Here is a 72,089-nt window from a genome sequence, read left to right on the forward strand (position 1 = left end):
ATATCTTCGGGGATATCAGGCGAACTACAGGCACCTACTTTTTAATGCAGACCTCCACTATGAGGGGTGCCTGGGTGACTCAGTGGATTAAGTGTCCTACTTTGGCTCGGGTCACGATCTCACAGTTTGTGGGTTTGAGACCCGTGTCAGGCTCTGAGCTGACAGCTCAGGGCCTGGAGCCCGCTTGGGATTCTGTGTCTCCCTCTCTCTCTGCCCCTCCCTTGCTCATGCTCTGTCTCTTAAAAATGAATAAACGTTAAAAAAAATTAAAATACACTCCAGTTTGAAAATTTCCTCTCCCGAAGTGTTTCTTAGAGCCATCAAAGGTGTCCCGAGTGTATGGATTAGTCTAACTGAACAAAAAAGACACGAAGCCAAGGAATATGTTAAGGAAAATTTGCTTTTTAAAAGAAATTATTATTATTTGTTTATGAGAGAGATTGGCCTGTAGTTTTCTTTTATAATGACTTCGTCATGTTTTGGTGTCAGGGTTATCCTGACCTCATAAAATGAGTTTAAAAATGTTCCCTTTCTTTTAACTCTGAAAGAGTTTACATAAAATTGCTATTATTTCTTGTTAAGTGTTTGGAAGATTTCACCCTTGAGACCATCTGAGCCTGGAGTTTTCTTTGTAGGAAGGTTTTTAGTTAAAGCTTTAATTTCTTTAACAGATTTCTTATTTCTTCTTGTGTTAGTTTTAATAAGTTGTGTCTTATAAGAGCTGTATCCATTTCGTCTAATTTGTCTAATTTATTTGGATGATCTTTTAATGTCTATATAATCTGCAATAATGTGGCTTTTTAAAATCCTGGTATCAGTAATGTGTGTTCTCTCTCTTCTTTTTTTCTTGATAAGTTTTGCTAATTGAACAAAGGTTTATCAACTTATTTTTAAAAAGAATAACTGGCTTTGTTAGTTTCTCCTTTTGTGTATCTTTGTCTATTTCTTTGTGTTCTGCGTTCATTTCTATTATTTCCTTTCTTTTACTTTCTTTGAGTTTAAGTTGTTAATCTGTTTATTGAATGGAAGCTTAGGCAATTTATTTTCACGGTTCTTTTCTTTTTTTTTAATTTTTTTTTCAACGTTTATTTATTTTTGGGACAGAGAGAGACAGAGCATGAACGGGGGAGGGGCAGAGACAGAGGGAGACACAGAATCGGAAACAGGCTCCAGGCTCCGAGCCACCAGCCCAGAGCCCGACGCGGGGCTCGAACTCACGGAGTGCGAGATCGTGACCTGGCTGAAGTCGGACGCTTAACCGACTGCGCCACCCAGGCGCCCCTTCACGGTTCTTTTCTAATGTATGTATTTAAAGCCACAAATTTACCCCTAAACACTTGTCAAGCTATATCCCCCACATTGTGATATGCCACATTTCATTATTCAGTTCAAAATATTTTCCGATTTTCATTTTAATTACTTTTTCAACTCATAGGTTATATGGGATCGGGCTGCTTAATTTCCAGGCATTTGGAGGTTTTCTAGTTATCTTTCTACTATTGATTTCTAGTTTAACTGCACCGAAGTGGAACACAGACTCCTTTGAAATTTGTTGAGATTTGCTTTTGGCTCCAGCATATGGTCTATTTTGGTGAATGTTCTATATACACTTAAGAAAGAATCTGTATTCAGGAGTTATGGAGTGTAAGAGTTTTAGATCTATTTCATTAGTGAAATTGGTAAGAATCTACTTCTTGAAAAAAGTAGATGAAGTTATTTCCCAAAGTTTAAGGGGTAAGAGAGCCATATTTACTGAGTTTTTATTCCTGGAATTACACCCATCAGCAACAAATCATGGATATTTGTCTCCCTTCCATCTGACTGCTCAGTGTTGCTATCTTGATGTGTAAGGAGAATTTCAAATTAATATGCCTTAAAAAGAACTCCCGATTTCCTCTTCAGATCTGCTCCTTTTCCTGTCTCCCCATCTCAGTAAATGTGCCCAGGTGCTCAGGCTGGAAACAATAGAAATTGTCCCTGATTTCTCTCTTCCTCATACAGTCCTGTCTTCACCAGGAGGTTCTGTTCCCTCTGCTTTAATATAAAGATTTAAAATCTCTAATGGGATTGCTCCTTGTGACCCACTCTAAGCCCCTGCCATTTCTTTAGAGGATATTAGAGTAACTTCCTCATGGGTCAGTCTGGGCTTTTTTTTTTTTTTTTTCTCTTCTCCCTTCTCCACAACCAGACCCTGCCACCTCTTGCACCAGGACACGCAGCCTCTATTTCTCCTGTAGCAATTACAGGCATTTTCAAAAAGGAAATCAGATCAAATCACTTCCTTGCTAGAAAACAAAGAAACAAATGTATATAATTAAAAGGTTTCCCCTCACACTTAGAATCAATTATCGAATCCTTACTAGGACCTATGAGGCCCTTGGTGACATGGCCGTTCCTCCGTCTTGAAGCTCATTTCTTCCCCCTTTTGCCTTGCCCAGGGCTCCAGCCTCAACAGCTCTCTCGTGCTTGGAACATGTCTAGTTCATTCTCGCCTCAGAGCCTTGGCCCTTGCTCCTCCCTCTTCGCAGAATGCACTTCCTCCAGATCTTGACACAATTCATTCTTTCATTTCCTCTGTGTCTTGGCTCATGGGTCACCACCCTCTTCAATATCCAACCTACCTCCTCTAGGTTGTCACTTGTTCTGCAGTTCTTCCAAATAGAATTTTCTTCCTAACACTTAGTAATACCTCTTGCTACTTGGGGGTTTATTTCTTAATCGTGTTTCTCTGTCTTCTGCACTAGAATATTCCAGGCGGTCAGTATCAACTTGGTCTGTTCTCGCTGAAACCCAACCATGTAAACCAGTGCCTGATACATAGTAATACTTCAGCAAGTACTCTTGGTTGGATGAATGTAGAGATGGACACGTGTAGGATCAATGTTTAACGGAAAAAAAAAATACCTGTTTTACATCCATTTATATGTACTGATTAAGTTCATACTCCTTTAGATAACATGAGCTTATTCCTGTTCTAATTAGAAGGTTGGTTTATAAAAGGTTAAACTTCTTAAAATAATCTGTGGATTTTAATGTTTCTAATTCAGGTGGGAGTTAGTCACCAGTTAGTTTGAGTTGGTTTTCTTAAGTTTCTTAAGAGACTATGTGCATAGACATTCATTTCAGAAACACAAGTAAAGAGGGGCGCCTGGGTGGTGCAGTCGGTTAAGCGTCCGACTTCAGCCAGGTCACGATCTCGCGGTCCGTGAGTTCGAGCCCCGCGTCAGGCTCTGGGCTGATGGCTCGGAGCCTGGAGCCTGCTTCCGATTCTGTGTCTCCCTCTCTCTCTGCCCCTCCCCTGTTCATGCTCTGTCTCTCTCTGTCCCCAAAATAAATAAACATTGAAAAAAAAATTTAGAAACACAAGTAAAGAGAATGTACCTAACCCATGAGTAGACTGGATGGGTTTTTTTTTTGGGGGGGAGGGGGGTTTAGGGGAAGTTTTTCCTTCTGTTTTCTGTATAACTTTGTGTACATTACTATCTGTCCACCACCATCAGCAGGATGGGCTCGGCCTTTATGAACATTACCACAACCCTATAAACCAAGCACGGATGTTTCCATTTTCCAAGTGTACAGATTAATTCAGAGAGATAATAGATGTAAGCTGGCATAGCTGGAAAGTTACAGGCCAAGACTTTGATTGTCATCTCTCTGTCCCCAACATTGGTGCTCTTTCTGCTGAGATACGTATTGCCTCTCTTTTTTTATGTTGATTATGAAAATAACCCCAAGATAATATTTAGGAGTTAGGGGTAGAGACTTCCTGCATATAAATACTTGGGTCTCATGTAGTAACTTGCCCATCGCTTTTCATTATGACTAGGCAGGCCTAGAGTTTAGAATTTTCCTTCTTATGTGTCCTTATGCCTTCCCCTTTTCTGTGTACCTCACTAAATTTCTGCCAGCCTAGTGGAAGAAACAAGATGTTTCCAATTATTTTCATCACTCAAGTACAGTTGTGCAATGGATGGTTCTCATCTGATTGTCATTGTGTGATGCTGCTTCAGACCAGAAAGCCCTTTGGGATCTTGTCAGATGTCAGTGGTCCCTATTATCACATAGTGCGTGCTTTTACTAAATTCAAGAATTTGTTCAAATGTTCCTTCCCCAGAGAAGCCTTTTCTATCATCAGCACCTTCCCCTCTATTGCCTCGTCTTACTGTATTTTTCTTCATAGCTCCTATTGCTAAGTGACCTTCTATTACACTCTTTTAAAAACTATCTTTCTCAGGGCGCCTGGGTGGCTCAGTCAGTTAAGTGTCCGACTTCAGCCTAGGTCATGATCTTGCCATTCCCAAGTCTGAGCCCCGCATCGGACTCTGTGCTGACAGTTCAGAGCCTGGAGCCTGTTTCAGATTCTGTGTCTCCCTCTCTCTCTGCTCCTTCCCCACTCATACTCTGTCTCTCTCAAAAAATAAACATTACCAAAAAAAAAAAAAAACTATCTTTCTCTTCCACAAGAAGAAAATAATTTCCGTGAGGACAGTGACTTGGTCTAATCCCCACTGTCTTCCCAGGGCCTAGGATAGAACCTGGCACATGAAAAGGCCCCGAGAGACTATTTATCAAATAAATGAATGATGCCTCCACCCTCTGACCACAAGACTACACTGAGCTCCATATGGAGGTGGAGATTCATATTTCTGGCTTCAAGGCATTGCATAACTACACAGAATCACTTCATAATAATGCCTTTATTCTGTGGTCATTAATTGACATAAATCAGTCAAGCTGGGGATCAAGTTTCCTAATCTGACCTGCTAGATAAAATAATCTTATTCTAAATACATGTTCTCAGCAATGTCAGAACAGGTTAGAATGATGACTCTCAAACTTTGCTCCTGCCAGTTGCTGGTGTTCAATAGAGGTGAGCCTCAGAAACACCTAAGAAATAACCACCTTTAAATGTTATGATGGTTGTCTTCTCCCAATGCAGAGGATGTATTGCTGAATATCATTTTCTTAATTGCTGAACATTAATCTTAATGTTTTCTTAATTGCTGAGAATTCTCCTCTCTCACAAATTCTATTTAAATATCTACCTGTTTCAGTTACCGATTCAATAGCAGCAAATACAATTTCTGAAAGAACTCCGAAAGGTCGGGGTACATGTATTTTGACCACATGGTGTTTCTGAGGAAGTTTGTTCAGGCCCTGGGAAGGCAGCAGTAAATGAGATTAAGTCCCTGCCCTCATAGATATCATTTCAATCCTGTTGGAGAGAATGACAGTTTTTCAAAAAGTACAATATTTAGGGTTGAGTTGTGAAATCGCATATCCGTAACTAGCCATCGTTTTAGCTAGAAAGATTGTTCCTAGGTCATGTGCTGGAAAAAATGGTATCAGTATTTCCTGGGGTTCTCTAGAGAGATCATAACTTCCAGATGTTCTTTTCCTGAATATGTTGGGGAGCACTCATGTAAAAAAGGGGTCTCTTCAGCCCTGGGCTCTGCTGTTCTAAGCCGGGTGGTTGGGATTCATGATGTCGACCCTGCTGCGGGTATTTTAGCTACAAATTTCACCAAACCCCTGTTGCATATATTTGTTTACTCAGTCTGTAATAAATAGCTCAATCTACAGAGATTTCATCTGAATACAAACAGTCCCAGCCTTCAGAAGACTCTCCAGCAAAGCTCTGGGAGTGCGTGTGTATTTTGGAGTAATCATCTCCAGGCAACACTGGTCGGTCCTAGAAGTTGTCATTGCTGTCATCTTCCTGAGAAATTCTCCATCCTTTTGAATGCTCATAAATGGGCATTTTCATGCAGAGTACATCATTTTGAATTGAATTTCAATAACTCTTCCAGTGGCTGCCTGCCAGCCTGACAACGTCCGTCCTTGTGAAATGAGCCTCAGTGAGTCTGTTTGGAAGCATGTTGGCTTTGGTTTTAGCAACAGACGAGGCTGAGTCCAGAAAATATTTTGTGATATTTATTTTTATAGCATGAATGAGCAAAACATTCAAGAAAGTGCTGATGGGTCTCTAATTCTCAAACTCTAGCTTAGAAAATAGAAATTCGGATTCTCCATTTTACCTCCCAGCCCCACCCCATTCCTCCTTTTTTTCCAATGGGGGCTGATCTTGCTGGCTTTGGCAGAAGCAGGGATGTGTTGAAATGCTCTAAATTACAGTTAATGTGATATGATTCTGTTTATCCTTGTCCAACACTGTTGAACCTACCAATTTTTCCCTTCTTGGCGTCCCATGAATTAAGGCAACCAGAGGATAGCCAGTTGGAAGACTGGGCCATTTTCTTTTTCAGTCAGAGTAAAAGACAAGCACAACTGATGAATGCTGGCCCTAAAAAAAAGGATTTTTCACTTTGACAAGATGTTCAGAAAAAGCCCAAGATACTGCCCTATTTACTTCTGAAGGAAAAGGGCTATGTTCTGGGATGTGAGGAACTGAAAGCATGACTTAATTTCCAAGGGGGGATTCACACCAATAAAGTTTAAATGGAAAATGTTGAGGGCTTCACAAGTATGAACTGAATACTAAAGAGACAGCTGCCATCTTTGAATTTTCTCATTCAGAACTGGAAGGATCACCTCAAGCAGATAGTCACTGATGGGGTCTGACTGCCTTACATTTGGCTTATAAAGAGCACTGTACCTTCGAGAGCAAGCATCTTGAACATAAGTGACTCAGGCACCGACTGTCATGGTGCTAAATGGCCAGTGTGACTAAATTATTCAGCTGCCAACCACTGGGTTTGTTGGTAAGATATGGAATTTATCAGATTTTTATTAGAAGTCAGAGAATTGGTAGAGTTTTGCTTTCATGTCAGTTGATGTTTTGAGAAGGGATTGTACTTAGAGCTGTGGAATTCTTTTGGGAGAAGGTTAAAAAAAATCCACATATGTGGTCAAAACTAATAATCATAAAAGAAGAAAAGGTCCAAACTGAGCATTTTCAGATCTGACTTGCTTTGACCGTTTCACAATCCAATTTCGGTTTGATTAAATGAACAAGAGGGAATGGCGATGGCTTTAAAGAACAGTGGAGAAAATTTTAGGGAAAAATCCATTCTATCCTATAGTTAAGAATCGGCTTTAAAAATGTGTAAGAGGTGGTTAGGAAAATGTGATGTGAATGTAAGAAAAGAGGTCAGGGATGAGCACTTTAGGGTTTTCTAAAGCAGGGACCTATGCTATCTTGTGTGCTTAGAGAGAAATGACCAGTCCTCCAACTCCCCTCTCCCCTCCACACAAGTTTTCTGTGATGGTTCTGATGACTCAAATTCTTTACATTTGGCTGGTGCCTTGCATATTTGCATATATTCAATGAACAAGCAGAGAACTTCACAATTTGCCAAATGCCGTTTTAGGCGCTTTGCAAATATCAGTCCAGCTAAATCCTCATGACCGGCCCAAGAGTTAGGTGCTCATATTTTCATCTTGCCACCATCTCCATGGGGAAATAGAAGCACCTGGTGGTTAAACAACTTCATTCACCTATTGAAGCTCTCACAGCCTCACCGCACACTCACGGAGCCCTTACTGAGCACAGACACTGAACCAGGTGCTGGAGGCTCCAGAGGACTGTGACTTAGCCTCACCTTCAAGGCATTTTTGGAATGGTAGAGAACAGGCTTCTTCTAAATAGGAACTCATGCTAGAAAATGGTAAGAGAGTGATAAAACTATGTGTAAAGTTCTCTCCCTGACATAGCAGCAGCTTGATGCACCGCTAGCATGGACTACTTTTGCTCGTGTGATGCCGTTCTTCAGCCATGCCACCTGTTATTTCCTCTACTCTGACATTAGCCCAAAGGGGTATTCATTTTTCAACCAATACCCACTGAGTGTCAGTCCTAGAAGAGGCACAGTGTCTATGGTTATGAGACTTGAGTCTAGTCAGAGAGACAAGCGTTCATCAGGTATCGCAAAATATCGATGAGATGGGACGACTGTGGTAAGTGCTACCAAAAAAGTGACAGAGCTAGAGGAGTGCACCCTGGAGGCGGGGGAGGGTTGATCTCTCAGAGAAGGCAGGGGGGCTTCTCTGAGGATGTGACCATCTGAAGGACGAAGAGGAATTAAACAGGTGAGATGCGGGAAGTATTCCAGCAAGAGGGAGAAGGACAGTGTGCAGATAACTGGATGAGCTTGAAAGCAAGTCAGGAGAATGTGGTATGATGTAAGCAGGAGAGGTCAGCCCCAGAAGGCCCTTAGAAGCCATGTGGGGAGGGATGTCATCCTCACCACAGCACTGAGAAGCCATTGGAGTGTGTGGCATCTGGAGGGGCACGGTGCTGATGGGCATTTTAAAAGATGGCTTTGGCTGCATTGTAGAGGGTGCATTATAGTGAGCCCAGGATGCATTATAATAGATTAGCTACTAATCTATTATAATTATCAGATACTAATCTAGATAATATTGGAAAGAGATACTAGCATGGTGGCTGTGGAAATGTACAAAAAGGCAAAGACCTGAGAGATACTTTGAAGGTCAAACTGACAGGCTTGCCCTGTGGTAGATATGGGAATTATGGGAGGATGAGCCATTTTACAGATGGGAAAGCAACGAAGAGAGAGAGATTGATTAACTCTCTCAAGGACGCAGAACTGCTAGAAGAATCTATCTTCAGAGCCCTTGGGCTGCTGAGGGAGTACTTTTACTCTTTGTTCTTTGAGAACAAAGAAGAGGGAACTAGGAACCTTGGCTGGGGAAGCTGAACCGAATTCTAAGAAGGAAAGAATATTTGATCTGGGTTTTGCAGAATGAGTGAGGGACAGAAAATGAGGCATTTGGGACAGAGGAAATTGTGTAAAAGCAAGATAAGGGGACTTTGAGGGGTGAAGAAAACTCTATCTTGATTTTGGTGGTAGTTACAAGAGTGCATACATTCATCACAACTCACCAAACTGCACTTAGAGCGGGTCTATTTAATAAGCATTCTTGGTGCTTAGGCCTTGATCTCTAATACCTTTGTCCACTGAAAGGAACCAGGGTTCTTCAAAGACATGGCTGCCTCTGGGACTGGAAATGGTTTGTGTAAGATGAGCCTGGAACATTTTGTTGTCTTAGAAAGTAAAGAAGTGATTAAAAAAAAAAAAAAAGGCAGGCATATTACAAGGGAATCATAGCTGACTTGAAGGGGTTCTGTTGGCCAAATCTGGGAAAGTTTGGGCACCAAAATAATTAAGGATGGTAATGAATTATAAATCATGGAGAAAAACAGGAAAATGGGAGTCTGTGCTACTAATAAATACATAAATGGGGGAGGAGAGAAGACCTTATTTACAAAAGAAGGCTGAATGTGGGCTGGTATACGTGGAGAGGGTGCTGGGAGCTGGGAAATCATTACTTTGTATCCTCTGTGATAAAGTTTTGTTCATTCAAGAATCATCAAAGGGCACAACTAAATCCACGGGGATATTTTGATGAGGAGCAGCATATTTGAATGATCTCAAAGAATCTTTCCGTGTATTGCTTAGGAGTTAGTTGCAAGGGACAAAGTAGTGAGTATACAGTGGAGACACTGGATAATGTTTTGGGTGATTAACACCAGCATCCACAATAAGGCGGATGTGATTGTGTGTCTCCAGATGTAATATTCATATCCATAGTTCCAGTTGTTGAATTGAAATAGGATTAAAGCAAAGGATATCAAGGTGTAAGTTCAGATGAAAGGGAAGGCAATAGCCAACGAATTTATTTAAAAAAAATTCTCATCCTAGTAATCAGGAAAATGCAATCAAAGCAATTCAGTATTGATTTTTTTCAGACTTCTATTATTTAAATGACCAATGATTTGGAAAGGGCATGGAGACAAGTGGAAATTTTCATTTGGTTTGCCTGAGTGTAACTTGCTAAATCTTTTTAGAAGCTAATTTAGTGCTATTTATCTATGGTAAATATCCTTACCCTTGGGGCAACTTCAGGTCTAGGACTTGATCCTAGAATACTCCACTAATTATATGCAGAAGAACATTTGTTCTAGTGTTGTTTGTGATAGAAAGCAATTAGCAACTGTACCAATTATCTATTGCTGGATATAAAATGTAGTGGCTTAAAACAACACACATTTAGTATCTCGGTTTCTGTGGATCTGGAATCCAGGCACAGCTTAGCTGGCCCTCTGCTTCAGGGCCTCTCACAGGCTGCAATTAAGGTATTGGCTAGGACTGGAGACTCATCTGAGACTCCAATAAGGAAGGATCCGCTTCCAAACTCACATGGTTGTTGGCAGGATTCCGTTACTTGTGGGCTGGTGGCCAGAGGCTGCCCTTAGTTCCTTGCCATGCAGGCCTCTCTATAAGCCAGCAAAAGAAAAGAGTCTGCTAGCAAGAGTCAAGTTGCAATCTCTTCTAACCTAATCATCTCATCTCCTTTGACGTCTCCTCTCCTTTGCTTTATTCTGTTGATTAGGAGCAAATCACTGAGCCAACCCACAGTCAAGGCAAGACAATTACACAGGGGCACAAATACCAGATCACAGGGGACCATCTCAGAGTCTGCCCACCATGATGCCCAAATGTCCAACAAGAAAGACTAAGGTTTAGTAATTCATTGCAGTGCCACACCATGGGAAACTCTTCAGTAGTTAATAAGAATGATGTCTGTCGCTATGTGTGTGCACAGGCTTGGAGAGATTTCCCAAACCTATTGCTAAGGGGATAAAGCAAACAAAGCTATTTTTCCAAAATGCAACATGGTTATATGCACATATACATGCATCCAGATGCAAAGGGAGAAGCTTGGGAGGAGGCAAATCCAATCCATCGATGGCGGTTACCACTGAAAAGAGATGTGGGTTCAGGGTGGAGGTGGGGAATAAGGAGCAAGTTTCTCATTTTATTCATCAGACTTATTTATTGTTTGAGGGTTTTTCTTTTCATAGTGGGAATATATTTGTGTATTGTGTATTTGTTTCTAAAAAAGAACTTGTACTGGGAAGCTGGGGCTTGGGTCCAAGAGCGTTAACTTTTGAAAGTGTAGCATGCTATGCATCCGTGTGTCCCAGCAGTGCCTGTTTATTGTGCATGTTCTAAAGGTTTGCTCAGTTTTCCATCACAGCTTTTTCTCAGATGTTTGTGACTATGCTCACAACAAGGAGGCTAATAAGGGCTCTGTTGTCCCAGACCCGGGAGCTGCTCTGGAAATACGCAAGTAAGGAGGCAATGAGCTGGCAGCTGGATCCTATCGAACACTCTTCTTTCCCAGACACAAAGGAAGAACCACAGTAGCCACCCAGAGCGTAGCCTGGTGCTGTGGGCACTTCTGGGAGGCCACAGGACGGGATGTGGGACAAATAGTCCCTGTTGTGGTTTGTCTTTTTGTCGGTTCCACGACCCACGTTATCATCAGAAGATGAGCCCAGGCTCCCGCGGTGGAGGCGCAGTTTAAGAGCCATCACTTGCCGGTGACCTTGGGCCAGCTTTCTCATCCCTTTGTACCCCCGTGGCCTCATCTGTAAAATGGCGATGGTGATCATCCTGCTATCCAAGTTTTGCTATGAGGATTAAATGAGCCAGTACAGCCGAGGCCCTTGGCTTAGTGCCCAGAACATGTTAGGCATTCCAGGAAGGTTAGCAGCTGCTCTTGTTGATGTTGTTGTTTATGGTTATCAACAAAACTTGGCATTTACTAAAAACTGGGTTCCTGTTCCTAGCTCTGTGATAAGTGCTTTCCATGCTTTATCTCATGGAAGCTGCCCAACTTTCCAGGGTGGAAGCCACCCTAATCTCCCTATTTTGTAGACACAACTCTGAGGCTCAGAGAGGTGAAGGTCGTTCCCCAAGTTCACAGACTGGGAAGCAGCGATGCCAAGATTTGAACTCAGGTTTGTGTGCCTTGGAAGCATCCCTTGGCAGCAGTTCTCCATTTCTTCCTGAGAACCATATTATTTTGCTCTTAGGCTGTGAGGAAAGGTCCTTCAAGCACTAAAGAGCTTCGGGATGGACCAGAGCACTTAGGAGAGGACTAGACAGGAATCTCTGCTGTAGAGATACAACAGAAACATGAGGAGAAATGGATGCATGAACAGTTGATGTGGGATTGGTTGGGAAACCAACCAATCAAGGAGATCAAAAAGTAAATAAAGATCAATTGAATTTGACTTATACATTTAGCATGCTTGATGTGTGTATATACAAAATATTTGCACGGAACAGAGAATACCCATTCTTGTCACACAGATGGAATGTTTACAAAAATTAACGGAGATTTCCCCTTTCATCTGTTGGTGGAGAGGCAATGCCACAAAACTATAAGACTTCAGGGAGAACCACTCAAAATGAACTTTCTAGAGTATGCCTACTGCATTCCGTGTGAACTTCCAGATATGTTTACATATACATGTCTTGTTTCATTTTAATGAATAATGAAAATACCACCTTCATTTTACCTCTGAGGCAACCAAGGGCCAGATAATAATCTACCAAAGCACACCATTTGCAAATCATGGCACTGAGTAGGAAACCACAGGGGGCTTCCTTGTTTGGAAGTACAGCAGCTTTTTTCTTTCCATGTTTCATGGCTGCTCAGGAGTCAGAGGTTCAGGGAGATTGTAATGGAAAAAAGTTTCTTTTTTTAATATATTTTTAAATGTTTATTTTTAGAGAGAGGGAGAGAGCGAGCAAGCAAGAGAGAGAGAGAGAGAGAGAGAGAGAGAGAGAGAGAGAAAGAGTGGGGGAGGGGCAGAGAGAAAGGAAGAGAGAGAATCCCAAGCAGATTCCTTGTTGTCAGTGCAGAACCTGACACGGGGCTCAATCCCATAAGCGTGAGATCATGACCTGAGCCGAAATCAAGAGTCAGACGCTTAACCAGCTGAACCACCCAGGTGCCCCTATGGAAAAAAAGTTTCTTGAAGTTTTCCAGATACCCTTCTTTCCCTCAAACTTGTTTTTTGAAATAAAGCTTCAGACTTTTTTTGAAATGCAAGCCTGATGATCAAAAAGACAATGACAAGTGTTAGCAAGGATGTGCAGGTGAAACCCTTTTACATTGCTGGGAAGAATGTAAAATGGTGCAGCCACTTTGGAAAACAGTTTGGCAGGTCTTAAAAATGTTAAACATGAAGGTAACATAGACCCAGAAATTCCACTCCTAAGTATCTACACACATCCGTGCAAAAACTTGTACTAGAATGTTCACTACAGCATTACTCATAACAGCCAAAAAAAGAAACAACCCAAATGTCCATCACCTGGTAAATGGGTAACAAAGGAGGTATATCCGTACAAGAGATTAAAAGGAATAAAGCACTGGTACATGTTACAAAATGGACAAGTTGAAAATATGCTAAGTCAAAGAAGCCAGTCACAGAAGATCAGATATCGTACAAGAATGCTTACATGAAATGTCCTGAATAGGAGAATCCATAGAGATTGGTTGCCTAGGGTTCTGGGATGGGCAAACGGGCATGACTGCTGATGTGTGCTGTGCATGGGGTTTCTTTGTGGGGTAGTGGGCAGCGTCTAAAATCAGATGATGATGACGGTTGAACAAATGTGAATGCACCAAAACCTACTGAATTGTTCACCTAAAAAAAGGCAAATTTTATGGTATGTAAATTACATCTCAATAAAGCTGTTAACACCAACACAAAGGAATATAAGCCTGACTTGCCAGGATGCCTTGCCTTCTGAACATGGAATGGAGCCACTCCTGCGATTTCTTATGTGAGGGTGTGCACCCCCTGGGGGAGACGCCTTTGGGTGGAGAAATCAGCAAAGACCTAAGAACAAGGCATTGGAGCCTTAAAAGCTGAGAGCCTCAAGCGCGCCTTGAAAATGAAACAGATTTGGGCATATGCAACTAGGATATTCTAGATGAAAGGAATGGTGTGAGCCAGGCTCCAGAGGTGAAAAGGCAGGAACGGAAAACATCGATCAATGTCGTTTGAATTAAACAAAGGAGACGTACCGCAGTTTTTAACCATACTTGCAAATACAGATATAAATGGCTTTTGGATAACTTTTGTATTGGAAGTCAAAGGAAAAATAATACAAAAACTTAATAGAAGTTCATGTCATCAGTTGGTAGGCAACGTTTATTCTCCCCAGCAAAATGTATCGATAATGGCTTCCATGGAGAAATTAAATATGGATCTGGAATTGCTAGTGGCCCTTTATTTAATTTAATCCTATTATGTCTGAAGACAATTTAATCCTAATGGGTCTGTTTTCAGTAATTGTATGGCCTTTCTCTTTGGCTGGAAGGCTAATATGGGGTGGCCACAAGCAAGCCAAGCTCAGATTGGTAAAATGTCCTGTAGCATTTCTTAAGAGCAGACATTTGCCCTCTCAGAGAAGAGCCTTCACAGGGCAGGTAGCCCAAGCAATGGCTGTCTTAGAGCCTTCAGTGGAGATGATTCATTCCAAGCCCAGGGCAAACCAGGAATCCTTTAATAGAAAGATACATTAAAAAGCTTCGAGATCCTCTCCCCTCCATTGACATGTCTCAGCAAGCTTAATATCCTATAAATTTTCTACTTTTGATTCTCTGCTCAAAAATTCTATGGTTTTCCATGTTGAGCCACTAAAAGCAGCAGTGAAGAATAGAATATTTCAAGGTCTCATCAAATTTCCTACCTCGATATAGGACTGGAATAAAGCTCACTAGGTAAGGATGAGTCCTGCTCTTTCCAGAGACTGAATCTGGAAAGAGAACACAGGTATGGTCACCAAGTAAGAAGAATTGAAGAGATCATGAGTGAGGAGAATCTTGAACCCACCAACCATGAGGTCTTGTGTAAGCAGAGGACCACGTGGATGCTTCAGGTGTGCAGGAAAAGGTGGAATGGGGGCAGCAGGTAAGTAGACGGGGGGCTGAGAACAAACACTGTCACTTCTCACAATCAGACTTAGTGGGAGCAGAGGTTTGGGTTCCTCCTACCCACAGAGCAAGACTTGGGACAGCATTCAGAAGGCTGGCAGCTGGAGGGGTGTTTCATGAAGATGGTCTGGTGGAGAACTGGGGAAGAGAAAGTGAGGGGTGATACCTGGTAGGGCCAGATGGCCCAACAGGAGGCTTAGCTCTGTTTAGGACATCAGCAAAGGAGGGGCCACCCCGCCAGAGCCCCCTCTCCACAAAAGAAGCAGACAACAGAGAGAGAAGGTCAGGTTTTATATGCTTATCCAGGCTGTTGACATCAGAAAATGGTATTGAAATTTTAGCATAATATAGGTTTGGGGAGTGAGTTTGGTTTGTATATGCACATGTATGAACGTGAGGGATGGGTGTCTGTGACCATGAGTGAGAGGAGAGCATGGGTGAGTTATGCATATGGACTGATGTGTGCATGCATGTGTGTGCCCAGGCGTGGGTGTGAAGGTGTACCTGGGCACATGTATGTGGGTGTGTGTGTATATACGTGGCAGGTGTGCATTGTGTGTATGTATGTGTGTGTGTATAGGGGTCAACAGAGCACCATATCCTTTTTTTTGCTTAGGGTTCCTGAGATTCTGCTCCTGGTGCAATGTCTGTGGCCAACATCACAACTGCCGCCCCAATCAGTGATAAATTCCACCTATGAGGGCCTATCCAAGCCAGGCACTTTGCACACATTATTTCTGCACATGTCCTCACAAGCCGCCAGGTGATGTAGACTGTAAAATCCCAACTCACAGCTAAGGAACACGAGGTCCGTGGTCCCCCTCAGCTGTGGGGCTGGAATTCACACCCTGTGTTGCTAGACACTAAAGCCTGGCTCCATCTAGGGCACCAGGACTGGATGACAATCGGGTTTACTGAATTCTTTGATGGGAAAGAAGTGAAGAGGACCCCCTGCAGGGAAAGCTTGAAGGGGGAGAGGTATTTGGATTGGGAAACCAGGGATAAAACACCGTTGTTTTATTTATTCCACATTTGAGTCCCATAGCTGGGCCAGTTGGTTTGGGCGTTCCTTCTTCAACAGTAGCTGAACTGCCTCGAGTACATGATAGGGAAAGAGGAAGGGGGGTGGTGGCAAGTCCTCTTGGGCCTCTCAAATCAGAGAAATATGGTTTTCTCTGACTCACACAGACAGGTTCCTGGGGCTATCTGGGGATGGAGCCTCCAGGCAGGCTGATTTGAACTGCTTCCAAACGGATATCATGCTTCAAAGAGTGGCCCCTGGGGGGCAGAAGCTGAACCTGAGCCCGGGAGGGGACAAGAGGGCTGGAATTCAGGCAGCCCTCCCCCCCCCCAGGCCCTGGAGGGTTTGTTTAACCCCTCAGGGGTGCTGTGTGCCTTCCTTGTCAAGGTGGTTTGTGGCTTAGTGAAGCGATATTTATAGAGTGCTCTGTGATTCTTGGGCGAACATTCGTTTTATAAATGAATGATCAAATTTATTAGCAATGAGTAACTAACCCGTCTACATTTATTTTGTTGATAATACAAATTTACAAGGTTTTAATTGCCAGTTTTAAAACCCCAAAAACCCATACATAAATACATGGGTAATAAAATATCTTCTCACTGTGCCCTTGACTTCTGTAGTTACATGAGGGCTTATGAGGAGGGTCTTGAAAGAGGTTTCACATGTAATCACAAAACTTGCCATAAAAGGATGAAGGGCCAGAAACAGTCTAATTTAAACCTGGTTGGTGGTAACTTCATGTGTTTTAACCAGAATTCTCCTACCTATAACTATTATTAATAAATTTCCTTGTAATGCTTATTAACATAAATAATGATCTCCCTTGATTTCTCTTGTTATCTCATGGAATGCCCCACAGTGTTGCAGCTTGGAGTTTGGTTCCCAGACAGCAGCATGGGTATCACCTGGTAGCTTCTTAGCAATACAGGATGTCAGGCCTCGTCCCAGACTTACTGAGTCTGAATCCGCATCATAACAAGATCTCCAGGTGATTTGTGTACACATCAAAATTTGCTATCTGCTGCATTGAAGTGGTTATATCCTCTCCCATTTCACAGTCAAGGACACTGAGTTTCAGAGAAGTCCAGCCCCACAGCCAAGCTGGATTTGAATCCAGTCTGTTGTAGTCTACTGAGCCGTCAGCCAGATGCTGCAGGTGCACAGTGTCCACACAAGAGTCCAGAAGCGTGGACTTGCAAGGACAGTGATGACAGTCCTGGGCCCCCAAGGTAGTGACTTCATTCGGCACTGGTCCATGGGTTGTATACTCAGCTGCTTGTACCTTCATCCTTTAGACCTGCTGTGGGAGAAGCTTGTGATGTCCAATCTCTGCACAGCGCACCTCAGGGAGACCGAGGGATATCTTAGAGTTGTGACCAAGGGTGGTCTCAGGTAACATTCTCCTTCAATGGCAGAAATGATGGTCGACTTGTTGCTTAAAAAAACAACAACAACAAAACAACCTATTTTAGAACAGTGATATGAATCCCAGAAAGTTAGACAATGTGTGGGGCCAAAGTGAAGTGGTAAATTGATCATATTCATTAATAGCAATTTAATAAATATTTATTGAGTGTTTACTGTGTGTCAGGCACTATCCTGAATGCTGAGAGTAAAGGAAAGGTACAAAGAGGAAGGAAGTTTAACAAGTAAGATGATTTGTACCTTCCCTGTATCTCTCCACCAGACCCAAAAGGAAGTCAGATCAGTTCTCTGCCTTAATATAGAGCTGATTAATGCAATTGTCAATTAGAGGGGAGTTCTTTCCCCTCACTATTTCCCTCTGTTATGAGCTCACTATTTCCCTCTGTTATGGTGGCCTTCACTTAATCTGCTCTCACTCTGAATGTATCTACTTAATCTAAGACAAGAGGTCTCCATTTATGAGACTGAGCATTTTTGATGTCAGCCGAGGTCATATTGTAAATATGAAGAGATACTAGAGTACATGGCCCATATTGGGCATCCCTCAAGGAACCCCCAGACTCACTTTGCTTACCTGTTAAGTGGGTAGGTAAATATCCCCTGTAGTGATGCAAAAAGATATGTGACTTGGGTGACCAGAAAATATGTGGATGCTTCAGGAAATAAACTGGCCTGCATATTCTCCAAGAACTGTAAGAACGTCTGCAAAGCTGCAGTTGCATTGCAGTAATGGAGAGGAGAGCAAACTGACCTGGTGTTGGAAAGGAAGGAAAGATCTAGATCATGAAGTTTACATGGTCCATCCATGAGCTATTGACAGCTGAGCCTCTGCATTCTGAACACTCTGGTAGAATGCTTTTAAAACAACCATCTCCTTCTGCACCTTATTGAAATCATTCAGGGTGCCTTCTGAGACTGGGGCCTTCTAAATTTATGACCTGTCATCTGAAACTTTCCCCTAAGGGCAAAGTTCCTCTGCAAGGAATGCCCTCATTGAGTGCCATTTTCAAAGAGTTGCATGGAGGCTGGGGGAGGAGAGACTCACTTTTCCAATGGAACCACAAACAATGGGACTTAAATGGGCCAAACCTCATCCAAAGCTCTGAAAACTACCCCTGGAGGCTCTCTGAGGAGTGGGGCAAACAGACAAAGACGCTTCACAATTGCTCTTTGTTTCTAATTTTATTAGAAATTATTTTAGGATTATTGAATGAATAGGCATTTAGGGATTTAATTTCATCTTTCTGGGTGTCCTCTTATTAGATTCCTGGAGCCTAAACCAAACCCAGGCCACCCAATAAACAAAATTTGGATGTCTGGGTCACTACCTGGCTCTGTCCTTCCACAGATTCAAAACATAATTATGGGGCAGCATTAGTTGAGGGATTTGAAAATGGGCAAAGTCCCAATGAGATCCCTGCCCTAAAGGTATCTTGGTTAAGGCAATTGATGACAAATATCAGGCTCAGATGGTCAGAATGGACCGTGTCCCATGGTTCAAACACGGAGATCTGGTCTACTCTTATGTTTGGGGTATTCCTTCTACGTGTACATAGATTTCGTGGAAAAGGTAGATACAAAAAAAGGTATATCTATGAATATGGTTTAGAATTTCTAACCCTACAGAGTGAAGGGATATTTGGGGTGTGTGTGTGTGTGTGTGTGTGTGTGTGTGTGTGTGTGTGTGTTTTCTGTAGTACTGACAAGGCAAACATTGTCCCCATTCTCAAAAGAACTTATACCACATTAGAGAAGTGGCATAACAACAAAAAGTAAAATAACAATGTGAAATATGGTAATTACTAGGAAATGACTACAGTACTGTTTTCATTGATGTTTCCTTTTTTACAAAAATTGCAACTTCTATGTGTGTAAAACATACATTAAGTCCAAGTCTTCAGAGAAAGAGTAGGGTTAGAGAGCAGAGCATCAGGTTGACAGAAAAGGTGGGGGTTGAGTGAGTAATCCAGGAAGACCTCTCTGAGGAGGTAGCAGTTTGGTTGTGATCTGGAGAATCAGTTCTTAGTCATGAAAGGCATGGGCAGCAGACTTACAAGGAGACAATAGAACATGTGTGAAGGCCTTCAGTGGAACCAAGATCCAAATATTTTCCAAGAACTGGAAGAATGTCCACGAAGCTGCAATTGCATTGCAGTAATGGAGAGGAGAGCAAACTGACCTGGTGTTGGAAAGGAAGGAAAGATATAGATCATGAAGTTCACATGGTCCACCCATGAGCTATTAACATGATCTGCCTTAAGTTTTTTTTTTTTAATTTTTTTTTAAATGTTTATTCATTTTTGAGAGACAGAGAGAGACAGAGTATGAGCGGGAAGGGGCAGAGAGAGAGGGAGACACAGAATCTGAAGCAGGCTCCAGGCTCTGAGCTGTCAGCACAGTGCCCGATGTGGGGCTCGAACTCGCAAACTGCGAGATCATGACCTGAGCTGAAGTCGGACGCTCAACCGACTGAGCCACCCAGGTGCCCCCAATCTGCCTTAAGTTTTAATAGCACCCTTCTTGTGGCTGTATGGGTAACAGAGCTTGGGGGTTGACATAGAAGCAAAGGAGCTTTAAAAGTTGTTCAAGTAGTTGAGACCAAAAATGGCCCTGGTCCATCATGATGGAGTTGAACCGAAGCAACTCAGAATTTGCATTGGGTATTAGAGTGCACAGGATTTGTTGATTCTACTGGATACTGGTAAATTTTCAAGGATGCTACCAGGTGTTTAGTTTGAGTTCTTGAGTGGATCAGTAGACCACAATTAACTAAGATTATGGGAAAACATGGTTTGGGGGAAAGGCAAAGTGCCAACAGAGGGCCCATTATCCTAGAGTCATGACTATGCAGGTTGCAGAAGAACCGCCCTGGTCAAGATGTTACTGTTGCTCTGTTTTGGTTCATCAGGAAAAAGCCATTCTGAGTGATTATTGATGTCTGTGGTGAGCACAGGTGGAGTATGGCCCAGTTGGATATTTGTCATCTCTACCTTATCAGATACAGGACACTGCCCTGTTTATAGGGCTTGGTCTGTTGACAAATCTGTGTTGAAGACCTTCTCTTGCCAGGCACTGTTCTAGATGTTGTCAGGACATATCAAATGACTAGGTAGCAAGAACCAATTACAACGATTTCCTTCAAGTTTTTTTTTCCTTCAAGGTTTAATGCAGGCACCATCGATGGAGCCAAAAAGCATTCTGTTTCTTTGAGAGTGGTTATGTGCACTATTCTTAGATGGTGTGCAGATGCCCGTGGCTGGGAAGACTCAGACTTCCTCTAGAGTCTGGAGTTTGATACACGTGGCAACTCCCAGTTAAATGGGGCAGACATGAAAATTTGCAACAATGGGATAAATACTCTCTCCACAAATCTTTTTCACCACTTTAATACTTGACTAAAAGTAGTCTTGATTTTTGCACTTGGAAGGTCTTAGCTGCGGACTACTAAGGGTAACACTCTTTTGATAGGAATAGGATCTCAATTCCAGAGCTCATTTCAAATATCATTGGGTCCAAGGCCAAGTGCCTTGTGTCATTGGCTGGTCAAACCATACTGAGAACGCCCATTACAAAAAGATCTTTATTGCATTTTATCTCTTTAAAACAGCAACCCTTTTTGGCAGCTGGAGCTGTGTTCTCTGGATGCAGTTAGTCCCTATAAAGGAGGCTCAGGTTTCTGACAGTCAATCAGGACACAGGTGGAGCCGGTCTGTCCTCCCCCCTCCCCCCTGCCCCCCCCCCCCCCAACAGCCTCCTGGCCTAGGCTAAATGGGGATTTAGTGGACCTCCTTGGGATTTGTCAGGAAAAAAAAATCACATTTCAAGTGGGAAGAAAGTCAATCCAGAATCCAGGAAGGGAGAGGCAGCTTATAATAATAGGCTCTTACCTCTGTACTGGGCTTTACATTTCACAAAATATATATACCTGATTCTATTTGGTTCCCTGTCCAAAATATCCTGCAAGTAATATATTAATTTTCTCATTTTACAGATTTGGAGGGCAAGGCTTACAAAAAGAAAGTGATTTGACCAAAGGTGTAGACCAACAAATGAGACTTCTATTCAGATTTGACTTCAAATCTGACCTTTCAGGGCAAACTTTATGGAAAGTAGAAGAGAACTAGAACTTATTGCATTTTACCTTGTGCCAAACACAGTGAGTACAGTGCTGGGGCAGAGAAAGTTAGTGTTTACAGCTGTATTTGTCTTAGCTGATACTACTCAAGGGGTGGTGTTTAAAACAAACAAATATAAACCAATGACACAAGAATTGAAATTGATACTGGAATTTACATGTGGCCTCTATCATATTTAGTGAAAATGTAGGAATGATTTAGAGCAAGGGTCAGCCCATGGGGGCAAATCTACCTGTTTTTGTAAATTACAGCTGGTGGAAACATAGCCTTGCCTATTCATTTGGGTGCATCTAAACCACCTTTGTACTGCCATGATGGTACTAACTAGCTGCAAAAGAAACCCTCACAGCCTCACATGTTTACTATGTAGCCTTTACAGAAAAAAAAAATTGCCGACCCCTGATTTAGAAGACTTTTTTCATCTTGACTTCTCATCATAAACTCATTCCTTTTTTTAATGTTTATTTATTTTTGAGAGAGAGAGCATGACAGAGAGAGGGACAGAGGATCTGAAGCAGCCTCCACACTGACAACAGAGAGCCCTGTGTGGGGCTCAAACTCACAAACCATGAGATCATGACTTGGTCTGAAATTGGACACTCAACCGACCCCCCCCCCCCAGGTGCCCTGATGTACTGATTCTTCAAGGCCTTTTCAAATAGGGATTGTAGTGAAGGGTAGATTACAAACTGGCTACAAATATAAATTTAGTACTTAAAGTCCTTGGATAAGATCTCTGGGATATCCTCTGAATGTGAGGTTAGAGGTGTCTGAAGCATGGCATAAATGTCTGAGTATAGTAAAAAGAGAGAGTTTATCCACATGGTATCTGTTAGTGTCACCTTCATGGATGGAACAATGGAGCAAAGGAGTTATAGACTGAATGTGTGTGTATCCCTCCTCAAATTCATATGGGGAAATCCTAATCCACAGCGATGGAGGTGGTACCTTTGGAAGGTGACTAGGTCAGAAGAACAGAGCTTCATGAAAGCGGTCAGTGTCCTTATAAAAGAGACTTCAGAGGGGTGCCTGAGTGGCTCAGTCAATTGAGTGTCAGACTTCAGCTCAGGTCACGATCCTGTGATTTGTGGGTTCGAGCCCCACGTTGGGCTCTGTGCTGACAGCTCAGAGCCTGGAGCCTGCTTCAGATTCTGTGTCTCTGTTTCTCTCTGCCCCTCCCCTGCGTGCTCTCTCTCTCTCTCTCTCTCTCTCAAAAATAAATATTAAAAAAAAAATTTTTAAAAAGAGATTCCAGAGAACTCTCTCATCTCTCTGCCATGTGAGGACATGGCAAGAAGACCACCCTTGATGAACCAGGAAGTGGGCTCTCATCAGACACCAAATCTGCCAGCATCTTGATCTTGGATTCCCAGCCTCCAGAATTACGAGAAATGTTCATTGTTTAAGCCACCCGGTCTATGGTATTTTGTTATGGTAGCCCAGACAGACTAAGACTGGAATGTATTATTCAGAGCTGGTTAAGTGTTTAGGAACAACCCTCATGCCTCGGTGTCCTACCTTCCTTTCTCATGTCACAGCCCAACATAAAGGGGGACCCAGGTGCTTCGTGTGTGGCTGTACCATCTTGCAGGGCCTCGGAGACCTCCACTCGATCCTTTGCATGTATCCAGCAGGAGAAAGGGGAGGAAACCTGAGCAACAGGGCAGGAAATTTTAGGGGCCGTTCCTAGAAGTAACACACATCCCTTCTGCTGACATTCCGTGGGGAATTAGCCACATGTCCTCACGTGAAATTGGTGAATGCAATTTAGAAGTATGCCAAAGATGAAGGGAACAGAGACACTGGCGAAGAACTAATCAGATTCTGCCTCAGTGATCTGTAGGAGTCAAGTTAAGTGTTTTTGGTTTACATGCCCCCTACATGCTAAGGAGTCTACTTCTTCCTTCTTTCCTCCTTCTCTTCCTCTTTCCCTCCTTCCCTCCCTTCCTTCCTCCCTCCCTCCCTCCCTCCCTCCCTCCCTCCCTCCCTTCCTTCCTCCCTTCTTTCCTTCCTCCCTCCCTCCCACCCACCCTCCTTCCCTTCCTTATTTGTTTATAGTCTTATATGTATAGTCTGGTCCTTGGTCATGAGGACCATGACCAAAAAAAAAAAAAAAAGTTAAGAACTAATCCCTGTCCTATGCTCTGTGTTCCTAAGTTTACCTAAATTGACGGAGGAAAAAATAGAAACAAATAAACGCAAGAATCCTACCCCTACTATAGCAACAGTGATGGAGAGCGGAGCTTGGACACCGGGCTTGAAGGCGGAATGGATTGAGAACATTTGGCTTATGCATGTGCGAGTTTAAAGTGGTATTTAATTAAAAAGTTGCAAGCTCATGAAACAAAGGGTTTTGTTTGGCTCTCCCTTATATAATCCCAGTTTCTAGGAAACAATAACTTGTGATTTATAGGTTCCCTTTTCACAAAAGTATGGAAGTTATATGTAGCTCATGTTTAAATGAGAAAAAAAAAAATTCCCTGATGGTAACTCATTATCTGTCTGGCTAGCAAAGGACAAAGGACAAATCCTGGAACATCTTTCTTTGCCATTTTATATTTATGACACATCCTGTTGGTAAAACATTATTCTCAAGGCAGGCTCTGGAGTTTATTATTTTTTGTCTTCTCATTTCATGACTGCATCATTTTTTAAAAATGCCAGGCCAGATGGAAGCTTGCTTCCTTTAGGATCAGGGGTGGAAGAGGGACAGTGTGAAACCATGGATAATGAAGCCTGCAGCATGCTACCCACTTTTAAGGGAAGATGGTCTTGTCTCTTTACAACTCATGGGCTTTGCGTGGCCTTATTGGCGTTTATTTTAAGGAATGTTCTAGTTGGGGGTACAGATTGGTGTAGAGGCACTTGGAGCTCCTCTGAGAGTCACTTCTTACCTCTTCATGGACATTGCACCATCTGAAGTTCTTTTTCGTGATGTTGGCCATTGTGTATTGTCTGTCCATCTCCTGCAATGAACCTCTGAAGTCTGTGGGTGGGGGTGGGGCAGGAGCCTTGTATGACTTATCCATTGCTATCTCCCTTGGTGCCTAAAACAGGGCTTGGCACATTGTGTGCGCTCTTTAATATTAGGGGTGAGGGAGACGGCACGGATGAGTGAGTGAGTGCATAGTGGTAGGGATGGATGACAGGCACTCTATCCCCCCCACACTGTTGTGTCTAGAGGAGATGAGAAATGCACCCCAAGACTTCATGCCTCTCCCGGCCTGAGAGCAGTCAGCTGCCATTGATCAGGGCCCATGGATTCGTCTTCATTAATCACTCTGGAAAATTCCCACCAGAATATTAGTGACAAAATTGTGTTCCATTGACTGAAACCCTAATGAGGGAAAGCATCAATAAATTCTTAATTTGTCCCTCAGGGAGAAAGTACAGTGATTGTCTGTTTAGAAGCCTTAGTTACTACAATTTAATCCTAGCCTGAAGACATTTGGTCGCTTTCTTGGAGTGTTGTGGAAGGGGAAATGTTTTCAGAACAATATTTGTTCTTCCAGATTTCACTAATGAGAATCCCTTCTGAATAGGAACCAAGTCAATAGGATGCCTGAGAAGGAACATTTCACTACCCTCCCAGCTGCCTCTATGGATATGAGTCCACCATGGTCCTGGGAAGGACTCAGGTGTGGAATGGAAATCTTTCCTTGTTCCCATGAATTGGTAGGGCTCTGCTTGTTCTCCCCACGGTCATTCCTAGAGGCAGCGAGATGCAGGTTACCCCTAGAACTGGAATCACAGGCTCAACACAAACCAGCTGTCAGACCTGGGGCAGGATCCTAACCTTTGCTGTCAGTTTTCTCATCTAGAAAATGAGGATACTGGGAGCATGAGTCTCCTACATCGCTGAGGGAATTAGATAAGACAGCGCCCTATGAAGTGTTTAGCATAACACGCAGCACCTACTAGAAGCTTTGCCTATGCTATTTGCTGTTGCCACGTTTATTATTATTCCGGCTCCATGAGGAATGCCAAGAAAGGCTGAACTTTTAATAGAATGTTATAGAAGAAGTTGAAGCATCACAGTAGGTTGAACTGGAGAAACGAGAGTATCTGTAAGTCGTAGAGTTTGTCTTTTTGATCTTCTGCCCTACTTTAGACAGGACTTCAGAAAAAACACGATTTTTTTTATTTTTTTTTCAACGTTTTTTATTTATTTTTGGGACAGAGAGAGACAGAGCATGAACGGGGGAGGGGCAGAGAGAGAGGGAGACACAGAATCGGAAACATTTAAAAAAAATTTTTTTTTCAACGTTTTTTATTTATTTTTGGGACAGAGTTTTTAAAAAATTTTTTTTCAACGTTTTTTATTTATTTTTGGGACAGAGAGAAAAAACACGATTTTAAGATTCTTCTTCCTGGCAAGTCTGAACACACATGGCCTATTACATCTATTACACCTAATGGCATCGCTGTAAATCCCAGCAATTAGAGTGTCATCATGGTCTAAGGAGGACAATGGATGTGCGGCATGGCAGGTCACGCCCCACATCCAGAGCACACAGCAGACATGACTAATTGATCAGGGCCCTCTTTCTGCCAAGCCTAGACTCACTCATGCATTCGAGCACATCACTCCAGAATCTCTCTGGTTAATTAGATAATGACACATATTTCCCTCCTAAATAAAGGAGGCCATACAAAGCACGGGTTCTGGTTCTGGTTGAACCACTAACCAGCTGTATGGCATTTAACTTTGTTTTTCTTCATTATAAAGCTTATGTTTTATTAAAGCTCAAATAAACATTTCGCCATCCTCTTCACGTGTACTTGGGGAGATTGACAGGAGAGAAAAGCCGAAGTTTAATGGCAACTTAACCCACATGGAAATGCCCTTTAAGCTCTGGAGAGAATTGGCTCAAAATCCCACCTCATGACTCGTGGTACATCTGTTCCCCTGAGCCCCCGGGGATGTTTGTGACCATGGGGCAGGGGGGCGGGGCTCTTGTTCTCTATCCACATTTGTCTCAAAACTGCTGCTTCTACTTAACATTGTCTCATGCACACCGTCCCCTGTGGAGTGTGCCGACCTGGCTGAGGGGCCTTTCTAGGCTTTTTTCTAGATTTACCCCTCCCCCCATAGCACCCACCCTCTAGCGGGGATTTGTGAATGTAGTAAGTTTGGGCAGCCCGAGGTGGGTTTGCGTATTGGCCATCCCGGTTCTACAGATCCATTTAACTACTTTACCGCTGAGGTATTTTTTCTTCCCCTCTCCTCCCCTTTTCCTTTTTATCCTTCTTTTTCTTTTTTAAAACTCACCACACTACCTCTCAGAGTTCTCTGACCCCTTCCCATATTCTCGGTGACTTATCTTCTCCCCACGTCTTTCTTGGGCACAACAGCTAAAGTCAGAATCTTTCCATTTGAAATTCAGCTCTACTACAGACCTCCCCTGTGTCTCCAGATCTTGCCTTATTGGTACCCTGTGGTAACTTGGTAGTGACAGCCCCTTCCCTCAGAAGAACTTTAAGAAGTCATTAAAGTTATGTCTACATGCATTGGTGTGTGCCTACATGTTGCCTCTTAACATTCTATCCATCCTCCCATTCCTCTTCATTAATAAGGGCCCTGATTTTTAGCTGGCTCATTACCATCTGCTTAAAAAAACAAAAAACAAAAAAACCCTGCTTCCTCTAGCTTACCTTGTAGCTTATAGGAGCCAAGTAACTAAACTGGGATTTAGAGAGAAGGTTTGTGTGGGATTAATGGGAGGTCTCCAAAAAAAGGGAGAGAAGGTCTCCTTCTATTCCTTCCTTTACTGTGCTCTCTGGAATGCTGACAAGATGGCTAGAACTCCAGCAGCCATCTTGTACCATGAAGAGAAGGGCCCATCTTAGGGATAATGACACGGTGTGTCTGATGACTTTGTCAAGCTGCCTAAATGCTCTAACTTCCAATTTCGTATCTGTTGAAAATAAAACTTCCACCTTGTTTAAGCTCCTTTTATTCAGGCTTTTACATCAACACACAATTCATTATTTTCAAAACTTGCATCCTCAGGCCTCTCTCACGTTTTACTCCAAAGTACCTATGAGATGCACTCTTCCCTCTATAGACACACACTCATTTTTATTTCTAAGCTTGAATGGGGGAAGCTGTATTCTAACACACAGATGGGTTGAATGGTAGAACAGAGATACTCTGAGGGACATAAGAATATGGGTGCTACTGACAGTCTTCTGCCCTGAGCTAAACCTCTGACCCAGGTCAAGAAGATTCAAATGGCTTCCGGAAGACAGTGGCAGGCAGGACATTCCAACGCTAATGTCAGCCTTATAAAGAAGACAAATGAATGTGGTACTGAGGAAGGCAACGAACCCCATTATTCCCACGATGGGCTCCTGGGGAAACCGCAGACAGTTTTGTGGTTCGGATGACAGACGTCACCCAAAAGTTGAGGAGTTCATATCCACTGAAGTGCACATTTAAGAATAATCAAAACATAAAACAGATGTCAATATCAAAATACTGAGTGTGTAGTCCCCAAATTAAAGTCAAACGTGAAAAATACGTTGAACTTAAAGCATGCATTCTTTTCTTTCTCAAATATTTCACTGCTTTTCCCAATGGGAAAGGGTTACAAAAATCTAAGAAATGACTGGTTTTGCAGTGGAGTTTTACCACTGCATGTACCTCCACCTGGAGCCACACAGGACTTTTAGCCGTTGGCTCCTTCACCTCACCGGGAGAAACGTGGGTTATTTAAGGCCTCCTAAGAGCTGTAGTCAGTTGATTTTTTCATTCATCTGTGGATGAGGGAGACTCAGAAGACTTCTGGATTTGCTAAATCCAGACACAAGATTTTGTGTGAGAGTCGTATGTTCCTATGGGTGGTCATATTATTCTCATTTTAAATTTGGTAAACAGTGATCATATATTGATCGTAATGGGAAATACTGCGGTCTCAATGAATGCAAATTCTACCCTTATTTTCCAGCACTGCTTAAACACCCAAGTCCACCATGCTCTCAACCACGAGTGATTTCCACACCTCTCAGAAAACAAATCATCCTCCTGATTAAAATAACCAGATATGTGCATTTTGAAACTATCAATGCAGAGAAATGAAGAAGAAAGTAGGAAATTACCCCAAATCCTACCAAATACAGATAACTACTGTTCATAGAGGGTGAACATTTTCCTCAGACATGTGCTACAGGCCAGTGCTGGCTTATGCTTTTATTCCAGTGTCGATGAGGGCAGGAACTTTCTCTGTCTTGTTTACTGGTGCTCCCTACCATGCCTGGCGGGATATCTGGCACAGAGCAGGTATTCAAAGTACTTATTTTTGAATTTGTAATTTCACATTTACATGCTGCTGCTTCTTTTTTTTTAATTCTTTTTTTTTTTGCCTCACATGTTGTAGATATCTTTCCAAGTCAAGAAATGCAAATCTACAACATAATTTTTTAAAGGCACATGTTTTATCGGATATTAAATATTAAGTTTTGCTCTTCGTGCCCCACGTGGGCATGTGTGTGTCTGGCTATCTTCTTAAAACATATTCCTGTGAGTAAAGGTATTTAGTCAAAGGTTACACACATTCAAAAGTCTGGCACATATTACCAAACCATCCTCCAGATGACGTGCATGGATTTTCACCCTCACCAAGTTAAGAAATGGTCTCATTGTCCCCCATCCTCCCCTAAACTGGATAGTGACATGTCTTTGCCTAGCTCATGGCTAAAAACGTTATATCAATGTTAGTTTGATTTGTATTCATGTGATAATTTGTAAGCGCGAACGTCTTTTCATGTTCTCATTGCTTCTTGGTAGTTTAAATTTGTTATTTCTTTTCTCTCTCATTCCTGGTTTGAGTATTGAGCGGCCTGTCCCTCTTTTGATCATTGATTAGACTATGCGCTGGTTTATCTGTTTTCCTGGGCTTTCAAAGGATCACTTCTTGCATTTTCTACTATACCAATCCTATTTTATCTTTATGGATCCCTCCCTGTGCTTCCTTAGTTATTTTTGTAGTGTGTTATATATATTTTTTTCTTTTTTCTTTTTTTTTTTTTAATTTTTTTTTTGAACGTTTTTTATTTATTTTTGGGACAGAGAGAAACAGAGCATGAACGGGGGAGGGGCAGAGAGAGAGGGAGACACAGCATCGGAAACAGGCTCCAGGCTCCGAGCCATCAGCCCAGAGCCTGACGCGGGGCTCGAACTCACGGACCGCGAGATCGTGACCTGGCTGAATTCGGACGCTTAACCGACTGCGCCACCCAGGCGCCCCTATATTTTTTTATTTTTTAATGTTTATTTATTTTTGAGACAGAGACAGAGTGTGAGTGGGGAAGGGGCAGAGAGAGAAGGGACACAGAATATGAAGCAGCTCCAGGCTCTGAGCTGTCAGCACAGAGCCCGGTGTGGGGCTTGAACCCACAGACTGAGAGATCATGACCTGAGCCGAAGTCAGACACTCAACCGACTGAGCCACCCAGACGCCCCCCAGTGTGTTCTACTTTTGAGGAAATGCTCATCTTGCTGTTTCTACAGTTTTGTTCTAATAACGACTGTGTGTGAGGAAGGACCTTTACCTTACTCGTTTTTGCTATTTCCCTCAGAATTTGGGGTGAAATGTTCTCATTTTGTTTTCCATATGTTTTGCATTTGTGGTTTTGATGTTCTCTTTAACGTTAGAGATGTTGTAGAGATTTTTTTTTAATTTTATTTTTTTTGTTGTTGGACAGGGAGTTTGTTGTTAGCAGTTTTTGTTCTTTCATGTATTTTGTATTTTGTTACATGTGATTAAAGAGTGCAGCCTGTACTATTTTTTACTTTCTGGAATTTTTAAAAAAGTAATTTGGAACATTTTTATACATGCTGCCTGAGTTTACTAATATGTATTCTTGGGTGTAGGACAGAAAGTGGATATTTATCTAAATGATTACACTATTTAAATCCACTCCTGCCTCTTTTTTTTTTTTTAATGTCTTATTTATTCTGAGAGAGAGAGAGAGAGAGCAGAAGAGGGACAGAGAGAGGGACACACACAGAATCCGAAGTAGGCTCCAGGCTCTGAGCTGTCAGCACAGAGCCCGACGTGGAGCTTGAATTTACGAACTGTGAGAACATGACTTGAGCCAAAGTTGGACACTTTATCGACTGAGCCACTCAGGTGCCCCTCCACTTCTGCCTCTTAATTTCATTTCTACTTGACCCCACCAGAGGGGGACTAGAGAGGTGTATGAAGTCATCTTTCCTCTTATTTTCTTGGAGTTTCTCCTTGTATTTCTAGCAATTCTTACTGTGTGTATTTTGATGCATCGGTGGTGATGTATCTGTTGGCTTCTATAATTTGACGGATGGTCTGTCTCTTCATGACCTCTCTGAATTGAGAAGAATATGCACTGGCTGATTTTCTTATACATCCTTGAGTACAAATGAGGAAACTGAGGACCAGAAAGTTCAAGTAAGTGGTAGGAGTGCAGGGTTGCCCAGCAAACGTATGGACAAGCCAGGTGTTTCCGCCTCAAAGCCCACACAGCCTTAACCTACTGCTATCATGCTTTCCTGGTATCTAATTCTCTGAGACACCTACCTGGTCTCTTTTCATTTCTTGAGTGACTTGCCTATTCTGCATAGATGCTTGTACAATTCTCTTGATCATTTAAGTACAGTAATTTTACTGAACTTTTTTTCTCAACATTGTTTGATATATATCAGTTTTTCCTAAGATCTGTCAGCCATCTCTGTACATACACAGGTCTTCCTCACATGAATATTTGTTTTATTCTAATAAAAACCATCACCTATTATTCATTTTTTGGATGGAAAGTATATAATATATTAAATTATTATAATATGTATTTAATGTGCAGAATATATATGTGTATGTGTATTGCCTTTCCCTGTATAGCTACCATTCTTCCTTTTTAACATCTTTTTAAAAATCTGGCTATTAACATTTCCAGTCTTTTTATTTTTCAGTATATTTATTTATTTTGAGAGAGGGAGAGAATCCTAGCAGGCTCGGCAGCTGTCAGCAGAGAGCCGGACTCGGGGCTGGATCCCATGAACTGTGAGATCATGACCTGGGCCAAAATCAAGAGTCAAAACACTTAACCGGCCGAGCCACCCAGGATCCCCTTCCTTCTAACATTTCATTATTTGCTACATTTCATGTGTTTTCCAAGCCCGTTTCCTGCAGCAGTGATTGTGCTCCTTGCTTTGCATGTGGTTTTATGTCCTATAAAAGCATTACTTTTCCCTTATTTCTTTCCTAAATTTTGCTAAACCCTTATTCATCATATCATTGCATTTTCTTACCACATTTCGGCCATTTATTTCACCCACGTGCTTTAAAAATTATTTGAGAATTCAGAACAATTGTCTTTTTTTTTTTTTTTCAGTTGAAATTCTTCTAAAACAAAACCCTTTTCTCTCCCTCTTTCCCCTGTCTGCCTGCCCTCTCTCACTCTTCACGCTGCAGCCCTTTCCTGTAGGGTACTGGGGGTGGGATGCAGCATTTTCTTGTAGGGAACATGCCAGTGTTTCTTTCTTTTTTTTCTTTCATTCTTTTCCTTTTATTCTTGTCCCCCATTCATTAAAAAAAATTTTTTTTAATGTTTATTTATTTTTCAGAGAGAGAGAGACAGAGACAGAGTGTGAGCAGGGGAGGGGCAGAGAGAGAGGGAGACAGAATCCGAAGCAGGCTCCAGGCTCTGAACTGTCAACACAGAGCCTGATGCAAGGCTTGAACTCATGAACTGTGAGATCATGACCTCAGCCAAAGTCAAACACTTAACCGACCGAGCCACCCAGGTGCCCCTTCCCCATTCAGTTTTTAAAAGTGGGTCGCACCTCTTGTACCACGTGCGATTTGAGTTGGATGTTGTTATTCCTTCAATTTCTCAAGCAAGGCAGCCACTGCAGTTGGTAACTTCGCCTCGGTTTGATTAACCTCCCATTTTGTTCAAATGCCTGCACCAGAAACCACCTCGCTTCTTGATTGGTTTCCATCCCAAGGACTGGGTATCATTCAGATTTCAGTTTTTCCCATCTGTGGTGTGAGCAGGCTCCTGTATGGAGTCAGAGTTTCAGAGAAACCCTGCAGCTAGCCAGCATCTGATTTGGTGTGGTTACAAGCATTTTCCTCCTTTTAATAGGACTCTTTTGCTGCCAGGCATTGGTTAAAACACTTGCTGTTGCAACATTGTTACTTACTTGGCTTCTGCCGTGCCAGGCTAGAGAGACATTTACTGAGTTTACCTACTCCTCCAACTCCGCCCCTGTGACCTCAGCATATTGTTTATGGGCTGAAGAAAGGTGACCCTAGAGGGCACATTGAGGAGTTTACTCTCACCGGGTCTTCCACTGTCCCTAGTACCAAGCCTACTCTGAGACATTGGTGGATATTTTCTGAGATTCCTTGGCTTGTTTTCAACCAAATCTGTTCATTCCTTCCAGAAGGAAACAGTGTGATTTCCAGAATCTTCTTTGCATGTGGTGCCAATAGTTTCATACCTAAGTGATATTTCTGGATATTTAAACTGTCACATTGGGACCATTTCTACTATTAGTGTCGATAATAATGTCTTTGTTACAATTTATTTCTTTTGATTAATCTTTGTTCCACTTGGAAAGTGAAGTTGCATCATTTCTAGGCTTCCTGTACCTTTGCACCCACGTTTTCCAGAATTTTCCTCCCCTCCTGTGTAACGTTGAACTACTTCAGGTTTTCAGCATGTTTGTTTTTATCTGCCTTGTATTTTAATCACGTGTGTATTTGGTGTTGCTCAAACTGTCGATGGTTAAGGACAAGTTGTTTCTTAGCTATAAAACACTGAGGACCCTTACCTTTATAAAATACAGTAAGTATTGCATTTGTAGAAATGAATGAAGAATAAGACATAAAATGAAAACTTGAATTTTTGCTATTATTCAACAACTATCACATTATTTGCTATACAACTTTCTTTTTTTCAAGTTTATTGTTTTTGAGAGAGAGAGGAAGAGAGAGAGGGAGAGAGCATGAGCAGGGGAGAGGCAGAGACAAAGGGAGAGAGAGAATCCCAAACAGGGTCCACACTATCAACACAGAGCCCAATGTGGGGCTTGATCCTGTGAACTGTGAGATCATGACCTGAGCTGAAATCAAGAGTCAGACACCCAACAAACTGAGCCACCCAGGCACCCTTGGGCACAACTTTCTAAATGCTTCCTCTCATTTTTTCTTTCTTATTCATCATGGAGGGTCACAAACAACCCATAGGCCAAGCACAGTCCATGGAGCCCCACTCTGAGTAGCGTCACTGCAAGCTGTTCAAGAGCAGGGTCAAGGTGTTGTTAATCCGTGTGTCCTCCTTAGTGCCCACTGAGCTCTATGCCCCTAAAATAGCTTCTACTGAAAAAAACTGTTGACTGTGTAAGTAAGACAATAATACAAGTAGCAAGTGCCTCTTGAGGTCAAAACTCTTAAGTTCATTCATGACCCGCCCAACTTCCTTTTGCATTGGAAAGATGCAGGTGCTATTGCTTGGATTTATGGCCGAGGCCCAGAGAAGAATGGGTCTACACACAGGAGGCCCTTTTATCCATGCTGTTTTATTTGACCCACGGCGTTTTCCCTCATATGCTGTTTCATATCTCTGCAGGGAGTACAGAGCATGGTGTGAAAGACGAGGCAGGATATTAACCGGACCAGGGCCTGGGCCAGGTGTGAGCATTCTGTCTTCTGTCCATCACTTTATTTATCATCCTTCTCTTGAGGACTTTGTGAGGAGCCTCTGATTCCCAGTCACACAAACAGACTCTGTGCTTGAAGAGCGTGTTGTGATGAAACACTTATCGGGAGTATTACCGTCCCTGAACTAAGAAATAATGATCAAGCCGATGTGTTCTGGGGTATTTCTCCCCAGGGCACTGGTTTACTAACTTGGGGAGAGGGCTGAAAAACTAGCCCCAGTCAGGGTAGCAGCTGAGCCACAAGTCAAACATCCTGGGTGGGGAAATCACAATGAATGCCATAAACAGGAGCGTCAGTCAGAGCCCAGCTCTGGTACCAAATGCCCGACGGGTCAGCAAGGGCCTGTCCTTGACTGATGGGGAAGAAAAACGGAGAGAGAGGTCTTGATAAGGTAAGGCAGCATGTGTAAAGACCACAGCAGGCTTACATTTAAGGAGCTGGGGCGATTCAGAGGAGAGAGGACTTTCAGGGGCGAAGGGCCACTTCCCAGAGTCTTGACCTACACTGTCAGCCTCAGCTGTAGGTGTGCACTCTAAGTATTTTGTCTGCGGTCCTCTCTTGACTAGTTAGAGCCCTCCTTTGTCATGCCAGGTGGCAGTCTCGTTTCGCATGTATTTTTCTCATATTTCTCATGATTACATTTATGGTTTCCTCATCTGTGAGGTTGCTAAGTTTTGGTCAGAGTTGTTGCTACTGTATGTGTAATGCATGGAAGAGTGTCTGGCAGAGAGTAGGCATTCAATCAACAGTTCGCCCTTGCTCCAGATTTCTGGACCGCACTATCTGGAGAAAGGCTGTCCATTGTGATCACTGCAGGACTTCATGTTGAGTTCCTATTAACATAGAGATGAGAAGGTACAGCCCCAAAAGGGCAGAGGGGTGATTGAGCCTATGGATAGTAAGTGACCAAATTATCCAGAATCAGTACAGAAGAGCTGATTTGTTGGTAATTTCAAAGCATTGTTATGGTTTTCTTTCCTTTGAGACAGGAAAGGGACTTTATTTCTTAAGAAGCTTCATATGAATCTTTCCAAAACTCTATAACCTGACATACGGTTTGATAAAAATCTGTTGGTTTAATGAGTGACCCTGAAGAAGCCATTCTCATGTCAACATTTCCTCCAGGGAGATATTGGGTCTGTTGCATTCAGTGAGTTTGGCTAGTTTAGAATGATTTGGTGAACTGGCACGAGGCTTAGGGAGAAATGCAACCAACTTGGAGTCTTGAAAAAACAGCCAGATGGGGGTATCATCAGGGTTGCTCGGGCTGTATTTTGAGGGAGCTTTCAACACTAGGTTTCATTTTGTAGCTGGACATGAGAGTTACCACTGTCTAGACTAGTGGTTTTCAACTGAGGACACTTTTTGCGCCCCAGGGAACATTTAGTGCCGTCTGGAGACATCCTTGGGTGTCACCACTGGGAGGAGGAGGGTGATGCTACTGGCATCTAGTGGGTAAAAGCTGGGGATGCTGCCAAACATCCTACAATGCACGAGACGCCCCCGTGACAGAGCTCCATCAGGTAGCTTAAGAAAACCTACTCTGCACAGATTTACAATATAAAAGGCAACTCTAGGGACGTTATTCCTAAAGGCTTTTCTCTGAAAGAGAACTTGACAGTTATCAGCTCAAAGACCCTTTGTACTCAATTCCAGCCTTTAGTGACTGCTGGATCTTTGAACTACGTCTCTGTATCTGTGCTATCTGACTTGCAGGCCCTGATCATAAGCTCCCTCTCCACGTACAAAGCAGGTGTAGGCCAAGTTCTTTAAGTCCCCTGCCCTAAGGCTACTAACTGTTTAGCTGTTGCCAAGCCTTGCTGGCAAGCCTAGGTCTTTACAACACAAAGCACTTGAGATTGGTGCAATCAGGAGGGGGCCATAATCTGATTGGTCGCTACCGGGGGTGGGGGTGGGGTGGGGGGGTGGATGTAAGGCAGACAGTGTGGGAGGGCTCCAGGTTCAAGGTGTAAGGAGCCTGGTGGCTTCACCAGCTGACAGTGCTCAGCTACTCTCCTCACCCTCTTTGCTGCCTTTTGACATGCTCTTACCACCCAGGGATTCTGTCACACTAGCTCCAGGCTACTGAGGCTTTGCTCTTGCCAACTTGCAGAGAGTTCTTGGCCTAGCAGACCAGTTGGATGAGGGCCCCTGGAGCTAGAAGGTGACTTTCATAAGGGGGCTTAGTGCTCTCCACCACCGCCTCTGGGATGTGTGCTTTAATTCTGCTCTGACTAAACCACTTCACATATGGCTAACAAAAGAAGGCTTTTGTTAACATTCACTTGTGGCCACTCTGAGCAATGACAGAGATGTCACCAAGACTTTTTTTCAACAGGATGGCTTGTGTGTTAGCTGCCTACAACTTGGAGGATGCGAGGTCGTCCCCAGGATGTGTCGACTCTTTTGTTTACACCCTGGATCTGTGAGAGGTGCAGAACCTTCTAGCAGTCCAGTTCGGCAAACACTAATGGGGCTTCTGCCACGTGGCCAGCATTCACAGATCCAGGCCAGGGCAGAGGAAAGCATGGCCAAATGCAGAACGCACAGGAGGGGAGCTCAGCTCAGCGTGGGGCAGCAAGGAAGGGGTGGAAAAGAGTTCCTGGCAAAGGATCTGAGTGGGAGGCTCAAGGGATGAGAGCAGGGAAGACTCCCCTGGTCATGAAGCGCAGAAACCATTCAGATGAGGAGGCATTTTGCCATTGACGGTAAAGAGTGAACACCCCCATTTGCTCTGTTCTTCCTTTTAGCTTCTTGCATGCTTGTCCTTCCTTCCCTCCCTCCCTCTCTTTTGCTTCACCTTCTCTCTGCTTTCCTTTGGCTACCACTTCTTGGAATTACAAGATGCCTGCCCCAGCCAAGCCCCATGCCTCCTCTTTCCCAATCCTCAGTAAAGCAAGCACTGTGGACTTAAATTGTCGAGCTTACAGCACCCACAAACTATCAAACTCAATGCAGTGAAGTAACTATAAACGAAACAGGACAGCTACTCCATTCGGGACTTTACAATCAAGTAGTGGAGAAATACACATACGTTACAATTATTACCAACATTATAGCACAAGATACCTATTGTGGACCAGGCCCAGAGGAGACATTTTATGGCCATTATTTGAAATTGTGACACCACTCTTTAAGACGGGCCTGTTTTTATTTTAACAATGAGTTATTGAGGCTGAGACATTAGGGGTAGGAAAGAACTTGTGAGACACTAGCCCGCAACAATCTGGAATACAATATTTGGTAATAGAAATCTTTTTTTAAGATAAAAATTTAATATATATTTTCTGAAGCTTTGAGGGCTACTGTCATAAGGCAAAAGAAAATTTTGGTAATAGTTTGATAAAAATTTTGATAGGATATAATTACAAGCCCATAAATCACATATTTTGCATGTAAACATTTGGTATATCTCACCGATCTCATTGCTTAAAAAACTATATTGTAGTTCGTGAGGGAAAAGAGACAAGAGATAAGGAAGAGTCATAAAGTTAAAGATCCAAAGATTGCAGGAGTTGTGGCAGATGGATGAATTTCTTCCTGTGGAATTTTCCAATATAACCATTGGGTCCCATAGGCAGTGTTTGCCCTTGAAATTGGACTTGGAGGAGGTGGAAACATCTTGTATAGTGTCTATCGGCTGTTCCTATTGTTATGAATTACCCCATTTATTAATTATTATTAACTGTGATTTGGTGAATGTTACATAACTTTCTGAACCTTGTCCCCTTATTTAAAAGAAATATAGTTTAAAATAATGACAACCTTTTTTTAATTTTGAGAGAGGAGTGAGAGAGAGAGTGTGTGAGCTGGGGAGAGGGACAAAGGGAGAGAGAGAGAATCTCAAGCAGGCTCCACACTCAGCATGGAGCCCAATGTGGGGCTCAATCCCAGGATCCTGGGATCATGACCTGAGCTGAAATCAAAGTCAGACGCTCAACCGACTGAACCACCCAATGATGACCTTTTGATTCGTTGTAAAGATTTGCTGTAAATAGACATACAAATGCTTAGCACAGTGCCTGCCATGGAGTAAGTTCTCAAAAAGTATAGGTATTATTACTGAAGTTTGCCTATTTATGGCTTGCCCAAGCCAAGAGAATCCATGCAGTGGATGCTTTTTTTTTTTTTTTTCCAGGAAGGTAAAAGTCATAAAATTCCAAGTTACACTTAAGTATGGATTTGAGACCCCAGTCGTTAATATTGATGTCTTGATGTCTACATCCCTCCTTCTTACACTTGCCCTTCATGACCCTCCCACTCCCATAGCTTTTCTGTGTTTTCTGAATGTTAGGTTATGAAAGCATTTTGTTGCTGTTGTTTTTTTTTTGGTGATATGGAATCCCCCCTTTTTTTTCCAAATAAAGTTGCAAGCAGGGGGCTCATGTATAAAATAGACTAACGCAGATCTGCTGTCTTTGAAATGGGGTGAGTGTCTGCTGCTGTTTCCTCCTCATTTTGATATATTTCTTTCTCCGTTCTGGGAAACCTGGAGGTGTTTCCAAAGGAAACTTAGGATTTCACTGAGTGTACCTTAAGAACCACTCATCCAGTAGAAACTATGCATGCTTTGAAAAGATCATCTTGATCTGAAGTGCTAATATTAATAAAGTGAAATCTTTGACATAGGACAAAAAGAACCACTCAGCTCTATGAATGAGATACTAGTATTAGTTCTGAGATTCCCTGTAGAAATAGTCCTGGCTTAGCTGGGAGTCGGGGAAGGGAGGGAGAAAGGATGGATTTCCCTATGGTCCTCCCGCTCCCCATACACCATGCATGAGATAAATTTCCCTGGCCAGTATCTGGCTGTTTAGGACTCCAAACATCTATGTGGAACCGGAGCATGTAATTGAGTCACCACATATCTCCAAATATTTTGATATTTTGGTAATTTGCCATCTCCCCAATTGTCTAGCCATCCAACCCGCCTTTCCAACTACACAGCACAGTTTCCATCACCATGCCCTTGTGCTGAAGGTTTCCTCCTCCTGGAATAATACCCATCCTTCCATTTCGGGCTCTCTGACTCACCCCTCCTCCAATGCCTTCTCCATGAGCTCCTCCCCAATTTCTGGGGCCAGATTTTGTGTCTTTTGTGTGTTTGTTCATTTCTGCCTCCCCCACATTCTTCTATCTCCCTCACATTCCTATCTTGCCTGGGGCAGTGTCTTGCACAGAACACACAGGGAAATGCTCACTGAATTAAACTGAGTAAATGCTATGTTGATCAAATCTTGGGTCAGCCGCCTGCGTTTTTCATCTGGCATTGCTTAATTAGCTTTTTCTACAAAGTCAAACCAGGGAAGGACCATTCCCAAAGAAAAGCCAAAGCTTTTCTTTCCTAATTCTTCCCTTTGGGTGTCCAGTGGAGACTGGGCAAGATATAATCATCCAGTTTCCTTCTTCAACAGCCCAGTTTGATTCAGCTTGATCCTAAACTTCAGCTAGAGGCTGTAAAACTCCTTTTTGAGTGAGACCATTTGAATCTTGGTTCTCAGTGATTATAATGAACTATTGACCATCTGTTTGTTCCTAAAAAGTTAAGCTAGCTAGTTTGGGTGATCTTATCTATTCACGATATGGCAGATCTTAAGCCTGGTATTTCCTGTGCAAATGCTTTATTTTGGATATTTCAGCACCTCTTGCCTGCGTGATTGCAGAACTGAGGGAGAACTGTTGTTTCAATCAAGGACAATGCTCAACAAAACTATTTCAGTGGGATAAATTATATATACAAACAATTTGTTGAGACATATATTGCATACAATGCTGAGTATTAAGACAAATGGAAAAATAAATACCATATTCTAATGAGGGAGACAGAACCCCTGTCCTCAAGTAGCTAATCAAATACAAGGCAAGAAATGCTGGCACGCGATTAACTAGAAACATCCCTTTGTTGTTTATATGCAGTTTTGTGTTAGGAATTTATGGCATCTTACAAAAAAAAAAACATACGATGCTGGGGGGGGAGGGGGGAACATGAATAAGACAAAAACATGAATAAGAAAGATCAGGGAAATAGAAAACAAAGTCAACTAGAGCCCAAATCGAGGCCTGTTCATGAAATATACCCCCTGGAAACTACAGGAAAGCAAGGCCATCTCTGTGGCCCACCGAAGGTATACCCAGTGAGTGGCATCTAGTAGACAGACAAGTAAACACGAGATGTGAAAGGCACATTTTCCACAACAAAACCACATTTGGAGAATCCAAAATTTAAGGCCACCTTCTCTAGACCAGACTTTACCCAAAAATTGGAAGCTGAAGACCCTGCTGCCATATCTTTCCACCTGGGGTGATTGTGTTTTGTTTGAAGAAAGGAGATGGGGAATATGTATTACAGTCTTATTGTACTACTCTAGTGGCTATGAACTTTCTAAAACATTTCTCTTGAATTACATCGTTGTTACATTTTATTTTGGAAGATAGGGCTTTTCCCCCCTTGTTTATAATTTTCATATTTCCAACCGAAGGCACATAGCAGGAAACAGATATTGTATGTCTTTGTAAGTTTCTTTGTTTCTTGAGCATAGAGTACAATACCTTGGGTGTAGTGGGCCCTTAATGACATTTGAAATTTTTATTTTATTGGACGTCAACAAGTGCTAATTCAGTTTGAGATAGGACTCTACTGTACAAACACAGATGATTTGTGACAAAGTTTCATTTACATATTAATAGCAGTGGAGTTTAGAAAGCCAGAGTGGTGGGTGCCTGAATGGCTCAATTGATTAAGCATCCGACTTCGGCTCAGGTCATGATCTCGTGGTCCGTGAGTTTGAGCCCCACGTCGGGCTCTGTACTGACAACTCAGCCTGGAGCCTATTTCGGATTCTGTGTCTCCCTCTCTTTCTGCCCTTCCCCCACTCACGCTCTGTCTTTCTCTCTCAAATATTAAAAAACACTTAAAAATTAAAAAAAAAAAGAAGAAAGAAAGCCAAGGTGTATGTCACTTGTGTCACTGTGCATGTGTGTCTGCCTTACCATTCCGTCAACCAAAGTTCATTCTTCAGCAACACGATTCAGACTTTTGTGATACCAAATTTGGAGTAGGAATAGAGGAAATTAAGACATGAGCATCAGGAGGAAAGAGGGTCTGATGTAAAAGGCAAGGACTAAGGGCTCTGGGACATTGGATGCAGCTTTTGATGGAGAATATTGATGGAAAGAAAGAAACTTTCAAGTATCCATGGGGCAAAAATGAACAGAAGAAATAGGATGATTTTTAAAGAAATATCATGAATGATAAATTATGTCTTTAAAAAATGTTCTTTAAGAGAGACAAGTCAAATTAGATATACATTTTAAACATTGTCATTAATTTTGGCTCCTGTAGCATGTTTATTTGAACATGCTAGACTAGGATTTGAATCAGACTAGGATTGCATCTCATGTGGGAACCAGCTAAGTTACAAAAAAGTGATATATTTTTACTTCAATACAGGTACTCTTGGTTATATCAGTCATAATGAAAGAATTAGGAAATCATGTGGCCAGGAAGGAGTGGAACAGAGCAAAACTCTTTATGCACTACCCCAGTTTCTTTGAAAGACTAACTTGAAAGCCTAAAAGTAGTAAATTTCATTAGTCAGTTAATTCAAAGAGCAATGAGAGAGTATTTTCATCTAGTAAATGAGCAAATGTTTTGAGAAGTATCCGTATGTATGAAACAAATTCTGTTATGAGTTTTTAATCCCCAAACTCCAAACATTAAAAACCCATACATAACTGGTGAGATTATAAATTGAACCAGGGGCACCTGGGTGGCTCAGTTGGTTGAGCGCCCAGCTCTTGATTTTGGCTCAGGTCATGATCCTACGTTATGGGATAGAACCCTGCATTGGCCTCCAGGCTGAGTATGGAGCCTGCTTGGGATTCTTTGTCTCTCCCTCTGCTCCTCGCCCCTGCTTGCATTTTTTCTCTCTCCCTCTCTCTCTAAATTAAAAAAAAAAAAGTGTGCTGTTTAATTTCAGCAAATTTGTGAGTTTTCCAGTTTTTCTGTTACTGATTTCTAACTTCTCCCTCTGCCCCTCTCCCTGATCACATGTGTGCTCTCTATCTCTCTCAAATAATAAATAAATAAAATCAGAGCTTCTGGAAAATAATATGGCAATGTATATCAAGAGCTTTAAAAGTATTTGTACCTTTTGGCGGAATAATTATTCTAAAGCAGTAATAAAAAATGGAGTCAGAATATGGAATATTATATACTCATTAACATAGATTTTAATGAATATGTGAAGAAAGTAAATATCCATATATATAAAATGACTTCACTTTAAAAACTTGCATACTAATACACCCACATGACAAAAGGCTATGAGTAAATGCTCCAAATACCAGATTTTGGGATTATGGGTGAGTGGTTCTTTTGTTGTGGTTTTCCTGTTTCTTTTTTTTTTTTTCTTTTAAAAATAAAATCTATATGGATGGGTATGGCTTTAATAATGTGACAAAAATAGACATTTTGGGAAAAAACTAGTTCATCACCTAGGCCAATCTCATTCATTTTGCCTAACAAAGGATTCTGTTAAAATTTCAACCAAAAAAAAAAGTTAACATGCAGACCTATCAAATAGATTTGTCACTGTCTCTTCAAAGAAGGAAATTCTGTTTCAAATTCATCCTTAGCCCAAAGCAGCTAATTTGATTTTATCAGTCATCAGCAAAGCCCTTACAGTAAATAATTTATGCATTTTTGTAGCTCCATCCCTACAGGGCAAGGTTCAGAATTTAATGGAAACCATCACACCGTTAGATTGCTACAGCTCATCTAAGAGCCTGAAGCCTGAAGTATTGAGCGGTCACCTAGAGCATGTTCATTTGATCTGACAGCATTAGAGAGGAATGCAGGAGCGGAAACAAGGCAGGGGAATCCCACTGTGCACACGTCTGCCCTGGGACAGAAGAGTTGGAGAAGAGATGCACGGATGCCAGTGGCAAAAGCAGGTGGAAAGATGATTCTCCAGCAGATGCCCGTGGATGGGACATTTTCATAAAACGCTGAGTAATTGTCAGCCCCAAAGTACCTCTCCTGCAAGACCTGCCCAGCTCAGCCCCCTTCTCCTGGGCATCTGCTGTCGCAACGACCCCTCCTATATCTGTTTCTCATTAACAGTCCCTCATCTCTGGCCTATCTAAAATCATGCCTGAGGGGTCCTGGGGTGGCTCAGTCGGTTGAGCGTCTGACTTAGGCTCAGGTCATGATCTCGCGGTTTGTGACTTCGGGCCCCACGTCGGGCTCTGTGCTGACAGCTCGGAGCCTGCAGCCTGCTTCGAATTCTGTGTCTCCCTCTCTCTCTCTGCCCCTCCTTGCTCATACTCTGCCTCTCTCTCAAAAATAAATAAATGTTAAAAAAATTTTAAATCATACCTGTGCTTGTCTTCTGTGGCTTTTCACTTCGCTTTCTTTCTGTTGCTTGGCGTGAGAACTGAATTTAATTTGTTCATCGTTAAAGGCCTTTTCATCACTAGATTTCTTGGGAAGTTCTGACACTTGTTTATTCCCCTGACAAATCAGTTTTGAGGATGAATCGGATGTGGCTTGTCAGACGCTTTGAAAACAAATCTGGCAGCAAGGGAGTTGCTACGAAGGGTGTTCCTGGCTTTGTTTCAGTACCCAGTTTCGGAGACAGGTAGAGAAGGAGGAGCCGTTTTATTTTTAGAAATATCGTCTCAGCTTCATGTCTGTTGGTGAGAGTAACAGTGGTAAACACAGTGCAGGGATGCCTTCAGAGATACAAGGGCTACAGGGATTCAGGCGATGGTCTGTGTTAAGAGAGATTTGTGAGATGCTAGGATAAAACACAGATGCTGGAGTAAAACCTTCCTGCAGAAATGGTGGAGAGGAAAAGGTCTGTTAGACTCCTTAAGGCGCCAGCTCTCTGCATCATCTCCAGTCTGCTCCCCCCCACCTCCTTTCACCAAGGAGTATGAAATTAAAGAAGGTGGGGGTGCAAACTTCCATTTAGAAGATGAATAAGTTCTGGGGGTCTAATGCACCGCATTGTGATTATAGTTAACAATAATGTATTATATACGAGAAACTTGTTAAGAGAGTAGACCTGAAAGGTTCTCACCACCAAAAAGAAATGGTAATTATGTGATATGATAGAGGTGTTAGCTAACACTACTGTGCTAATCATTTTACATTTTACGACCGTATCAAATCAACACACTGTATATCTTAAACTTATACGATGTTATGTGTCGATGATATCTCAATAGAGCTGGAAAAAAATTTTATACTAGACAAGGTGAAATCCAATGTTTCACAGCTTTTATCTGACTAGGAGAAGGAAGCAGAGACAGCAGGTGACAATCTCATGAGTACCATAAGTCATGTTCTAAACACACCCAACGTACAGAGATAAAAAACAAAACACAGAACCTTGTTTATTATAGGACCTCTCAAATTTCAGGCATCTTTCAGGTATTTCTCAGACTGACTGCCCATCCAGACTGCCCTTCAGGTTGGCACTGGTGGTATAGGGCGTGCCCCACCATCTATTGGCCACCTAGCTGTGGAAGCATGGCAGAATGGGTGCTGTGCTCACTGCCACTGATTACAGCTTCATCCAGGGGCCCATGTTGTCAGCCTACACCGTGTCTTAGTCATTCATTCATTTGCTTGTTTATTTAGTACAGGAGTGAAGGGATGAGAGACATCACCTTATTCATGATCTTTTTATTTTTATTATTATTATTTATCATTGAACCCATGCCATACCCATGCCTGGATTTGGGCCAGGTAAATCTATGACTTGGGCTCCTCAGGGAGCTAACCTTCTTGTCAGTGTTACCTAAACATATCCAGTTACCGTGGCCATTCCTACCAGTGAGTAGCATCCTCCTAGTTACATTCTGGTGCAGAATTTTTCCCTAGCTGTAGAGGGTCCCCTGGTCAATGATGGCTTGTCACAATGATTCTCAGGGCTGCCCCGGGATCCAGAGTCCAACAGCATTCCCAAGTGATTCTAATGCAGGCATTCTCTTTCATTCACTCCAGTATCAGCATAGTGGTTGGGAAAGTGGTTTTAAAATCAAATTTTCCACTATTCTTCCGTTTTATCCCGAGAGCATTTCTCACCGGGCCTTTGTTGCCATTGTTCTACTCATCTCTTGGGGCATTTTTCTGCAATCACTGGGCTCCTTAACCCCCAGGAATAAGTCATTGTCTTTCCTCCCTTCTGCATGTGGGCATTTCTTAACCTTGACTCTTCCCTGCTGTTCCTTTCTACTATCACCGTGGAACTCGAGAAAACTAGCAGATCAGAGAGCCCTGAATTCAAATCCCAGTTCCACTCTCAAGTCGAGCGAGGTGGGCACGTTTCAGAACCGCCTTCAGTTTCCTGGTCTGTAAAATGGAGATTAACAACACTGTGTACCTCGTAGGGCTGTGCTGAAACATTAAAGAGTTAGTGCATGCCAATATCTGCTAAATGGATAAAAGTTTAGCGCAATGACGACTCGAGGTGCTAACTAATCATTTACAATATTCCTGTTGTTTAATTCAGTAGGTGTATATTCAACGTTTACTAGGCTTATTATTGCTTTTGAATCACCCATTAGGGGCATTTTTCATTTTCTTCCTAGACAGAAGTGTTTTTAGCCTACATTAACATTTCCTCTTTGCCTTAATGTCTCCCTTTTGGATCATTGTAAGCTGTTTCCATCTTCTCTTACAGCTTTTCCTTTAAACAATGTTGCTAATATTTTTGCTTTTTTGTTTTTTCTTTTTTCCTTTCTTCCAGTTCAGCATATCCTGCTTCTTGCCCCAGGTGCTGGAAAGAGAGCAGCAACCTTTAGTAAGCCAGTGACTATGACACGGCCAAGGTACATGCTTTCCCTTCAATCAAGAGGCACTCAGCGAAGGCCACCTTCTAATAGGGAGGTAAGTCAGCCACGTTTCTAGGGGAGAAACAATTAATTCCACTAACATTTTACTTGAATTTTCACTCCCCCCAGGTTCATATATGTTGCCTACCACTTTCCTTTTTGTTATCTTGTGCTTAGGTAATATTTTCCCCCTTTTGCCCCTTTACCTTCTCTATTGATTTAAATTAAGCTTGGTTGGTATTGCTTTAAAAAGAAAACGCAAGCTTGCTGGGTTGGAAGGTTTTTCCAAGGCCTCTCTGCTCTAGTAAAATCCTATATACGTAGGTCTTGTGAACCAACATTATTTTTGCTGTACAAACACCACGTGCATGTTCTAAGACATGAGTCCTCTGTGTAAGATCCGTTCACACATGCAAAAACAGCTGACATGTCAGCACTTCCATAGAGTGAAAACAAAAGAATCCTGGTTCAGAGAGGTCAGGGCTGCTCTACTGGGGCCAGTGCATGACTTACCTTGACCTTCATCCCCTGCATGAGCAATATGATGGTGGATATTCCAATTTTATAATTTCTTGAGCATAGTCTGCTCCAAAGATGTGCCTCAAATTTTCAATTCCTTCAATGGAAAAAGTGTTTGTTTTATATTGTTATGTGATGATATTACCACAAACTTAATGGCTTAGAACAACACATTTACTGTCTCACAGTCTCTGTGTCAGGAACTCAGGCATGGCTTGGCTGGATCCTCTGCTTTGAGCCTTGCAGGACTTCAAAGTTGCTGGGGCTGTGGTCTCATCGGGGTGAGAACTTGCTTCTAAGCTCACTTACCTCATTGGCAAAATTCAGTTCCTTGCTATTGGAGGGCTGAGGGCTTCTTGCTGGCTGTCAGCCTAGGATGTCATCAGCTCCTAGAGGCTGCCCACAGTTCATTCCCACATGGGGTTCCCCAATTTGGCCTCTTAACTTCTCAAAGCTAGCAACGGGGAGGGAAGGGGGAGGGGAGGAACAGGGAGAGGGAGAGAGGAAAGGAATGAGCTTTGTGGTAACAGAGCAGGGAGGAGATCTTAGGGAAGCAAAATAGGGCCATCTTCTTGAATATCAGCCGGGAGGAATTTTGTGGATTTAGCACGTACTTACAGATTAAAATACAATAATGCCTGGCTTACAGGGCTATTGTGATAACCAATCAGGTAGCAGAAAGTTCTCTGTAAATTACGTAAATCGCCTTAAGGACACACATTATTTCCATGCTTATAGACTCAAGGGAACAAAATTTACCCTATGTTGTAAAGACTTACATATAAAGGAAGGGATATTTTAAATTTCATAAGAATATAGCAATTTGACCTACTCTTTGTAAAATATTTAAATATTTTGGAGAAAGTTATAGTTCTCTTGATGACCATCTCTAATCCTGCCCCTTCTGCAGAGGTAAACATTGCGGTCAATGAGTTGTGTGTTTTTATTTACCTTTTAAAATTTTGTGCATTTATTTATAGATTACTATAAATGCACTTAAAGAAGTATTTCTAAAGCTAGCATAAAAAAGTAAACGAGATCAGTCCCTGGATATGTTTTCCCATGCTTTTTATTATTGAGGACTGAGTTAATTAATTTAATTAATGTTTAGAATAATCTTAGTGTGTGTGTGTTTTTAATGTTTTATTTATGAGAGAGAGAGAGAGACAGAGCACAAGTAGGGGAGGGGCAGAGCGAGAGAGGGACACAGAATCTGAAACCGGCTCCAGGCTCTGAGCTGTCAGCACAGAGCCTGACCTGGGGCTCGAACTCACAAGCCGTGAGGTCATGACCTGAGCCAAAGTTGGATGCTTTACCGACTGAGCCACCCAGGCGCCCCTCTTAGTGTGTTTTTTAATGCTCATATAGCATATTTTGTCCACTAAATACTACTTTAAGAATCTTGGTGAATTTTGGGGAGTCTATCCTAAGGAAATGGGTGAAGGGGGTCAAAGGTACAAACTTTCAGTTATAAAATAAATAAGCCCAGAGGATGTAAGGTGCAGCATTGTGACTATAGTTAATAATACTGTGTTGCATATTTAGAAGTTGCCAAGAGAACAAATCCTAAAAGTCCTCATCACAAGAAACAAACATTTCTTTAATAACTATGTATGGTGATGGATGTTAACTAGACTTATTGTGGTGACCATTTCACAATATATACAAATAGTAAATCATCCTATTACACAGCTGAAACTAATATAGTGTTGCATGTTAATTATACCTCAATCAAAACAATACAAATAAAACGATATTTAGAAAGTTTAAAAACATTACCTATTTAAGAATCCCTGTCTTGGACCAGGGTGGCTCAGTCAGTTAAGCATCTGACCCTTGATCTCAACTCAGGTCATGATCTCATGGTTTGTGGAATCAAGCCCCATGTGGGACTGTGCTGACAGCACGGAGCCTGCTTGCAATTCTCTCTCTTCCTCTCTGTCTCCCTGCCCCTCCCTCATGTGCTCTGTCTCTCTCAAAATAAACATTAAAAGAAAAGAAGAATCCCTGTTAATTTTGGGGGGTTATATCCTAAGGAAATAATCATCAAAGCTGCAACTATATATATATGAAGATATCTATCAGTACACCATATATAATGATGAAAGATTGGAACAAGGCAAATATTTAACAAAGAGGGGCGCCTGGGTGGCTCATGGTCAGTGGAGCACCTGACTTGGGCTCAGGTCATGATCTCACGGTTTGTGACTTCGAGCCCCACATTGGGCTCACGGTTGACAGCACAGGGCCCACTTTGAATTCTCTGTCTCCCTCTCTCCCTGCCCCTCCCCCACTCTCTCTTTTTTTCTCTCTCTCTCTCTAAAAATAAACAAACATTAAAAAATTTTCTAAAAAAATATTTAACAAAGAAATTGTTAAATAATCATATATCATATCTATACACCCATGTTCACTGCAGCATTATCCACAAGAGCCAAAATATAGGAACATGAGAACAGCCTTAATGTCCTTCAGGAGATGAATGGATAAAGAAATATATATATTATATATATTCTATCATAATTGTATATGTTATATATAGTTATATATATGACGTATCATATATATGATAGAATATTATTCAGCCATAAAAAGGAGGAAATCCTGCCATTTGTGCTAACATGGATGAATCTGTAGGGCATTATGCTAGTGAAATAAACCAGAAGGAGAAAGACCAATACCGTATGGTTTTACTTAGATGTGGAACCTTAAAAAAAAAAAAAAAAGCAATTTCATAGAAACAGAATAGAATGTTACTTGCTAGGTGTTGGGAAGAGGAGTTTATTAAGTGATGTTGATCAAAGGGCACAGATTTTCAGTTACAAGAATAAGTTCTGAGAATTTAATATACAGCATGATGACGGTCGTTAATAACACAGTATCCCAGGGGCGCCTGGGTGGCGCAGTCGGTTAAGCGCCCAACTTCAGCCAGGTCACGATCTCGCGGTCCGTGGGTTCGAGCCCCGCGTCAGGCTCTGGGCTGATGGCTCAGAGCCTGGAGCCTGTTTCCGATTCTGTGTCTCCCTCTCTCTCTGCCCCTCCCCCGTTCATGCTCTGTCTCTCTCTGTCCCCAAAATAAAATAAAACGTTGAAAAAAAAAATAACACAGTATCCCATACTTGAAAGTTGACAGTAGATTTTAAGCATGCTCACCAAAAAAAAAAAAAACAAAACAAAAAACAAAACCCATGTTGACTATGTGAGTTGGTGGATGTGTTAATTACCTTGATCTTGGTAATCACTCTACAACATTTATGTATATCAAATCACCACACCGTACACCTTAAATATGTACAATTGTATCCGTCAATTTTCCCTCAGTAATGTTTTTTTATTTTTTAATCTACAAACTGGTTTGGTTCTCATTATTGCTCTGAAAAAAGTTCTCTCATCAACAGGCTTCTAGCATTTTTTGTTTGGCTGGTTGATTTGATGTGTTTTTGCAGAAATTCTGCAGTGACCATTCTCGAGCGTACTTCCTTGCGTTTATTTGTAAATTTTCTGTGCGGTAAATACTGTCCAGTAAGCGCTAAGGTGCAAAGTAGAGTGTCTACACCATAGGGTTTGCACAGTTTCAGAGTTCATGCAGAAAGTGTATGCTTCCAGTCTGGGGTGAGGGGAGGGACCCAACATAACTGCATGTTTTCGTTCAGTGCTTAATCACAACACATGCTCACAACCTCATTTTGACAGCCTCTCTCATCCAGTTTCTGACTCTCTCCTCTGTGGAGGAAAGAGCAGGCAGAGCCAGTCTATAATCTTAACTCTGCTGCTCCCAGATGCAAGAGTCTCTCTGAACTTCAGCTTCCTCCTGTGTAAAACGAGAATAATATCTACTGCCAAGTGCTACTGAAAAATTAGAGCTACATCTAGCACAGTACCCTAGCACACAAAAGATACTAAAAAATATTAGCTCCCTTCCCTTAATTACCACTTGTATGCATTTAGAGATCATGGAATTAGCATGTGTGGTCAGAGACACAACTTAAATCCATACCCTAACTGGAGCTGGGATCTACAGTGATCCTGACCAGACCCGAATCTACATGTCAAAATCCCAACATTCCTTGAAGGTCATCTAGGACCTACTCCAAACGCCATCCCAAGCAATAAAGCCTGGTCAAGTTCCTTCAGAGTAGACATCTCACTTTGCATTTCCTAGCACTCTTCTACCCCTGGCGGGTTTTGGGACTCTTCCCTTTATACCCCGATGGAGTTCTATGTATCTTAGATCCAGAGAACAGCTTCTATTCCATGATTCCTTTTCCTGTATCATTATCCATTCCATTTTTATGAAGCTTCATGACATAATGTGAAAATGAACTACATGATTATTGCCTATTTGATTATATCACAAGGCAGGTAACAATTCTTTCTTGGGTACGTGGTAGTTTGAGTTTGGCTTTGTAAAGGTAAGTTCTTTTTATTTCCCCTTCCAGTTCTTTTCTTCCTTCCTTCCCCTCTTTATGATATTGGACGAACTGCAGCCTTCACTTTGCTTCTAGTTCTCAGTCCCATGTCCCTGGTAGGGGACAAAGTGGAGAGAGTATGGTGGCATCTTGCCTGTTTGCTGCTCATGTCTCCGCATCTTCTCATTGACTTTGCCACTCAACAGTGTTCATATAGAGTCTAGCAAAGAAACAAGCCTCCTGCAGCCCCATGTTACACCTGCCCTTAGTGATTGTTACTTATCCCCATGCTGAGGGGTCCTCTCTGACATAAACAGGCCAAACCAGAGCAATTCCTGTAGGAATCCTAGGCAAGGTTGCAGATAAGGATACACAGTGAGGGTGAGTGTGCAGTGACAGCCTGGAGTCGACTCGATCACATGTCTGTGTTTCTTGGCATAACAAGCCCAGTGGGATAACCTTACTATTTCTATCAAGTGTTTTAGAAAGCAGTTAAAAAATAACTCGGTACGTGAAGCTGAGTCCCAACTCGATGTAAACTGACGCACCTCGTCTATGTGATTCATCACTTGGGAAAAATTTACTGAGTCACTACTTGGTGTCAGGAATTGCTTGAGAGACCTTCATCCCTGGTACACATTCCTCCCTGTCTGTTTCTGCTGCAGTGATAAACACTTAAGTTCTAGTTTATAAAATAATAAAAGTTATAATTTATTGGACATTTATTATTGCAGGCACTTTGACACGTACTTTGGCTACTTAACATATGTTATTTTCTTCAGTCCTCGTTTAAACTCCTTGAGATAGTTACATTCACTATCTCCATTTTAATAGATGCAGGACCTGGTGTGGAGAGAGGTTATGTCACTCCCCACAGACACACAGGGAGGGAGTGGGGACACCAGGGTGAGCTCCTAGGCAATCTGCTCTCACTTCGTGCCTGGAACGACCATCTGACTCCCTGCCTCAAAGCACTAGCCTCAAGGATCCCATTCCTCTTCAACATTGAAATTAGAAGGATCCTGCTTAATCTTAGGGCTTGTTGTCTTTTCCCAAATTCTGCCCAGGGGACACGTTTCTCCCAGAATCCCCATTTCACTCCTTCAGATGGCAACCCCACTTTACCCAGGTTGCCTGTCCTGTTCCACCAACTGCCTGCCGCCATACGTAGACCCGGTCCCATCTCCCTTTCCCCAAAGACCAGACCATTGATTCATTGATTTAACAAGAGATTACGAAAGCCTTTGGAAAACAGAAGGGGATTAAAATGCGCACAGCAGAACCTCTCCACAGACTTCCCACAGCACCTCCCCTGCTGGCCTGCCACAAGCCGTCGTCGAGCTGAGGGGCTACCTTTTTTCAACTGTTGACAGATCCCCAGCAGGCACCTCTGCCCTGGGCCGCCATTCTACTAAAATCCGTAACAAGCAAACCAACCATGAGATCTTCCTCCAAAAGGAAGCATAATCTGCATCTCTGTCTCCACCCCCAAAGAAGGTTTTACACTATTATGCAGAGCCCTGTGCTGTGCGAACATCCACATTAGAAAAGGTTCTGAGTTTCTTTTTGCAGAACCAAAATGCTTTCTGAACAACTGTCCATGCCCTCCACTGGCAGCTGCTCCACAAACACAGGTGAATTTAAGGCTGCTGTCTCTAGACACAAGGATCCGCCTGGAAGCTTTAAAAAAACCATTTGCCCCATTTCTAGCCATAAAGCTTTGAAAAAATATTAGGGCTCAGTGTCATTCAGGACGCCCAGTTTTACACTGATGAAGTATTTCTCAGCTGTGAAAAACGTTTCCCATCTATTATTTCCTTGTACCTAGATCAGTCGTCACACCTGGGGAGACCATGCCACATCTTTTCATGTCCCTACACTGTATTGATACTAAGTTCAAGTAAGGCTGTGTTTGCCTATTTTCCTAGGTTTTTCCTGGATCCTTTTCCCATCCCAGAGTTATTTCTTCTCCAAACTTCCTCTTAGCTAAGGCAGGATGTTCGACTGGATTTTGGTAACTCATGGGGAATCTCATTCTTAACAAAAACCATGACGGTTCTTTATATAGGATTTCCAGGAACTGACGAACATTCTTTTGCTAATAAACTTCTTGACCACAACTGGTTCTGTGCAGGTGTGCTTTTTAAACAATGAACTGGCAGTTCAAAATGGGCTTAAACCAAATCCCACACAAAGAAGTATAGTTTTATACACCGAGATCACTGTGTTGTTTGTCCTCTCTGCTTTGTCTACAGCGAAAAGGCTTTCAGAACTCAAGCGTGGGGTGTTTCCATAAATCACCCTCACACAAAAGGACTGCACTTTGAAATCATTCTGGTTCCTCTTCATTCTTTACCTGGCTTTCAGGGTAGAAGGGGGCTGAGGGGAGAAAAGGAGGAAAAACAAATCATTATTGATTCATTGATTTGTTTCAAGGCATATAGGCAGAAAGGCTAGGCTTGTCTCTTTCCCATGTGTGGGACAGAAATAAACCTGAAGCCTAATCTTCAATCTTATAAAATGGAATTTGTGAGCCTGCCATTTGTGAGGAAAAATGAACATATGGTCCATTGAGATATGCCCCTAGAAGGTGCATAAATTCTCTCAGGTCAAAAGTAATAGAAAGTATGTTACAGTGATCTCATTTTTTCCCCTTGTATGTGGGTCGAGCCTGAAAAGAGACAAGAAAACAAAACACACAAACAAAACAACAAAAGTTCACTTGATAGCCTCTGTTCCACTTATCTGTGGGAAGGTTTGGGCAAGTTTTGCCTGGTTATTCACATACAGGCTACTGTATTTATTATCTTCATTATGAATCCAGTTTTAATACACTTGCCCATCTCCAAGAAGCCTGTCACTGTGCCTAATAGCCTTTGAGAGTCCCAGGTCCCAGGGCACCTGATTTCCAATCTTTGCTTTCTCTTCCTGTGGCATGGGAAGGGTGGTTCTAGTCTTTGGGAACAGAAAAAGCTTCCAGAGAGAGAGAGAGAGAGAGAGAGAGAGAGAGAGAGAGAGAATGAAAATTATTCTTTCCCTCCAATAGCATAACATCTTGGTTTAACATTACTCATGTAGAGAAACAGGAAAGAAATTAATGGATGAATTTATTATCACAGTTATTATCAAGTAACCACAAGCCCAGGTCTGGTTTCATGACTAGCACTAAATCTGCCCTTGGCAGTGTTTCATCACCAATGGGAAATCTGACAAGCAGGCAGAGAAACCAATAGGATTTTAAAATGTTTTTTGAATTATCCTTTCGATATTCAAAACCCAGTTTCTGTGAAACATAGCAAGTCTTATCTTCTGTGCAAACTTGTACTCATGACTTATTTCCCGTACACGTGGTAAATTAGCAAAGCGTGCTCTAAATTTGCTGACCTTTATAAAGATAAATTCTCCAGAAGGATAAGAATGAGCTCTCTCCTTTTAAAATCCATTCCTGGGTGTCTTCTGGCCTGGAATGCAAATTGGGTGCCTCTCACATTTACATGCAATTGTATGTGAGGGCCCTTAATCAAGAAACCCAATCAAAGAAGGAAGTCTTATATCTATAGAGACAGAGTCTTGAATTAGCATAATGCTATACTATTTCTATACTGTTAGAAAAGGAAAACACATTTTTCCTAATTTTCTTCATTTTTCATCGTGTGTGTGTGTGTGTGTGTGTGTGTGTGTGTGTATACACACACACATATATACTTCCCAGTGAAGTCTGGCTGAAAGATCTCCTTACACATTAAGTGAATCCAGCGGGGAATAGTCTGGCTGGAATGCTTGCTGGAGTTTTGATAATGACACCGCTGCTGTGGCCGCACTTTGTGAGTTTCATGTTGAGTCTTCAAACTTACAACAAGCTAAGTCACCTAAAGAAATAACCTCAGTGCAAGTACAGCTTGAAACCCAAAGGTCCCCAAAAGGACTCAGTGCTTGAAATCTGCAGGATCTATGTGCATTCGTTGCTTAATTGAGTTTCCTGTTGATTCTCTGATGTAGATGCCACAGGGGTTGTTTTGCGTGTTTTACAAGGGAGGGAGCTGTCTGAAAGCGTGTGAGTTTCTTGCTCCAGACCAGCTCTGCCCGTGGTGACAGAATCACAGCGAGAACCTGGGTCTCTCATCACAGATGTTGCAAATGCCCAGGGGAGGTCTTTGCAAACCCAGCAAGAAGGAGCAACCGTCTGTCTCATTCATCTTGGTGTCCCCCACTTTTGGTCTGGAATAGGTGATCGGAAAACAGTTGTTAACTAAATGAGAGCACCAGCAAACTGGAAAGGGAGAGAGTAGAGCAGTCATGGCCATGGCATGCTGCATTCGTGGGTCGCCTTCCCCCTGTAGCAGCCTAAGCCACTGTCATGTGTCCAGATTCAGGAAAGGGTAGCCAGGCTGATGTGTTGTGGACTTTGTCATAAGACATAGGCTGCTCCTGGGCTTTCTTCTGCTGAGTCCAATTCACAGGCTTTAGGCCACTTCTGTACTGAATGTGAACCGACAGTGCCATGGCTCAAGCTGGAAGCTGTAATACTCATTAGCAGTTACTTCCATAGCGTTTGCATCAGCCAAACAGAAGTGCTAAAACACATTTGCACCTAAGTGACTACGGGTCCATCAGTTCAATGTCAACAGGAAGTATCAGACAGGGATTAACGTACTACAAACCCTAAGCAAAAGATCATTCAGATTTCATGAGACTTCCCTTGGGAGATACGATAGCTATGCCCTGTTCTTATTTATTGCTCAGCAATATGTACTATGTGATCCCATTCCTTGAAAGTGATGCAGGTCACACACTCTGGAAACTAAACTGTGTGCAGCAGATACTATAGTTTGCTGGAATTTTCACTATTCATATATTTCCTGCAACAGGATGGAAGTTTGAAGCTCTTTACCTGACACCAGTTCCATTTTCATTAGTATACTGCCAACCCCATTACCTAAGGGTAATGCTATTAGGTAATGAACCATAAGGTAAAGGTGGGCTGTGCAAATAAAGAAAAGTATCCTGGGATGACCTGTTCTTACATTTAAATATTAACTGAATCCATTCCTTTTTTTTTTTTAACCTCTAGACCATAGTCAATTTTTTTAAAGTGACAGGTAACAAAGATTATTTTAAATAAGCCGGTCCTTGCTCAATAGTCTAAAGCTTCGGCTGTACGACCCAGGCATGCTCATGCCCCAAATTCCAGGCATGAGCTCAGAATATATTATATTATAACTCACATACAGACCTCTCCCTTGCCCACCATTAGAATTTTAAGTCCCAGGCTAAGACTAGGTCTCTAGCTGAGTACAAATTTCAGTGGGATTTGGAAAAATCCTTTAAATAGATTTTTATTGGTTTTTAAGAACAGGGTTATTTTGTGTTAATAATGGGCATACATTAGGCTTTAGATAATTGCTTTATGTAACTTAGAGTTTTGGCTTTCAGCTAAATAAACACTCTATGTGTTCACAGGTGTATTGTCCTCAAGGGCACTCGGCTTTTAAGGGTGGCAGCTGTTGCCAAGGTGTGGCTGATACAGTTCTGCATATAATTTATTGGAAACAGGTGCTGGCTCATGATGAAGATAGACAGGAAACTAAAGCAGACAACATGTTTAACCACCATTAAAAAAGTTCAGGTTCAGAGAGACAATGTGTCTGAGATGTTTGGAGGATGTTGCCAGCATCCCAGTGCGAGTTTAAAAGCTCCTGCAGATCAGCATAAGGAAGAAATTGTACATGAATTTCAAGCAGCCTAGCCTAATGAGTGCCTGATGCTATCCTGCCAGATTTAATTGATTACATGAAATTTTTTTAGTTTGTGTAAGGCTAGCAAAAAATTATAAAATACTTTCCTAAGCTAATTGTTAAAAATTACTTTCAAATGAGGTAATAACTGTTAGTTTTCAATTATCTGGACAGTGGATTAGGCTACACTGTGTTTTCCTTATACTCAGAGTATTTGCTTTGGATTCTGTCTGTGGATCCTTCCATGTCGGGAAGAGCTGGGGATTAGTGTCCACAGGGCGTTGGTGCTGGCTAGGGCATTGAGGCAAGAGACAGGATCTAGCAACGTGGGGTCTGGATGCTCAGCCTCTCCCTTTGGATATTAATGTGCTATGGAGTTGGTTAGCAGGCTGGGGCATGGCCGTCCTGCCCCGTGTGTCTTCAGGCCCCATGGAGGAGTAGAAATGGCCTGGAGCCTCCTCACTCCAGGAGTGAGCCCTCAGAACCATGGCTTGCCTCAACTCTCCCCCTTCCTCCCCAGGAAAAAATGAGGAGACATGTCAACTCATGCTCTGTGAGACAGTCCCCCCTGCGAAGAGCCATTTGTGTATTTTCCCAACTAATCTCCAGTCTATCGACATGCTACCTAATACACATGTGCAGTAAATATGCATACTAAATACAGCTGAAAAAGAAGTTGTTAAGAGTGCGTGCGCAGTTTTTCAACCTCAAAAATCTAAATATCTTGGCCATTTACATGTTTAAAAAATACCCACAGGCATTAGACCACATTATGGACTAATGGCCTGCCAAATTTCGTTTTTGGGAAAAGAATCTACATTTGAGTTACAACACACGAGTGTAAAAAAAAGCAACTGAAACAACAAAATTTGGTTGAAAACATTTTTCGACCCCTGGGCTCATAACCTATGTGCCAAAAATGTTGACAAAACTTTATACCAACACCAGCGGGCATGAGCGGTTTAATATCTGCTTTATGTGAAAAATCATTGACAATTTAATGCTTGCATTAATTTGAAAGAATTTTATGCAGTAGGTAGAAACTTTTTACATTACCATTCCTAATCTCTACCAGGCTTCTTATTCCCTTCTCAGGGGGAAAGTGACTGACAGGGCTGAAAAAAGCCAAATCTGCTGAAGGGCCCATGCAGCTGTTTTTATCACCTTCCAGCAGCCCCATCCCTGCCTGAAACGCAGGAATTTGGTTTGCATGCTGCTCAGAGCCTTCAACGGAGGTTTAGCGTAGGAAAGCAAATAGCTGATGTAAAAATAAACCTTTTATTACAAAAAAAACTTTATAAGGCCCCTTTATTTAGAAGGAGAGTCACTCAAATAAATACACCGTTAACAAACTTATATAATGAATAATAATATATACTGTCGCAAGTGATGAAATGGAATCCCGCAAAACAAGTGCTGAAATCTGATGATTGATTATCAAACCTATAGGATAAATAAATCTTCTCCAATTAATAGCTAGACTCAGGGATGGGTTTCTATAGAAATACCCCACAAGAAAAAGCGCCAGTCACAGAGTTTCAGGGAGAGTCGAATCCTGAATGTAGCAGGACTGGGCTTGCACACAGCCCTCTTTCCAGTGTAGTTATGAGCCTGGAGATCGTTGTAAGATGAGTCCAACTTGCTGATGGAGAAATATGGCATTCTCCATCAGAGCTAATGAATTATCCAAGCCATTTGGCCCCCATGTGTCCAAGTATCAGAAGAAGGTATTTTTAATTTATTAAAAAGGGAATTGAGAACCAACCTGGTTTCCTTGAATGTGTTTCTTGCCAACAAACCAATGAAAGCGCCCATTCAGAAGTTTTTATTCTCTAGTTTTGGTTTCCTAGCTTTGCATCCTTATTCTTCTCTCCGAGTCAACGTGGATAGCCCAGTCAAAAGCTTCTTATTGATTTTGGAAGGGAGCTGACTTCATGTTTGTAACTAGCCGTGCTCTGATGTCTAGGCAGCAGAGTTATGGGGAATAACGACTAATGTGAAATCCCGAGGGCCAGCTGCACGCCTCCAGCTCTCCCTCCACGTCATTTAGCAGGGTCTTCGTTTTGAAGCAGTGGAAGAAATGTCTATCCAGAGGTCCCATGAATGCTGCTTTGTGACTGTGCTTTACCCCTAATCTTGCACTAGAGAAGTTTCCATGGAAACGACCATACGTGTTGGACTAGTACTATGGTCAGCAGGGAGAATAAACCTTACAGATCTGTTGGTCCATCTGAGCAGCTCTCCATCCATCCATCCATCCTAATCGTGTCCTGTCTGCTTGGTTTCTTCCTATGAGGATACAGCTAAGTCTGTTCTCTTCTAGGGTAGTGTATTTATTAACCATGTCTTTTTATTTTGATGCTTTGACATGTTGGCACTTTGTTGACACTGGAAGAGCTGACCCTCCCGGGGCTAGCTAATTTTTAGAGAGAGCAAATAACTCACTAGGGAACGTGCCTTTCACATGCAAACCAACCCATCTGAAACCCAAACTTCAGCCACCTCTCACACTGGGGTCATTATCTTCCTGCCCGAATCACCCCAGGGCCAAGTACCAGCCAACTTGAGACAGCCCCCGTGCTCCAGAGTCCACCAAAATGACTCAAATTAGCCAATCTAAAATCTGTCTAGCCTGCTTACCCTGCTCTTCCCATTCCTTCCCTTGAAAGCATCAATAAAGGTTCTCGCTCATATTCTCCTCTATGCCCTCTTGCCTCCTAACTGACCCTGGCACTTCCTGGAGTGGGCCTGCATGATGTGGCATTGTCCCCTCCTCTTGGGAGCTGTAACAAACTATCTTCTCCATAGCAGTTGTCTCCTGATCTATTGGCCTCATTATACCTGCATAATAATAAAATCTGTATTTCAGTCAGGTGGAATAAATAAAGAAACCTTCCTTCAGAGCCTCTAAGCAGTTCTGGTACAATGAAAGTAGCCCTGAGATTGGAAGTCAAGAATCAGTCCTGGCCACATCCTGTGCACAACTGGGTGGCTGTGGCCAAGCCATCTGACCTTTCTAAGGTTCAGTTTCCACTTCCATCAACATGGACAGTTCCCATTTTGCTGGATTTTTGTAAAGATCACATAGGTGCTCGTAAATAAAAGACCCAAGTGTGTGATCGGAACAGAGTTGGATCTACCGTCATTCCCTTAGGTAACTTCTTTCTTGCTCAAGTTTTATAAACCCTACCTAAGGCCCCTTCTCCTGTGCATGATCCCCATTTTGCTGGTGGGGCACGGAAGCCCACGTTCCCACTCTGTATGAGTGATAGAGTGGACGGTAGTGGTTGAGAGCACAGAAAGCAGAGTCTGATTTCTTGGGGGTGACAGCTTCACTCAATGACTGGGTAGTCATAGGAAAGTTACTGTTCTGTGCGCCATGGTTTCCTGATCTGTAAGATGGGGTCAGTTCCCTACTCCATAGGATGGTTTTGAAGTGAATAACACACTCAGAGAATCGTGGGTGTCCTCTTACTGTGAGGACAGCTAGGAATAGGGTCAGGCACGGGGTGCTAGCAGTATTCCAAGCACAGGTACTGGCAGACTTCTCATGACCGCGATCCTTGAGATACCGTTGCAGTGACCTCCTATTCTTGCCAAATGCCATCTCTCTGCTCATCTGCCTTCTAGTGATGGGGTGGCTAGTTTAGCCAGGCTGCTTCTGACCTACATATAACACACCTTTAGCTAAACCTTAAACGAGAATTCAAATATTATGTGCTGATGGAACTTGAAACCTGAACAACTTTACTGTTATGAATGAGATGTTAAAAACCAGCAAGCACTAGGTCCTGCAGGTTTATGAAACGATATATACTGGAACTCTGAATAGGTTGTAAACCACCCAGTATTTGAGGTGATTTCAACTGAGGCCAGCCTGAGGCTGAGCTGAGACTTACGCGTCCTTCCATTCAATGAGAGTGAGGTTCCTTCTCTCTTGCCCACCATTTAATTCTCTTTCCCCTTAAGCAACATTTCCGGTGGATATTTGCAAAGCATTGCTGGGCAACAATGACAAATAGTTCTCATGAATACTGGAATCATAATCAATCAATCAATCAATCAATGATTGAAATGCTGATGTAGCAGAAGGCCACGGGCTTCAGAGCCAGTCTGAGCCAGCTTTGAATGTAAACGCTAGTACGGGTGCACAACATTTGCCTTCCTTGAGGCCGTTTGCTCATCAAGGGAACGAGAGTAGCAAAGTAACCTTGCCAGGTTATAAACCCTGGCTACATAATAACAGCAACCATGACAGTTAATACGTGTTGAGCACTGACCACTAGCCAGGCACTATACTAATTCATGTTCACCCAAGCAACAACCCTACACAATGGTGGTCACTATTATTATCGCAGTTTAGGGATGAGCACCCGGAGGCACAGGCAGGTAAGGTGATAGGTGGAGAGGATCTGAACCGAGGAGGGTGTCTTTAACCACGCGGTTATGGGGTCTTTCAGGAATATGTCCTCAGAGTGGCCAATGCACATTTTTCTTTGGAGTCTCTGCAACAAGGAGTCTCAAGACCCCTCCCATCTCATCCAGCTCTTTTCCACTCATGAGCCCACTGCCCACCCGGTCTCGCTGCCAGATCCCTTCTGTTACCAGCTCATATCTCCGAAAACGCAATATTCCCTCAACTCCCAAGTTCAGGCTTCGGGAGCTGGTGGAAATGGAAGAGTCCAAAAGGCCAGGGAGGGGGCCCGGCTGCCTAGAGAATGGGCCCAGGGAAACTTGGAAGCGGTGCTGGAATGAGTCAATCAGTCAGCAAGTATTTATTTAGTGCTAGGCAGCTTGGGGGATATGGAGAAATTATAAGACGCCATCCGGTCCCTGGCTGGATTTCTGGCTGGGTTCCCCACATAAGAACCGGGCCTGGAGCTGGGGCCTGCCCAGCCTGTGGAAGGCTGCCATGGCTTGGGAGACCGGCTGCCTTCTGGGGCAGCAGCGGGTGGTAGGGGGAGCTGGGGATGCATAGGCCAAGTCCCTGTCTCAGCAGTGCTGCTTGCCACAAAGGTTAATGTCACCACGCTGGACCTCAGTTTCTACAACCATGAAATGGGTTGTAGACTGGTCAGTGCTTGCCCAGTCAGGGTGCAGCAAGGTATTGAGAAAGTTCACACATGGAAAGTGGTTAGCCCAGTGCCAGGCACATGGTCTGCTCCACAAATAAGGGCTCTTATTAGGAGGCATTGGTTGCATTAGACAGTGAAAGGATGTGTGTTCTGACTCACATCCTTTTACTCCAGTCCTTGCTGTGGCAGCCACTCAAGCCAGATACACCTAAGAGCCTCTTCCTCACATTCTGTCTTGGGGCTCCTCTGACAGGGGAGGGGAGGGGGTGGGAGAGTTCCCAGGAGCACTCTCTGTGGGCCTGGGAGTGGGAGAAAGTTAACATCTTTGGGGGCCCTCGACCAACAGGGGACAGAGCTGGTAGAGAAATACCCCACCCTTCTGTCTTTCAGGTGGATAATTCTGAGATACATTCTACACAGTTCCTGCAAAGGTCTGGCTAGGTGGGACCAAGACCCACCATGGAGGCCAGCTGGCACACACCCTCATATTTGCTTTCCCTCTGTCCCTACTGTATCCTCCCCACTCCTCCCACCTGTTTACTGGGACTACTCTCCAGAATAGTGGAGAGTGTCAGACCCTGTCTCAGGTTCTGCTTTGTGTTAGTGGGTGAGGAGCAAGGAGTAGAGGGGAATGGGTGCAAAGAGATGGTGTAGCATAATGGCCAAGAGTTGGGCGAGGCTTGGGTTGGAACCATGGCTCTCCTTACTACTGGCTGCTTGAAGGAAACCAGATGTCTCTGATCCTATGTGTCATCATCAGTAAGATGGAGATACTATGGTACTGGCCCACACAGTTGTTTTGAAGATTGGAGAAAACAATACACAACAAATGCTCAGCCTGTGCCTTGTGCAAAGAGCTTGGTCCTCCAGAAGCAGCCCTGGAGAGCAGGATTTATGGGAAAGTGATTTAGTGGGAGGCGATCCCAGGAGAAGCCAGATAAAAGTGGGAGAGGGAGGGGAAGGCAGCTAAGCAAGGATATCAGGCAAAGTTACACCAAAGATAATTTTGGCTGAATTCCCTGAGGAAGCTCTGGGGACAGTGTGGTCACATCTCAGAGAGAAGTGGCGGGTAAGTGAGGTCAGGTGCATGGACTCCAGGAGGCTGAGGGCAGCCACCCACACCAAGGCTCAGGTGCAGGCTGCTGGGAGTGAACACACACTAGGAGCTGTGTGCAAGGAAGTGAGAAGGGATCCAGGGAAATGTGGTGGACCCTGACCATGTCAGCCACAACATACTAGTGGTGGTGGTGTTTCAGTTATTATACTTTTGTTTTTTAAAAACTGTCTTCTCGAATTACAGAAGAGCCAGGCTTTAGAGCATGCAAAGCACCAGCTTCCCCAACTCCCTTGGGCCTTTCCTTTCTGGATCTCATCTTCACTGAAGTTCACATGGCGATAGCCTCTCTGAAGTCCCAGTCTCCTGCATGGACCTCTTGCCATCTGTCAATAGTGGCTCAAGGATTTCCCCGGGGCCCACAGGTCATCAGGAGGACTGCTGGGAGATGCCCTGGGGATGGAGGCAGTCATTCTTGGTCTCTCTGAAGCTCCATACATTCAAGATCCTCTCCAGGTCTCCGGTGGGGACCACATGGGAAGGGCAGGTGGGTGGCTGGCAGTAGGTGCGGCAGGGAGACCAGGCTGGAGTTGGAGGTGGTTAAGGTTTTACAGATGAGACATGATGGTGGTACCAACACAGGCGGAGGTAGGAGGAAGAGAGACAAGGGAGTGGATTGGAAAGTTATTTGTTGATTGTTCGGCTATGGGACCCGCGGAGGGCAGGAGGCATTGAAAACGAAGCCCTGGCCCTGTTTTCTACTTGGGCATGGAAAACCAGAGGAGAAGTGGGTTTCCTTGTGAAAGACCATAGCAGTTTGGGTCCCTTTTTATTTGAAAAATATTAGGGACAAGCGAATTGAGCTGTCACTGGGCAGATGGGTCTGCAGCTTGGTATGGCTGCAGACTGGAGCCCAAGCTAGGATTCCCGTCATGGAGGGGCAAGCCGGTGGTGTGGCCTGGCCCACTGGATGACTCGTGGGGGAGCACGAGGCACCAGTGACTCACGTCTCTGCCCTGGACAGTATAGACTTGGTTTTGCATCACTTCCTCCACTGTCCTTCCAGTCTTACTGCTCCTGGCAATGGAGTATTTCAGACATAGTGTTGACGGGCGTCCCTTGGGGACAGCGTGCTCAGGGCAAAGGGCAACGGGCTACTGCTGTCTGCTCCCCAACTTCCCCCAGCCTGGCTCTGCCCCTGACACTGCTGGCAAGAGTGGCTCTTCCTGGGTCTCTCTAGCAGGGAACCCTCAGACTCTTCCTGACTCCTAAGACCTGGTTAACTTCTTTGATTACTGTCATAGGGCTTTATTGCCTTAAAATCATTTATCTCAGCCCATAATTCTATTTTCCTTCATCTCATTATTTGGTCACTGTGCACACTAATTTTTAAGTTCTGCTTTTGTTCACTCTTACATGCTTTCTGACAGAGTAGAACTTCAGTAACTATTTATTGAGTGAATGTGTCCCTCCTGGTCCCATCTCTGTCTTCGATAACTTGGGTCCGAAACTGAGAATGAAGATTCTCAACAATGTAAACCATCCTCCTTCCTCTTATTCTCTTCATTAAAACCATGCCAAAAGTGTCTACACTTCTCTCCCAGTTCTCTGTTCCATTGTATGTGTGTTCTTGGTTTCCAGTATGTTCTGAGTTTCCCACTGGGCAGCTTTAAGGTCTATCTCTCCTCAGGTAGCCTTGTGAAGCCAGTGGGCTTAGGACACGGATCATCGAAGCCAATCTACTACACAGCTGTCAGAGTCTGAGGAAACTTTAATTACAGAAAACATGGACGTTACGGAAGGCGTTTCTAAGCTTTTCAAACCGTAGGTCCCATCTGGAAAATTTCAAAAAGGTTGGCCACGTGGTGTATTCCACATTACATAACCTATGCCCAGCTCCCCTGCTTATGTTCCCAGACGCTCTGAAAAAAAAAAAAATGTTCACGACATTTTTACCCCAAAGTATCTGGGGTCCTTATGGAAAACCTTCTCAAAATGTTCATGTCTATGCTCAAATTCAATATGTGAACCCTTTGCTTTCCTCTTTGAACGCTCACGTGGGAATAGGATCTTGGGCTGTCTGAAGATTCCTTTAGTCCTTGGCCTGCCCCATGTCAGGTGGTAATCACCACTTTAAAACATTGAGATTAGTGCAGTAAAAAAGATTTATGAATATTAATTCATTTTATAGCAGGTCATAATGTGAGCTGGAGAACAAACAGAGTATGGTTTCATTCCAATGCTTTAGCGCAAACAAGAATGGGGTTGCGTGTTGTGGAAAATATTAGTTGGAGATGCTGGTTTGAAAACCAATTTGTTTAGAAGGCTTTAGCTATAACTCGCCAGACACCCTGAATTTGTGGGGAGTCTGTTCTGGAAAGTAAGGATCATGAATTTTATAGCTGTCATGTTTTTCATAATCGGCAGCATTATCCAAAAAAAAAAAAATTTAAGTTATATTCTTAAAATGCAAACCACAAAACGCTCAAGTGGCTGCTATTAAGAAGAAAGATGAGTCCTTCTCACACTTTCTGGAACTGGCTGTAGTTCGAAAGGTTGAACAGTCTTGCTGGCTGGTCACTACTCCACAAGCCTACCGTGCTCACCCTTCCCTGAAACTGCTTTCGGAAGTCCCTGGAGTGTCACATTCAATGGCTTCTCCTCACCATCCTTCCACTATTGGGCATCCTTGATCCTTCTTCCCTGACTTGCTTTTCTTAGCAGCAACAAAGAAAAACCTGAAAGACCATGTAGCCATAATTAAGGGGACAGACTGGATTTGGCCAGGTTACGAGGGTTCAAATCCTAGCCCTCCCCTTTACCAATCGTGTGATTTCATACCAGTTAGTTAACTTCAGTGTCCTCATCTGTAAAGTAGAGGTAACAATAGTACTCAGGAAGAGTGAATGATTCCATGTATGTAAAGTATTTGGAACAGTGCTTGCTACATAGTAATTGCTCAGTTAACTCTCATTGTTTGTAACATTGCAAGGTGGAGGGTAAGTCTCACCTCTGCCTGAGAACTTTGTCTATGCTATACTTTTGAAGGAAATGTCTTTACGTTTAAATTTTTATTTATTTACTTTGAGAGAGACAGAGACAGAGACAGAGACAGAGACAGAGAGAAAGTATGAGTGGGGAAGGGGCAGAGAGACAAGGAGAGAATCCCAAGCCCACTGTATCGCCCTTACTCCGCACTGTTAGGGTATAGGGTTCAGTCGCACAAACTGTGAGGTCGTGATCTGAGCCAAAATCAAGAGTCAGTCAATAGATTGAGCCACCCAGGAAATCCATGGAAAAAATTTTTCATTTTTGATACCTGAGCCATCAATCTATCTGTTTAGGGTTTATGTTTTGGGGTCTTAATTAATAAACCTCTCCTATCCCAAGGTCATAAAGATACTGTTTACCCTGTCTTCATTTATTCTATACTTTTAACTTTTGCATTTAGTTCTTATTCCACATAGGGCTTCTTTTTATTTGGTGTGAGGTTAGCAATTTAATTTTTATTTTCCACAGTGAGGCTGTTTTCCTGATTCTTTTTACCAGATAATCAGTCCTTTTTCCCACTGATTTGTGGTGCCATCTTTATGACACTCCAAGTTCCCTGCGGTACCAGTAGTCAGTGGGGGTGTTCTAATTTGCTTTCTTGGCCTACTGGCCTGCTCCTATTCTGTTGCCACGCTGTCTTCATTACGATTGCTTTTTAATGTGTCTTAAAACTTGGCAAGAAGAATCTCCCTACCTTTCTCTTTCAAAATGTTCTTTGCCATCGAAGAACCATCATTCATTCATATATATATTACAATACATTTCTAAAAAAAAATCATGTGGGGCGCCTGGGTGGCTCAGTCGGTTAAGCGTCCGACTTCGGCTCAGGTCATGATCTCGCAGTCTGTGAGTTCGAGCCCCATGTCGGGCTCTGTGCTGACAGCTCAGAGCCTGGAGCCTGCTTCAGTTTCTGTGTCTCCCTCTCTCTCTGACCCTCCCCCGTTCATGCTCTGTCTCTCTCTGTCTCAAAAATAAATAAACGTTAAAAAAAATTTTTTTTAAATCATGTTTGAAATTTTTATTGGAATTGCATTAATTTTCAACTACATTTGGGGCATACTAATTGATATAATTTCAATGTTAAATTACCCCAACCTTGGACAGAATATGCAAGCCTTCTTTTATGTCCTAGAATAAACTTAAAAATTTGTCCATACACATCCTGTGCAGTCTTTATTAAATTAGCAAATAGATAATTCATAGTTTTAAATTTTTTTAAATTTATTTTGAGAGAGACATAGAGAGAGAGACAGACAGCATAAGCAGGGGAGGGGCAGAGAGAGAGAGAGAGAGAGAGAGAGAGAGAGAGAGAGAATCCCAGGCAGCCTCTGCACTGTCAACACAGAGCCCCGTGCAGGGCTTGAACTCATGAACTTGTGAGATCATGACCTGAGCAGAAACCAAGAGTTAGACACTTAACTCACTGAGCCACCCAGGTGCCCCATAATTCATACATTTAATTGCCATCATAAATTTTCTTATTTTCTTATCACAGTTTTTCTAATAAGAATTTGCTTTAGTAGGTGCAGAATACTTGTTACTATTACTAGTTTTTAGTACTTAATCTTGCTTACCATAAACTTGCTGAACTCCCTTACAAATTCTAATGGTTTTCTCCTAATTCCCATGGATTTCTAGGTAATGAACATTTTGTCTTGTCCTTTTCAATCGAATACTTTTGTTATTTATTTTTATTATGTTACTGATTTTCCAGATATTTGGAATAGCAGTTGTTTAAGTGGTAAGTTTTATCTTGTTCCTGACCTAAAAAAAAATGCTTATAAAATTTCTTTATGTAAATTATGTTTTCAATGGATTTTGGTAGATAAGCTTTATCAGATAATTTCTAGTTTTCTAAGGTTTTTTTCAGATAGGAATAAAAAATACTGTATTTCTAGTTTTCTAAGGGTTCTCTCCCCACAGAAATGGTTGTTAAACTTTATCATCCTTTAATTCTATTGTGACCTTGAAGTCTTTTTGTCTAAAAAGGTGAATTATGTTGCTCATTTTCCTTATGTTGAGTCATTCTTGAATCATTTTAATATACTTTTGGAAATATATAGATAATTTTTCTTTTACACTTTAAAAACTAAGTACAGAAGTTAAATTGACATTATTATTATTATTATTATTATTATTATTATTATTGTCTTAATCTCTTTTCATCTGGCTTAATTGAGCAACCCAGACTTCCTACATTTTCAGTTTTCTAGGACAATATGTGTGCGATAGGAATTACATATTACTTGCCTCCTCTCTAAAACCTTCCATGTACGTCATTTATCTTCATACTACGATCTTTCTTGTTTCTTTAGATTTACTCTGTTGTCCTTTTTCTACCATCATTAGATGACCACCTAGCTTATTTATTTCTCAGTCTTCTTTATTTTCAGAATGTGTTCATAGCTATATTGCACTCTAGAAACTTTGTTGGCCACATCCCACATATGCTAACATGCACTGCTTTCATTATCACTAAGTTGTGCAATTTCCTTTTTTGTTTTCTATTTTGCCCAAGGTCTGTTTGATAGTAGATTTATTTTTTCTTAGTTTAGAGACACATGGATTTTTATTCTTAGGTAACTCAATTTTATTAAGTTGAAGTTAGAGAACATTGTCTGATATGGAGCCTTAGAAATATATTGATACTTTCTTTTTTATCTACTATGTAATTTCTTTTTATGACTGATCTATTTATTCCAGAAAAAAAGTGTATATTCTATGTCCGGGTGAAAAATTGTATATACATTTGTATGTATAACTTCTTAATTATATTATTAACATCTTCTATATTCCAACTTATTTGTATTGGATTTAGTATTTCAGTTTCTAACAGCAGTGATTTTAAATCTCCAATAGCATTTTATTTCTGTCTTTCTCTTAATTCTCTTACCTGTTGCTTTAAGTATTTTGCTTTTGTGATTATGAGTGCCTCTGGATGGATGGATATATATATATATATATATAATATATTTAATGTATAAAATATTATATATTATATACATAATATGTATATATTATATACATAATGATAATTATATACATAATGATATATTATATACATAATAGATAATATTTTGTATTTTATATATTATATATAATTATATATATTTAATATATAAAATATATATATTTTATATATATTTTATATATATTATTTATATATATATATATTTCAAGCATGTATAGCTGGGTCTTATTTTCTTTTGGTTTTGTTTTGTTTTTAAGAATTTAAAAAAATGTTTCTTTATTTTTGAGAGAGAAAGAGCACAAGCAGGGGAGGGGTAGAGAGAGAGAGGGAGACAGAGAATCCAAAGCAGGCTCCAGACACTGAGCTCTCAGCACAGAGCCCAACACAGGGCTCAAACTCAGAGATCATGACCTGAGCTGATGTCCGACATTTAACTGACTGAACCACCCAGGCGCCCCTGTTTTTTGTTTTAATTCAATTTGAGAGTTTCTGTCTTTTGACCAGTGTGTTTAATTTATCCCATTTATATTCATTCTAATGTTGAATATATTAAGGCATTTTTGCTATTTAACACTATAATTTTTAACTAACCTTTTTTTGTTTATACCTTTAAGTTCTTTTTCTACTTTTCATTAAACAGTTTTTAAAAACAATTACTAATTCTATTTTTATTTTTCTCTGGTAAGCTCTAAACTTTTTAGTGCTCATACTTTTATTTCTTTTTAAAACAATGCTTGAAGCTTATAAATATTTATATATTCTTCTTTTATAAGTGGCTACTCCCCTGTCACCTAGTTTAGTCTCTCCCAATTTCCACCTTTATATCACCCCTGTAGGGATCTGCAACTGAAGAATTTTATTAATTTTGAATTTATAGAGCACAATATTTCCCTTTAGACTCATCTAAGTCCATAAGGGAAAATTTCTATTTAATCTTCCTTTACAGTTTAATCACATATTACATTTGATTAATAAAATTTGTTATGAGAATAAAGTAAGAAAATTTATATAAATTGTTTAGAACATCTCCTGGATTCCAGTAAGTGTTCTCACAACAGTTTATCAGTATCAAATGATGTATAAATGTTTTAAAGCATATAATGACTGAACTCAAAATTTCCTTAGACAACAAATAATAGATATTCCTAACAATAATCTTCTCTGGTCTTACAAAATTATATGTAAAACTGTGTATACGAGTATGTGCTATATATTTAGGCTATGCACGTTTTTGTGAGGAGCATGGCTTTTCATAGTATTCTCAATGTATTTCATAATTCAAAGAAATATTCTAATTAACCCACCCTCATTGTAAAGATCCTGAAGTGAGAATAAAAAAGGGCAAAGTGATGTCTAAGATGCAACAGTGAGTTGTCAGAAGAACTTAAAATTACACACTGCTACATGTTTAGGTCCTGGAGAACAGTTGCTGTCTGACTGTCTCAAAGTTGAATCTCAAGAACCTAGCATAGAGCTTGGACAAGGTAGACACTCAGTACGTACTTGATGAAGGAAAGAATATTTGAATGAAAGAATAGTACCAGAGTCAGGACATTGCTGAGCTACTTAGATCCCAGGATGCAATTTATGTCTCAGCACTGAAAGCTGCTTTGTTTTTATTTGGCATTGATAGACACCAATATGAAAGTGACAGAGGTGTTAAGGTTCTCTGATAAAGATTTTAAAGCAGCCGTGTTAAAAATGCTTTCAAGGAGCAATTACAAACATTCTTGAAACAGATTTTTAAAAATAAAGTGAAAAGTCTCAGGAAAGAAATAGAAAGTCCCAGGAAATCAATAAAAGATATAAAAAATAATAATAAAATACTATAACTGTAATTTTTAAAAAGTTCAATGGATGGCCTTAACAGTGAAATGGAAGGCATAGAGGAAAGAATCAGCAAACTTGAGGATAGAAAAATAGAAATTATCCAATCTGGGCAATAGAAAAAAAAATAGACTTAAATAAGTAGGCCCTTAGGACTTGTGGGACAATAACAAACAATCTAACATTTGTGACATCAGGGTCCCAGAAAGAGAGGAGAGGAGGAAGGACCAACAGAGTACTCAGAGAAATAATGACTGAAAACCTCCCAAATTTGGCAGGAGACATGAGCCTATAGATTCAAGAAACCAAGAGAATCCCAAACAGAATAAACCCAAAGAAATTTACAGCAAGACACATCAACCTTCTGAAAACTAAGATGAAAAAACTGTGAAAGCAGCAAGAAAGAAACAATATCTTACCTATAGGTGGAAAACGTTTCAAATGACAGTAAATTTGTCATGAGAAACAATGGAGGTATAAGAAAACATCTTTCAAATGCTTAAAGAAAAGAATTGCCAACCTAAATTTCTATATCCAGCAAACATACTCCTCGAGGAATGAAAGGGAAATCATACTTTTAATTTGAAGGAAAAACAAAAGAATTTGTCACCAGAAGATCTACCGTAAAAGAATGAGTTAAGAATATAAACAAAAAGAAAATGATAAAAGGGGAAATGTTGGAACAGCAAGAAAGAACAACAGAAAGAGTAAAAATATGGGTAAATAGAATTCCTTTTTCTTCTTAGATTCTTCATAGAATTTATGAATTATGCTTGGCAGTAGAAGCACAAATTCTAACACTAATATGGGTCTAAATGTATGTACAAGAAATATTTAAAAGAACTATGTTATATTAAGACAATTATAAACAGTGAAGGTGAAGGGCAGTAACGTTTCTACCTTTCACTAGACCTGGCAACATATTAACACCAATGGATTGTGATAAGTTATGTATATATAATGTAAAACCTCAAGACACCACTAAAAAGCTCTATTTAAAATACACTCAAAATACTATAGATAAACCAAAATGGGATTCTAAAAAAAAAAAAAGCTTAAAGTAACCTATAGGAAGCCATATGAAAAAATAGAAAAAATATAATGAAAAGCAGACAAGTCAAACACAAAACAAAAACAAAAATTACAAAATGAGCAAAAGATATGCAAAGACATCTCATTGAACAGGTTATACACATGGCATATAAACACAAGAAAAGATATTCAACGTCATTAGCCATCAATGAAATAATACCACACACCTACCAGTAAAATGAAAAAATAGTACCACCACCAGATACTGCTATGGATGTAGATAAATTGGATCATCTGTACATTGCTAGTGGGAATGTACAATGGTACAGCCATTCTGGAAAGTAATTTGGCAGTTTCTTAAATGAATAGACACCTAAACAGTCAACTTCCACTGACCCAGCATTGCATTTCTGTGCCTTTATCCTAGAAAATGACTGTATCATTGTCAATACCCTGGTTGTGATATCGTTTTGCAAGATGTTGCCACTGGAGAAAC

The 72,089-nt window shown here is 41.9% G+C and overlaps 1 long non-coding RNA gene across 1 annotated transcript; it reads right to left on the reverse strand.

Annotated features, from left to right (window-relative positions):
• Positions 1 to 16,254: 16,254 nt before the first annotated feature.
• LOC121016832 (uncharacterized) lies at positions 16,255 to 43,657 on the reverse strand. The gene is made up of 3 exons (XR_005784482.1): positions 43,456 to 43,657; positions 22,891 to 23,023; positions 16,255 to 17,246 (listed from the first exon to the last, which is right to left on the reverse strand). It is a non-coding gene; the product is annotated as an uncharacterized LOC121016832 (long non-coding RNA).
• Positions 43,658 to 72,089: the final 28,432 nt, after the last annotated feature.

The sequence above is a fragment of the Herpailurus yagouaroundi genome, unplaced genomic scaffold (genome assembly GCF_014898765.1).
Source record: "Herpailurus yagouaroundi ecotype Mexico unplaced genomic scaffold, PumYag 213, whole genome shotgun sequence".
NCBI classification, from domain to species: Eukaryota; Metazoa; Chordata; class Mammalia; order Carnivora; family Felidae; genus Herpailurus; species Herpailurus yagouaroundi.